The sequence below is a fragment of the Nicotiana tomentosiformis genome, chromosome 2 (genome assembly GCF_000390325.3).
Source record: "Nicotiana tomentosiformis chromosome 2, ASM39032v3, whole genome shotgun sequence".
In the NCBI taxonomy this organism is placed as follows: Eukaryota; Viridiplantae; Streptophyta; class Magnoliopsida; order Solanales; family Solanaceae; genus Nicotiana; species Nicotiana tomentosiformis.
In genome coordinates, this window is record NC_090813.1 from 124729307 (window position 1) to 124801395 (window position 72089).

A 72089-nucleotide genomic window follows, 5' to 3' on the forward strand; every position below is an offset into this window, starting at 1 on the left:
TTAACAACCTTAAGTGTAAAACCCTTTATGATTTCAGATGGTATAAAGATTCCTTTCTTACCCGAATCTATGAAAAACCTGATGGAAATTTCCCATGTTGGAAAGAAAAATTACTAGATGACCTACCTAAGTCTTTTAGGGATTTAGTTAAAGAAGAACTCTAAAATCAGCATTCTGGTGATGTCGCTCTCAAAATATATGGACATGATAAGATATTGAGACAATTAACCAAAGATAGAACACAAACCCGACGAGATCTAGGTAGTTTCTGTGAACAATTTGGTTTACCACCTTGTAGTAAAATGCCTCATAAGAGATGAATAACTAAGGATATGGAGATTACGAAATATAGGTCTTCTGCACCCAAGTTTAGGAAGACCAAACCATTTCCTTCTAAATCCAAAATATTTTCCAGTAAACATAAACTAACAAACTTCCAAACTCCCAATTCTAGCAAATGTTTCAAATGTAAAAAACCAGGTCATATAGCCAAATACTGCAAGTTGTCTAACAAAGTTAGAAATCTTGATTTAGATGAGTCTGTTCCTAACCAGATCAAACAACTTTTATTGGAAGATAGTGACACTTCTGATGTTGCTGATGATGAACTTGAACAACAATTTAACCAACTCGAAGATGATGACACAAAATCATCTTCATCCCAGTCTAGTCAAGAGGAACCTGCGTATCCATACCTATAATATATTAAAAATAGTAACTCCTAACTTGAAAGTTAAATTACTAAATTTTCCCTTTTAAAACCTAATTACCATATTTTAAAAGGAAAAACTTCCAAAACCTCCAAGGCAGCGCTTCATTAACGTGCACGATGATTGCCTTCTGCCTTAAGCATGATAAAGCAGTGTGTGCACTTATATTTATCCAATTTTTCACAACGAGAAAGAAAACGCTGAGAAGAGGGGGGGGGGGGAGAGAGAGAGACAACATCAAGAGCAACAACCTAAACCTAAAGTCTACAAAAGTTCTGTTTTAGGGATTGGCAAGTTGAAATAACATTATTAATTTATGATCCCAGTTTAAATCATTGATTTAAACTGTTTCTTACTTGGTATATTCCTTATATTTGCCTTCAAGTTTGTTCAGAGTTATGGGTTGTCTTACTTACAGCATTCGAGGACTCTGTAACGATCCGACTTGTTGTTTTAAGAATTTATATTCCGTTCGGTGGTTTAAGGTCTCAAGCAGCTTTAAAATATGTATTATGACTTGCGATGGTGGTCAAGTTTGGTTTTCGCATGATTCAGGATTTAATTGATAGAACAATTCTTGTTTTGGAAGTTTAAGTTGAAATAATTGACCGAAAAATTGTTTGGAAGTCCGTAGTGAAGTTTTGCTTGAAATGGCGAAAGTTGAATTTTTGAAAAGTTTGACCGAAGAGTTGACTTTTTGATATCACAGTCGTAATCCAGTTTTGAAACTTTTCATAGATCCGCTATGTCATTTATGACTTGTGTGCAAAATTTTAGGTCAGTCGAAATTGATTTGATAGGTTTCGGCATCGAATGTAGAAGTTGAAAATTCTTAAGTTCCTTAAGCTTGAATTGGGTATGATTCATGATTTTAGCGTTGTTTTATGTAATTTGAGGTTTCAAATAAGTTCGTATGATGTTTTAGGACTTGTTGGTGTATTGGGTTGAGGTACCGAGGGCCTCCGGTGAGTTTTAGAGTGGTTTCAGATCATTTTTAACTTATGGGTTTTTTGACAGCAATGCGCGAAATTTCTGATGCGTAAAACTGATTTTGAAACTTATATATCAAAATCTATAAGGAATCTGAAAATTATCAAAACATGAAAGTTGTAGCTCTTTGATTCTACTTTCTAGAATAATAAACTATTCATTATTCAGACATTTGTACAAAACATGATCGATTGACTGAAGCTGGTATTGCAGATTTTGGCTACAGCAGTGTGCATCGCCCGAAATTTTTGTTGCACATGGTTGATTTTGGGAGCTTATATATCGCAATCTAAAAGTAGTTGGGCGATTAGCAAAACATGAAAGTTGTAGCCCTTTCTATCTAGTTTGCAGAAATGTAAACCCTTTGGTAGTTGGGATCGTGTACAAGAAGTTATGGTTGATACACTACAGGTTATCAGGGAAGTGTTTTGGAAGAGTTTGATATTTTCAACATAAGCATATAATGATCCAAAGGTCCATTTTCAGTTCTAGAAATTAAAATTCAATTTCGAGACTTCCTGGATTTTGATAATGAATTGTAGGAGTGATCTGGAAAGTTTGGTCTAATTTCATCAAGTCGCGATTGGATTTTTAGCGCGAAACATGAGTTAATTGTTTAATGAGTAAAATTGGTATCACATTGAGCAAATGAGGTCCGAATTAAGTTCTGATTAAATGACTAGGTTCGTATTATTATTTGTGACTCATAGGAACAAGAATCGTCGAATTCCGAGTTCGTATGATGGAGTTAGAGCCTTTTTAGTAAAAAGAATAACTGTTGGTGCAAGCAAGTTCTGGTGTAGACTTTTAGTGACGAAAAATGGACTTTTAGAGACGGAAAATGGACTTTTAGTGATGGATGGGAAAAAATTTAAGGACCAAATATGGTCATTTCCTTCATTTCATTTTGGATTTTTGGAGCACGGTTCTTGAGCGATTTTGAGGATTTCTTCACGACTTCAACTTGGGTAAGTGTCCTATACCTAAAAGTGATTATATTTCATAAATCCGTGGTTATATTCATCATTTATTTCAGATTTAAATGGAAGAAATCAATATTTTTGCTAAACTTTTTAAGAACGAAAATTTTAGATTTAGAGGTCGAGTTTTTATCGGAATTTGATAAAATTGGTATGGGTGGACTCATAATTGAATGGGTTGTCGGATTTTGTGAGTTTTGTCGGATTCAGAGACATGGGCTCCACGGGCGATTTTTGAGTTAAATTTCAAATTTTGTTGAAAAAATAGTATTTTCATATGGAATTAATTCCTATAATTAGCATTGACTGAATTGAATTAATTTGGATAGATTTGATATGTCCAGAGGTCAATTCAAGCAAGAAGGCAATTTTGGAATATCGGCCTAACTTCAAAAAGGTAAGTATCTTGCCTAACCTTTTGTGGGGGAATTTCCCCTAGGCATTGAGTCTTATGTGAAAATTGTGTGATTGGAAAATCATGTACGCGAGGTGACGAGTACGTACTTGGTTTATATGTGCAAACTATATTGGTTAAAAATTTATAGACACCCTTATGTATTAAATTGGAAAATTGTGAAAATTTCCTTGATTTGTCATACCTCATTCTTTGTTTGTTGAGTTTGTATTTATATGATAATTTAGTGTGATTGCGACTTGAAAGTTTATGATAATTTTGTGTGTTTGTTGATTTGATATTTCCTGGAAATAATTATATTATGGATTTTTCCATATGCAAATAATTTATTAAATAAGTTTAAATTGAGGTACTAATATATTTTTCAAAAATTTGGACTAAAGAAGGTATTGTGTCATGCTGAGTTAATTTTCCTTCCTTGTTGTTGTTATGAGGTTTTATATACGTTGTGTGGAGCCTTGGTCTATTTTTGAGAAATTTATTGATTTTACTATATCATTGGAATTGGTTGTGGTTGTTGGGCAAATTGTGATACGAATTGATTGTGTTGTGTTGTCATGATAATAATTCGTATAAATTGTTGTGTGATTTGAGTTATTATTATGAGGATATAAGGGTGGCATTTCACTGTTGATATTATGTGGGTATAAGGGCGGCATTTCACCGTGGTTATGTATGTTGAGATATTGTCTGGGCGGAGTGATAAGGGTGGCTATTATACGGAGCGATAAGGTTGGATACATGAGCAATAAGGGTGACTATTGATATTGTCAGGGTGGAGGGATAAGGGGGCTATTATAGGAGTGATAAGGGTAACTATAGGAGAGATAAGTGTGGCTATTGCTAGGGATGATATGTGATGATGTGGAGTTATTGTATTGGTAATTTTATGTGATGATGTGGGGTTATTACTTTGGTAATTTTCATGTGATGTTGTGATTTTCCTTGTGTTTATTTTTATATCTTGTGCAACTTGTCTTGTTGTTTTGGTAAACTTGATAATAGTCAGATCTATGTTGAAATTGGGAGCATGTGGCTATTGCCAGGCCGATTATGTTTTATGGGATTCGGGTTGCATGCCGCAGCAGGTATGATTAATGTTATTTGGGATCGGGTTGCACGCTGCAACATATATGAAATATGGGCACGAAGTGCCAGGGAAAATATGATGATGATATTGGCACGCGAGTTGTCCATGAGATTGTGATAGAGATATTGGCACGAGGTGCCATGGAAATATGAAAGTGGGTTGAGACCCGTATTTTATGATTATGAAATGAGGTGTCACAAGGTGACTTTTATTTGATAGAATTATATTCGAAATATATTTATTTGAAAGAATTATATTCGAAAGATATTTATTTGGAAGAATTATATTTGAGAGATATTTATTCGAAAGAATTATATTGGAAAGATATTTATTTGAAGGAAGTATATTTGAAATATATTTATTGGAAAGGATTATATTCTAAAGATTTTTATTTGAAAAACTTATAGGTGAAAGATGTATATTTTGAAGGACTTGATTATTGATTGTACTTGTGTTCATTACCTGTTTGAGCAATATTTATGGAGTTTTTGCCGCCTTGCTGTGTGATGACCCAAAAGGTCATCTTTAAATTTAATAATTAATTCTGTATTCTAAGACCTCAAAAAGCACTATTCATCATTCCTTGACTTGCGTGCGCAGTCCGAAAAATTTTTCGGAAAGTTTTTATATGAAAAATTGATTAAAATGTGAAATAGAGCATTAAAACTCAACTGAGTTGACTTTGGTCAACATTTTGAGCAAACAGACTCGGATAAGTGTTTTGACAGTTCCAGTAGGTCCGTATCGTGATTTAGGACTTGGGCGTATGCCTGGAATTTAATTTGGAGGTCCCTAGCTTAAATTATCGCCAGTTGACGAAAACTAGAAGCCTAAAGGCTTAAAGATTTCAAAGTTTGACCACAAATTGACTTTTATTGATATCGGGGTCGGATTCGAATTCTGAAAATTTTCATAGGTCTATTATGTCATTTATGACTTGTTTCTCAAATTTGGTGAGAAACGGAATTGATTTGACGTGATTCGGATGATCGGTTGTGAAAATAGAAGTTTTAAAGTTTTCTTAAAAATTTCATTTGATTTGGTGACCGATTCGTAATACTAGGTATTAAATTGGTGTTTTGATCACGCGAGCGAGTTCATATGAGGTTTTTGGACTTGTGTGCATGTTTGGTTTGGAGCCCCGAGGGCTCGGGTGAGTTTCGGATGGCCTACAGACCATTTGAACTTTGAAAAAAAATATGTTTTTTAGCTTCAGCTGTCATCTGGTGCATTGTGCTTCGCGATCGTGAAGCCATTCCCGCGATCGCAGAAAGTTATCTCCCAGTGCACTGCGAATGTGAGGTCCAAGCCGCGTTCGCGTAGAAGGAATGAAGGCAGAAGCTGGGCACACCATTTGTGCTACGCGATCACCCAAGTTAGTACTCGATCGCGTAAGGCTGAGAAAATGTTATCCGTGATCGCATGACCATTTACGCGATCGCGTAGAGTTAATAATCTGGGCAGCCAAAATATGCTTCGCGATTGCAAAGAGTTATCCATGACCGCGAAGAGTAAAATGGACCTAGGCAGAAATTGTTCTACGCGATCGCGAACGAATTCCCGTGATCGCGATGAGTAAAAATCTAGGCAACAGATCTTAAGTTCTGGAAATGGGATTTCGTTCCATTTTCCACTATTTTCAATTTTGAGCTCGGGTAAGAAGCTTTTTGGGTGATTTTCACGAGAAAACATTGGGGTAAGTGTTCCTTATCCTATATCGATTATATTTCATAATTCCATACTCATTTGCATCATGAATCCGTGAATTTATGGAAGAAAAATCAGATTTTTATAAAATCTTCCAAAAATATAAAAGGAAGATTTGAGAGCCAATCTGATGTCGGTAATTTTTGTATGGTTGAACTCGTATCGGAACGTGTGTTCGGATTTCATGAGTTTTTCTGGGATTCGAGACGTGGGTCCCATTGTCGATTTTTAAAATGAATTTCGGATTTTAGTCCGAAAAATTAGTAAATTCATATGGAATTAATTCCTACGTTTTGTATTGAGTATATTGAATTGTTTATGACTAGATTTAAGGATTTCAGACACGAATTCATGAGGCAAAGGTTTATTGGATTCTTGAATTTGGTTGCAAAGCGAGGTAAGTGTCGTGGTTAACCTTGACTTGAGGGAATAGAACCCTTAAATTATTTGTTATGTGAATTTCATGTGAAACGATGTATAGGTAAGGTGACGGGTGCCTATACTTTGTTAAATTAATTGTTGCCTAATTATTTAAGCATCTTAAATTATTTTAAGACACGAATTAATCGTTATAATAATTGTTTCACTCATATTCCTTGTCAAATATTAATTCTTGAATTCCTGCAATATTTGTTACATGCTTATTTGATTTATGTGTCTTAATTTCTATTTGACATTTAGTATATTAAATATTAAACTACCTATTTTCTCCCTAATTTCCTCAATTGATTGCTACTTGTCATTGTTTGTTCATAATTAAATTATAATTATTGTATACCTTGATGCTTAATAGTTTTTCATTGAACGTGGTATTTATTGGAGTATTTCTATTACATTTAAGAGTTGTATAAATATATATGGGGGATCGGGTTACACTTCGCAACAGATTTATTTAAAGTTTATATTGGGGGAACAGGTTGCACACCGCAATAGAAATAAGTTGAGGGATTGTGTCTGCTGAATTGACTTCAATTATTGATAGTAATTACTGGTCTTACTACTATTCCCGTTATTATTATTATTATTATTATTATTATTATTATTATTATTATTATTATTATTATTATTATTATTATTATTATTATTGTTGTTGTTGTTGTGTACAGGTTAATGTAAGAGACCTGCCTTAGGCTTGGCACTTACCAGTACATGGGGTCGGTTGTACTGATACTACACTCTGCACTTCTTGTGCAGATTTCAGGGTTGGTCCCAACGGCGTACTATAGACTTGCTCGGATTTCAGCTGCCTAGAGGAGACTTGAGGTATAACTGTATAGCATCCGCAGTTCTGAAGTCCTCGTCTAATTTATTTTAGCTGTGTGTTTTCTTTCAGACATCTTTATTTTATTCAGACTCTTATTTGTATCATTCTAGTAGCTCGTGCACGCGTGACTCCAAATTCTGGGATGGTATTCAGATATCGCTCTATTATGGATTATTCACTTTGTTTTAAACTTTATTTTCGCATTTGTTTTCTTTGTTATTAATTAATTTAAAATTATGTAAAAATGGCTAATTTTATTCTAATGTTGGCTTGCTTAGCAAGTGAAATGTTAGGCGCCATCACGGTTCCGAAAGTGGTAATTTCGGGTCGTGACATGTTGTTTACATCACTAGTTGATTATTGTTTCTATCACTGCTATTTGTTTTTCTGTCATTTTATATACTATATTGCACAGGTTATTAGATTAGTGAGTGTCTTAACTGTACCTCGTCACTACTCCACTGAGGTTAGTCTTGATACTTACTGGGTACCGACTGTGGTGTACTCATACTACACTTTTGCACATTTTTGTGTAGAGCTAGGTATTTGAGATATCAGACTCGGACAGAGTTAGAGTGGCATCGCAAGGATTCAAGGTAGAGCTGCTTGGTCGCCGCAGTCCCTTGGAGTCTCTCTATTTTATTTATTTTAATCATTATTCAAATAATATTGAGTATTCGATCCCTGAGATAATTTCATGTATTCAGTTGGAGTTCGTGACTCAGTATTACCAGTCTTGGGAGGTTTTCATAATTATTTCCGCTTTTGGTTTTTGGCACCTATATTGAATTCAAAAGAAAAATGGCTTGAATTGTAATTATAACCGGCTTACCTAGTCTTAGAGACTAAGTGCCATCATGACGCCTGTTGTGGGATTTTGGGTCATGACAAGTTGGTATCAGAGCTCTAGGTTCATAGGTTCTATGAGTCACGCACGAGTTTAGTAGAGTCTTGCGGATCGGTACAAAGACGTCTGTACTTATCTTCGAGAGTCTATAGAGCTAGTAGGAAAATTTCCATTTCTTTCATTCCTTATCGTGTGGCATTTATTCAGCTTGAAGCATATATCTTATGTTCTTTTGCATCCCTCGTGTATGAAATTGCGCACTCGATATCAACTATGCGCTAACGGTTCGTGATACTACAGAGGGGTTATAAGGGAGCCAGGGTTGCTCAACCATTGTTACCACGTGCCGTCCAGATCGAGGATGCAGAAGTATTGAGAGATCATTCAGTTGTGCACATAGGGGTGCAGCAGGTTCTGACATCTGGTTGATAAGTATGATCTTAAGAAGGTTTAATTAGTTGCCTAATCATCACAATCATGGTAGAGTCACGGGGTGGATGTAGATCTGAAGATAATTGGTGGTATTAGAGACTATGTGGTTTGTATGGGATTTCTATTTAGCGAAGGGTACATACTAGCAGCCAAGCCACTGGAGGAAGCGAGTTTAACTGTCACGAGGATGACATGCACCAAATAAATGGCTTGAGGTGTCTTATGACTGATATCATACAAGCGATGAAGGTTAGTATTGTGGATCATCGGAATATGTCCTATGGCTTCGTGCCAAGTGAGGGTAGTCAACTATCAACGATTAGATTGCGGGGTCATATGCTATATCAATTTTGTCCTGAGATGTATTTATGTGGTATTAAAAGGTTCTCCAAAACTTGTATATGATTAAGAGTTAAGATTTGTATGAGACAATGCAGGGACTTGCGGTATTCCTGCATCCTTAATTATTCTACATTTCAGTATCAGCGGGGTCATGGAAACAATTTCAGAATACTCTGAGTGCTCCAGTAAGTTCTTTTAATGCACCACCGACACAAGGTTCCTATAATGGTTATTCTAGTTATCTGGCACAGACTCAGTATGAGCAGCCAAACCTAAAGAGGGGTTGTTATCAGTGTGGTGACATTAGGAACATCATGAGAGATTGTCCCAGACTTGGGAGAGGAAAATTTCATCAGAATACTCAGGCTTCAAGCTCTATTCCAGTTATTACCCCACATGCACAGTCAGTTAGGGGTAGAGGACAGACGGGTAGAGGGAGCCCTATGAGGGGGAGGCTCGACCCGTTGATATAATTGATATGGTATGGCTCAGGCTTCTACACTACATGGTGTCATTACATGTGCAATCCTGGTTTGTTATAAAGGAATATTTTCCTTAGTTTGATTCGGTTTTGAGTATCAAAGTGAGTCCTCCTATTATGCTCCACTTTTAGGTGAGCTTCATAATTCTGAAACCTATTTATGTGTTTATCCCTATTGGGAGATTTGATGGTGTTAGCCCGTGTCTATCATTTTGTTTTGTACACTACTGAGAGTTATGAGTCTAAAAGTGACTTTCTATTACTCACTATAATGGGTTTTGATGTGATTTCGGAATAATTGAGTTCAATTTTATGAATTACATGCCCTATTGGTATGGGGGTTTCATTATGTGTTGTGAAAATTATTTACATAATTGATTAAAAAGAAGAAAGAAAGGAAATGGAAAAATTTCAGTTGGCACAATGTGCAAACTACTACTTGTGATTAAAAGTTGAGGACGAGATTCTCACATTTTTATATGATGTAAAATATTTAAATTGGGCTACAAGCCGCGGTGGAAGTTATATAAGGACGAGGTCCGTTGTGGTGAAAAATTTATGAGTTTAAATTCTCCCTTTGTGAAATTAAATTTGAACTATAGTATTAATGGGGAGTCATGCCTGTTAGGCTTATTTGATAATTCTTTTATATGTTTCTGTGCATATTTAGCCATATTTGTGCTGTAAACATTGCATTTTAGCCTATAAGGTGAGTGTCCAGGTGGTGTTAAATGCGACTCGTTGATTTGGATAAATAATTATGAAGTCTTCATGCCTCGCGTGTTGCTGTCAGTGTTGCGAAGATTTGAAATGAGATTTTAGTTAATAAGAGATTAATTGAGGATGCTGGAATTAATTATAAACAGCTATTATGACCAGAGATGTGGTTATGGACATACGTTGATGTGTGCGTAGGTACGAGTTGCTATAGTTGGTTGAAACTAATACCGTGCGTTGATGTGATAATAAGGCCTTTTGAAATTAATTGGAGTGTAAGAAGTTGGTTTTAAAGTTTATAAATGAGGATAAAAGAAATAATCTCAACTAAGATGGTATTGTCGGACCCATGCTAAAATGTGGTGACGTAGAATCACCCGCGAGTATGTGTGTAATAATACACTCAGAAATTTAATGTCCTCAGAATAATTCTTGGCACGTTCGAGAATGAACATATGTTTTAAAGGGGGAGGATGTAACAATCCGACTTGTCATTTTAAGAATTTACGTTCCGTTTGGTGGCTTAAGGTCTCGAGCAGCTTTGAAATGTGTATTATGACTTGCGAGGGTGGTCAAGTTTGGTTTTCGGATGATTCAAGATTTAATTGAAAGAACAATTCTTGTTTTGGAAGCTTAAGTTGAAATAATTGACTATATGGTGAATTATGTGTAAACGACCCCGAAATGGAGTTTTGATGATTCCAATAGCTCCGTATGGTGATTTTGGACTTAGGAGCGTGTCCGGAAAATATTTTGGAACTCCATAGTGAAATTTTACTTGAAATGGCAAAAGTTGATTTTTTGGGAAGTTTGACCGAGGAGTTGGCTTTTTGATATCGGAGTCGGAATCCAGTTCTGAAAACTTTCATAGATCCGTTATATCATTTATGACTTTTGTGCAAATTTGGTGTCAATCGGAATTGATTTGATAGGTTTCGGCATCGAATGTAGAAGTTGAAAAGTCTTAAGTTCCTTAAGCTTGAATGGGGTATGATTTGTAGTTTTAGCGTTGTTTTATGTGATTTGAGGTTTCAACTAAGTTTGTATGATGTTTTAGGACTTGTTAGTGTATTGGATTGAGGTCGCGAGGGCCTCAAGTGAGTTTCAGAGTAGTTTCAGATCATTTTTAACTGCTGATATTTTTGACAGCAATGTGCGAACTTTCTGATGCGCGGAGCTGACTTTGGAAGCTTATATCTCGAAATTTATAAGGAATCTGGAAATTATCAAAACATGAAAGTTGTAGCACTTTGATTCTAGCTTCAAGAATGATATACCATTCTTATTCGGACATTTGTACAAAAAGTTATGATCGATTGACTGAAGCTGGTACTGCAGATTTCGGCTACAGCAGTGTGCATCGCGAGATATTTCTGCTGGCTGACTTTGGGAGCTTATATCTCGCAATCTATAAGGAGTTGGACGATAAGCAAAACATAAAAGTTGTAGCCTTTCGTATCTAGTTTGAATAAATGTAAACCGTTTGGTAGTTGGGGTTGAGTACAAGAAGTTATGGTTGATATACTACAGGCTATCGGGGAAGAGGTTTGGAAGAGTTTGATGTTTTCAACATAAGCATGTAATGATCCAAAGGTCCAGTTTTAGTTATAGAGATAGAAATTCAATTTTGAGACTTCCTAGATTTTGATAATGAATTATAGGAGTGATCTGAAAAGTTTGGTCTAATTTCTTCAAGTCGCGATTAGGATTTTAGCGTGAAACATAGGCTAATTGTTTAACAAGTGAAATTGGTATCTCATTTGCAACGAGCTCCAAATTGAGTTTGAACGACTAGGTTCGTATTATTATTTGTGACTCATAGGAATAGGAATCGTCGAATTCCGAGTTCGTATGATGGAGTTAGAGCCTTTTTAGTGAAAAACATAACTGCTGGTGCAAGCAAGTTCTGGTGTGGACTTTTAGTGACGAAAAATGGACTTTTAGTGACGGATGGGTAGAAACTTAAGGACCAAAAATGGTCATTTCCTTCATGTCATTTTGGATTTTTGGAGCACGATTCTTGGGAAATTTTGAGGATTTCTTCACGACTTCGACTTGGGTAAGTGTCCTATATCCAAAAGTGATTATATTTCATAAATCCATGGTTGTATTCATCATTTATTTCAGATTTAAATGGAAGAAATCAAGATTTTTGTAAAACTTTTTAAGAATAAAAATTTTAGATTTGGAGATCAAGTTGTCATCGGAATTTGATAAAATTGGTGTGGGTGGACTCGTAATTGAATGAGTTATCGAATTTTATGAGTTTCATCGGATTCAGAGACGTGGGCCTCACGAGCGATTTTTGAGTTAAATTTTTGATTTTGTTGGAAAATTAGTATTTTCATATGAAATTAATTCCTATAATTAGCATTGACTGAATTGAATTGATTTGGATAGATTTGAGATGTCCGGAGGTCAAAGCAAGAAGGAAATTTTGGAATATCGGCCTAACTTCAAAAAGGTAATTTTCTTGCATAACCTTGTGTATGGGAATTTTTCCTAGGCATTGAGTCTTATGTGGAAATTGTGTGATTGGAAAACTATGTACGCGAGGTGATGAGTACGTACTTGGTTTATATGCGCAAACTATATCGGTTAAAGATTTTTAGACACCCTTATGTATTAAATTGGAAAAATGTGAAAATTTAGTAAATACTTGATTTGTCATACCTCATTTTTTGTTTGTTGAGTTTGTATTTATATGATAATTTAGTGTGATTGCAACTTGGAATTTTATGAGAATTTCGTGTGTTTGTTGATTTGATATTTCCTGGAAATAATTATATTATGGATTTTTCCGTATGCAAATAATTTATTAAATAAATTTAAATTGAGGTACTAATATATTTTTCAAAAATTTGGACTAAAGAAGGTGTTGTGTCATGTTGAATTAATTTTCCTTCGTTGTTGTTTTTTTGAGGTTTTATATACATTGTATGGAGCCTTGGGCTACTTTTGAGAAATTTATTGATTTTACTATATCATTGGAATTGGTTGTGGTTGTTGGGCAAATTGTGATAGGAATTGATTGTGTTGTGTGGTCATGATAATATTCCGTGTAAATTGTTGTGTGATTTAAGTTATTATTATGAGGGTATAAGGGTGGTATTTCACTGTTGATATTATGTGGGTATAAGGGCGGCATTTCATCGTGGTTATGTGTGTTGGGATATTGTCTGGGCGGAGTGATAAGGGTGGTTATTATACGGAGCGATAAGGGCGGCTACATGAGCAATAAGGGTAGCTATTGATATTATCAGGGCGGAGGGATAAGGGTGGCTATTGATATTGTCAGGGCGGAGGGATAAGAGAAACTATTATAGGAGTGATAAGGGTGGCTATAGGAGAGATAAGAGTGGCTATTATCAGGGATGATATGTGATGATGTGGAGTTATTGTGTTGGTAATTTTTATGTGATGATGTGGGGTTATTGTGTTGGTATTTTTCATGTGATGTTGTGATTTTCCTTATGTTTATTTTTATATCTTGTACAACTTGTCTTGTTGTTTCAGTAAACTTGATAATAGTCTGATCTATATTGAAATTGGGAGCCTGTGGCTATTGCCAGGCGTATTATGTTGTCACGACCCAAAATCCATTAAGGTCGTGATGGAGCCGGACACCACTGTCAGGCAAGCTAACAATAAATACTAAATTGGGTTCTCATTTTCATATTTTGAAATCATATTTTTCCTTCAGTTAAATAGAAAAAAAAAATAGAACTCATAGAGTAAGTGATGAATATTTTAGCAACTAAATTTCTAAACAACCCATAACCACTTCCAAAACCCGGTGTCACAAGTGAATGAGCATTTGCTAGGAATATAAAATAAAATACAGCAACTGTCCGGAATACAAATTAGACAGAAAAAATATAAATAACTCTGAAGGAGACTCTACTGGCTGCGAATCATATTATAGAGTGCAGCTCACCTTAGTCTCCGCAAAAACCACACCTATGCGTTCACAAGGCCGCTAGACATATACGTACCTGCACAAAAATGTGCAGCAAGTGTAGCATGAGTACGTAAACAATGTGTACCCAGTAAGTATCAAGCCTAATCTCGAAGAGGTAGAGACGAGATGGTCAACTTTGACACTTACTAAGGGTCAATAATAATAATTAAAATATAAATATAAATACTTAAATCAACATGATTCATAGAGTTAATAATAATTTTATTTAACTAATAGAAATAATTAAATTCCTTCAAATGCAACAATTCCCAACCTATCAATTAATAACAATAATATTTTATTTAACCAACAGAAATAATTAAATTCCTTCAAATGCAACAATTCCCAATCAATTAATTAAATTCACAAGCTGCAATTAAAATATCAAGGTATCGTGTAATTATTAATATTAGGCACGATGTCTGCCGAAGTCGTTCGGCCCGATCCAGAGTGTTGTGTACACTGCCGACGGATGTGCGGCGCGATCCATAGATGCATCTATACTGCCGAGGCATTCGGCCCGGTCCACAAGAAAGGAGGACATTTTCTTATGTACCTCCGGAATGAGAGTGTATTTATTACAAGATTAATTCGAGAATATGAACAATTTCCTTTAACAATAAAATAATTTATACAGAAAAACAATTAAGTATATTAGATTTCCATCTTTTACTATATTTCCCTAACAATTAAAATTATATTTCAAATAATTTATTTAAATAAAGAATACAATTTACACACGTAATTCATGATTTGATTCCTAAACTACCCATACGTTAGCATAAATAGTAGCTACGTACGGAATGTCGTTACCTCGTGCGTACATAGCCCCCGCATTTAGCAACAAATATTAATTTAAATCACCTATGGGGTAAATTCCCCCTCACAAGATTAGACAAGAGACTTACCTTGTCTCAAAGTCCACTTTCCGATCAAAATATCGCGTAAAAACCTCAATTCGATGCCGAAAAATTCGAAATTATCCAAACGTTATATAAAATAATTAATACATGTTTAATAATTTGAAATTAGACTATTAAAATATTACCCTATCAAAAATGTTAAAATTCCTAAAATTTACCCCGGGCCCATGTGCCCGGATTCCGGTAATCTTCGGAGAAAAACGTTACCCATAATCTCAAGAACTCAAATATATAATTTCTATCCAATTCCATAACCATTTTCGTGGTTAAAATCCAAAAATACCAATTTTTAGTTTTTCACTTTAACCATTCACTCCAAAACCTACTCCAAACCAAATTTAAAAAACTTTAAACATTCAAATAGTTAATTTTCACTATTAAGCGCTAAAACGCTCCTGGGTTATCCAAAACCCGATTCGAACATACTCCCAAGTCCGAAATCATCATACAAACCTATTGGAATCGTCAAATCCCGATTCCGAGGTCGTTTTCTCAAAATGTTGACCGAAGTCAAACTTGGCCTTTTAAAGCCAAACTAAGGAACCAATTATTCCGATTTCAACCCGATCACTTCTAAATTCTGAACCAACCATCCCCGCAAGTCATAAATTAATAAAAGCACATATGTGGAGTTTTATTTAAGGGAACGAGGTTCTAACAGTAAAAAGGACCGGTTGGGTCGTTACATTCTCTCCCACTTAAATATACGTTCGTCCTCGAACATGCTAAGGACTGTTCCGGAGTTGTGCAAAATCACAATTTAACACTTTGTGTACCTACCCGTGCTACCACACCCAATTGAGCACATTAGCTCGAGCCAATCTGAAGATTCTCCCCTTTATTTAGGCAATTAAGCCTTAGAGCCCAATTTTAATATCCAGAATTCTCCACCATGCATGTTTCTAACCTACGAACACCGTATCAATCACTACACAATGTACCAATATAGGATTGTATACCTTTGTTGAATTTAGACCATGCACCGCACTATTCACATGACCATAATAATATTCTCCGATAATAATAGCCAAAATTCCACGAATCTAATGTCCACAACTCACCTCATGATACATATAAGTCATGTTCCAACTCTTGAAATGCTTCCACGATGGAAGAAATGTGTAGAAATTCATAACCAACTGTCGAGTCAACAAATTATTGAGTTTCTCTTTCTGACAAGAACCATTGCCTCATTATGAACCAAATAACGATATTTGCTCTTTAAAATGTTTCATACAAATCTGCCCGCACTGATCCCAGGTCCAATAATCTCCTCTCCCCCAGCATAAGCTACCCGGGCAATAAGCCACCTCAGATACTGCCAAAAATCTAATATGATGCCAGAATGTTCCCAACAATTACAAACTTGAATGTGATACATAAAGAAAACGAACTCCCACGCAACTAATTAAACAACCGAAAGGATGTTATGAACCTTCCCCATAAATGAGAAACAAAACACATAAGAATAGGTATAGGGAATTGTACTCAATATCATACTGTTTTGGTGTGCACCCCAATCCACACATGATACCATTGCGGCGTGCAACCCGATCCAAACAACATACCCGTGGCGGCGTGCCACACAATATACACCTAATAATCTAAAGAAAAACACCCATCTTTCTGTAACGCTCAAACTCACGCAATGGCCGAATATCAACCACAAGCACGGCAAGTACATAATATAAATCCTGGGGAGATGGGTAGCGTCATACACTATAAAACTCAAGCACAACTAAGGTGCAATAAATGACCTGTATTTAGAGAGCACCTTGCTCAGATAACACCGCAACCTATACCGGATCTCAATATAGATGTGAATAATCCAACCGCTTCATAGCCTACATAGCAAAATTGAGACTACACCGAAGGGCCGACAACAGAAATAGCATCCAAGGCCCGAAGACCCCTCCTAAAACAACGTTATGCTAAAATGAACACATCCAGCCTATTATAGAGCCCACATTCATGTTTAGATCCATCCACGGAACTCAAACCGATTATGATCGTACCGCACTAGGCTACTAACCTTTCAAAGACCCACAATAACCCTTTTCCATGACATTCTAGAACAACCGTCGAATTCGAAACAGACTTTCACAATTTTCAACCAACTGAATAGAGCGCATTTTAGGCCCTAACTCTCACATTAGTGATAGTATCAAAATTCTCCATACTTGGTTTGAATCCTTAATCAATCAAGTGACTACATGTCACCCTTGTACAATCTTTCCTCGGAATACGCTCCCCCGACCATCCGCACTAGGTAACAAACCCTGCACATCCATACTACCAGCTACACAAGGTTGTAAAGCGAATTGAAAGTTCGCAAAAATCAGTACACAAAGCTTCTTACACATGACACTGGTCTCAAGTGAAGCTAAAGACGATACAGCTTACTCTAAACATCTGAACCCTTCCCTGCTCGTCCGAGCTCGTGACATCCCTGTCAACACCGAACTGCAACCTTAATTCTCAACTTTTAAATCTCGTGACGCTCATTGCACCTATCATGCCGCTACGCGATATTACTCATATTCACTATAACCCTTAAACTACTAGTGGAATAAGTCACCCCATTGGCTATAAACCTTTCACTTAGCTCATTTTCGAAGAACCAATGCAATACGCAACCGAATTCCCAGACCGCAGAGATATACCAACCTCAAGTCGCGATCTAAACTGCCATGACTTTTCTGGAATCCATTTACACAACAAGACCGTTTGAATTAAATACCTCCCGAATCAATCAAGTTATGGTGGTTGTCAAACCCTCGAGTACAACCACAAACCATATGTATAACTTCATGCTAAAGAAACTGATCACTACCACAACCATGCTGATTCAACTGATACGCCCATTCTGATATTTGGATGACCTAAGTGACCCCATTTCACGGCACCACATTGTCTTAAAACCCACAAACCATCTCATACCCCCTTGTGTGCACATTCGCATCTTCAACTGATACGCCCATTCTGATATTTCCTTTATGAATCCGAAGTCATTTTCTCCCATTCCTCCAATGCTATACCGCATACCGAAGATAACATAGAACAGATCTAACTCTTTTCAAACTCTTCTACAAAAGCTCGATACTTAACCATACTACATGCTCAAAATCCTTAGGCACCGCACTTTAACTTTTTGAATCCACTAGGACCATTGTTGAGAGTCACCCATTCCGACCTGGTCCCGAATATAATCAACTCCAAGGATCTGCTAGCAATTGAGCACTCTCTCAAAGAAGCACCCGGCCGAATCACCTTCCTTGTAAATCACATCAACACGAAGCATAGACTCTGAGTCTTCCCACAGCCTGAACATGAATCGATAAGGCCAAATATGGTACACATTCCCCAAATCCTTTGCTCAAATTACCACATATGTTTTCTTTCCTTAGTTGAAATTACCCACCAATACACCGATATCCGAAAACCTTATAAGTAGACAACCATGCAATCTAATTGTAGACGGTGGGGCTCTCCCACTTAGGCTACAAGATAACATCACTTAATATCGAGCCCACGACTATTCCTCCTCCTCATTTACCATGATCACGCGTCGTTAACCGCCAAATTCTCAAAATCCTTTTGTTAAGCTTTCCCTGAACATTCTGAACTCTCAACCACAATCACCCATTTTCCTCTTATAGGGTAACAAGTAAAATTCTTCGTAGAAGCTCCATCAACACCATACAACTGCTAACATGCTCACATGAGATATCCTACCTGTGGAAATTCCATGCTGACATCCTCCAACAATGTTGCACCGAGTACTATACCACGAAACCAATAAACCATAGTGAGCCTGTGCTCGTTCACTAGTTGTACAAGTCCGTTCACTCCCCGTTGACATTAACTAAAGGTTCACGATACATCCCAACCCGAAGTCATGTTGCATTCCTCTTCATATCAGACAAACTCATTTCTGTCGCATCCAATCTTCCCCCAGTATAATAGCCAACATTCCAAATTATGTCTGTAGACCTAGTCACTATCCACCATGAATCCCAAATCACTCCAAAGTTTCCTCAAGACGTGTAGTTATCCTACCCCGTAACCCATATGCTACCTTGCCACTCTCCCACTTTGGTCAAACCCTCTCCTTTAAGAAACTACTCGACTTTCTGTTTCTCACAGTTGGCCTTCTAGGAACTTAACCACCACAAGACACCTTCCACATGTCCTTCCTCATCCTTCGCTGCCCAGTTGTTGCCTTAACTTCAAACTCCGTCTCTGTAGAACTTGAACCAATAGATCGCTACCAGCTTTAAACCTCTCCGAAGCTCATCCTTCTCGAGACATCAACACTGGTAACACCAATTTGATCACGAACCACTGCACACTGCGATTTCTGACAACTGCTTCCCTGATACCAATTCCTAACACCCCAACGTAAAGGCGAGTTGAAGAAAACCATAAGAACGACGAACCTTAACGCATTTAACAAGGCGATGACACCACATCACAATTGAAAACTCTACCACGCCCGAAAATATCAAATTTTAATACTCCATCAACCCCCAAACCTGAACATTCATAGTACGATTACCTTTCCTTTGCTGGGATTAAACGTCGAACCTCTACATCATGTACTGAGAAAAACCTTCCTTCAAGTCGTTCACTGTGTCGGCACCGCCATTACATAAATTCCGCGAGATAATAACCCATGAACATCGTGGCAACTTATGCATAGCCTCAAAACCATTCGAAATATAGCTACTATGATGAAATGACAGATCATCGTTCTGTAAGGCAACGACAAAAGCCTAATGAATTACGCAGGGAGAAACATCCTGCACCACATTTATAGTACCATTAAAATTCCTCAATTCCTGATCTATAACAAGCATTCCACGTTGCACAAGATTGAATAGGAAAGAAGCAAAGGCATAAGCCTCAAAGGAATTAAATTGCACGATGAGGAATCAAGAAGGGAAGTGCTCCTAACAGCCCTGTAGCCTCTCGAAGAAAAGTACAGACATCTCTGTACCGATTCGCAAGACTCTACTAGACTTTCTCATGACTCGTGAGACCTAAATAAACCTAGTGCTCTAATACCATATTGTCACGACCCAAAATCCATTAAGGTCGGGATGGAGCCGGATACCACTGTCAGGCAAGCTAATAATAAATACTAAATTGGGTTCTCATTTTAATATTTTGAAATCATATTTTTCCTTCAGTTAAAAAGAAAAAAAAAACAAAAACTCATAGAGTAAGTGATGAATATTTTAGCAACTAAATTTCTAAACAACTCATAACCACTCCCAAAACCCGCTGTCACAAATGCATGACCACTTGCTAGGAATATAAAATAAAATACAGCAACTGTTCGGAATACAAATTAGACAGAAAAAATATAAATAACTCTGAAGGAGACTCTACTGACTACAGATCATAATATAGAGTGCAGCTCACCTACGTCTTCGCATTAACCACACCTCTGAACTCACAAGGCCGCTAGACATATACGTACCTGCACAAAAATGTGCATCAAGTGTAGCATGAGTACGTAAAATAACGTGTACCCAGTAAGTATCAAGCCTAATCTCGAAGAGGTAGAGACGAGATGATCGACTTCGACACTCACTAAGGGTCAATAATAATAATTAAAATAAAAATCGAAATATTTAAATCAACATGATTGACAGAGTTAACAATAATTTTATTTAACCAACAGAACTAATTAAATTCCTTCAAATGCAACAAGTCCCAATCTATTAAATTATAACAATAATTATTTATTTAACCAACAGAAATTATTAAATTCCTTCAAATGCAAAAATTCCCAATCTAATAATTAAATTCACAAGATGCAATTAAAATATCAAGGTATCATGTAATTATTATTATTATTAGGCATGATGTCTGCCGAGGTCGTTCGGTACAATCCAGAGTATCGTGTACACTGCCGAGGGACATGCAGCGCGATCCAAAGATGCAACTATACTGTCGAGGCGTTCGGCCCGATCCATAAGAAAGAAGGACATTTTCTTATGTACCTCCAGAATGAGAGTATATTTATTACAAGATTAATTCGAGAGGATGAACAATTTCCTTTAACAATAAAATAATTTATACAAACAAAAAATTAAGTATATTAGATTTCCATCTTTTACTATATTTCTCTAACAATTCACAATATATTTCAAATAATTTAATTAAATAAAGAATACAATGTACACACGTAATTCATGATTTGAGTCCTAAACTACTCGGACTTTAGCATAAATAGTAGCTACGTACGGACTCTCGTCACCTCGTGCGTACGTAGCCCCCGCATTTAGCAACAATTATTAATTTAAATCATCTATGGGGTAAATTCCCCCTCACATGATTAGACAAGAGACTTACCTTGTCTCAAAGTCCACTTTTCGATCAAAATATCGCGTAAAAACCTCAATTCGATGCCGAAAATTCCGAAACTATCCAAAGGTTATATAAAATAATTAATACATGTTCAATTATTTGAAATTAGACTATTAAAATATTACCCTATCCGAAATGGTAAAATTCCTACAATTCACCTCGGGCCCCCGTGCCCGGAATTCGGAAATCTTCGGAGGAAAACGTTACCCATAATCTCAAGAAATCAAATATATAACTTCTATCCAATTTCATAACCATTTTCGTGTTTAAAATCCAGAAATACCAATTTCTAGGTTTTTCTTCAAAATCCCAAATTTTCTACAAATTTTCATGTTTAAATCCTTATACAAATCATGTATTTAACTTAAAATGAGTGGGAATCCCTTACATTGTGTTTCTTGATAAAAATTCCCCTTTGAAGCTCTCCAAATCGCCCTAACCCATGTGAGAAATGAGAGGAGAAGAGCCAAATCTCGCTCTTAAAACCATTCTGCCCAGTCGAATTCTCGCATATGCGGACAAGAGGTTGTTTCTGCGCCTCTCGCTTCTGCGAAATTCTTCCGCATCTGCGGCTCTTGCTGTTTATGCGGCTACTGACATCGCAGGTGCGCAACCCATTTCCGCTCCTGCGGTTCTCAGCAGCCTTGGCCCATTCCACTTTTGCGAGCCATTCTCCGCACCTACGGCCCTCTTCACGCAGGTGCGGTTACACAAAATGCCCAGCTGCTTCAGCTCTTCCTCAAATTCGTAATTCGATCCGTTAACCACCCGGAACTAACCCGAGGCCCCCGGGACCACAACCAAATATACCAACAAGTTTTAAATCATAAAATGGACTCGCTCGAACTCCCAAAAAGTGTAAAACAACATCAAAACTAAGAATCATATCCCAAACCAAATTGATTCAACTTATAAATTTCAAATTCTTCAAACTTACTCCAAACGCGCCGAAACATACTTATACTACTCGGAAAGATACCAAATTTTGCGTGCAAGTCTTAAATCTCCATACAGAACTATTCCCAAACTCGAAATTTCAAACTAACCTCGATTACTCCAAAACCTACTCCAGACCAAATTTAAAGAACTTTAAACTTTCAAATAGTTAATTTTTACTATTAAGCGCTAAAACGCTCCTGGATTATGCAAAACCCGATTCGAACATATGCCCAAGTCCGAAATCATCATACAAACCTATTGGAATCGTCAAATCCCGATTCTGAGGTTGTTTTCTCAAAATGTCAACCGAAGTCAAACTTGGCCTTTTAAAGCCAAACTAAGGAACTAATTGTTCCGATTTCAACCCGATCACTTTTAAATTTTGAACCAACCATCCCCGCAAGTCATAAATTAATGAAAGCACATACGTGGAGTTTTATTTAAGGGAACGAGGTTCTAACAGTAAAAAGGACCGGTTGGGTCGTTACATTCTCTCCCACTTAAATATATGTTCGTCCTCGAACGTGCTAAGGACTTTTCCGGAGTTGTCCAAAATCACTATTTAATACTTTGTGCACCTACTCGTGATACCACACCCAGTTGAGCACATTAGCTCGAGCCAATCTGAAGATTCTCCCCTTTATTTAGGCAATTAAGCCTTAGAGCCCAATTTTAACATCCGGAATTCACCACCATGCATGTTTCCAACCTACGAACACCGTATCAATCACTACACAATGCACCAATATAGGATTGCATACCTTTGTTGAATTTAGACCATGCACCGCACTATTCACATGACCATAATAACATCCTCCGATAACAATAACCAAAATTCCACGAATATGATGTCCACAACACACCTCATGATACATATAAGTCATGTTCCAACTCTTGAAATGCTTCCACGATGGAAGAAATGTGTAGAAATTCATAACCAACCGCCGAGTCAACAAATTTTTGAGTTTCTCTTTCTAACAAGAACCATTGCCTCATTATGAAACAAATAACGATATTTGCTCTTTAATATGTTTCATATAAATCTTCTCGCACTGATCCCAAGTCCAATAATCTCGTCTCCCCAGCATAAGCTACTCAGGCAATAAGCCACCTCAGATACTGCCAAAAATCTAATATGATGCCAGAATGTGCCCAACAATTACAAACTCGAATGTGATACATAAAGAAAACGAACTCCCACGCAACAAATTAAACAACCTAAAGGATGTTATGAACCTTCCCCATAAATGAGAAACAAAACACATAAAAATAGGTATAGGGAATTGTACTCAATATCATACTGTTTTGGTGTGCACCCCAATCCACACATGATACCATTGCGGCGTGCAACCCGATCCAAACAACATACCCGTGGCGGCGTGCCACACAATATACACCTAATAATCTAAAGAAAAACACCCATCTTTCTGTAACGCTCAAACTCACGCAATGGCCGAATATCAACCACAAGCACGGCAAGTACATAATATAAATCCTGGGGAGATGGGTAGCATCATACACTATAAAACTCAAGCACAACTAAGGTGCAATAAATGACCTGTATTTAGAGAGCACCTTTCTCGGATAACACCGCAACCTATACCGGATCTCAATATAGATGTGAATAATCCAACCGCTTCATAGCCTACATAGCAAAATTGAGACTACACCGAAGGGCCGACAACAGAAATAGCATCCAAGGCCCGAAGACCCCTCCTAAAACAACGTTATGCTAAAATGAAGACATCCAGCCTATTATAGAGCCCACATTCATGTTTAGATCCATCCACGGAACTCAAACCGATTTTGATCGTACCGCACTAGGCTATTAACCTTTCAAAGACCCACAATAACCCTTTTTCCATGACATGCTAGAACAACCGTCGAATTCGAAATAGACTTTCACAATTTTCAACCAACTGAATAGAGCGCATTTCAGGCCCTAACTCTCACATTAGTGATAGTATCAAAATTCTCCATACTTGGTTTGAATCCTTAAACAATCAAGTGACTACATGTCACCCTTGTACAATCTTTCCGCGGAATACGCTCCCCCGACCATCCGCACTAGGTAACAAACCCTGCACATCCATACTACCAGCTACACAGGGTTGTAAAGCGAATTGAAATTTCGCAAAAATCAGTACACAAAGCTTCTTACATATGACACTAGTCTCAGGTGAAGCTAAAGACGATACAAGCTTACTTTAAACATTTGAACCCTTCCCTGCTCGTCCGAGTTCGTGACATCCCTGTCAACACCAAACTTCAACCTTGATTTTCAATTTTCAAATCTCGTGACGCTCATTGCACTTATCATGCCGCTACGCGATATTACTCATATTCATTATAACCCTTGAACTACTAGTGGAATAAGTCACCCCATTGGCTATAAACCTTTCACTTATCTCATTTTTGAAGAACCAATGCAATACGCAACAGAATTCCTAGACCGCAGAGATATACCAACCTCAAGTCGCGATCTAAACTGCCATGACTTTTCTGGAATCCATTTACACAACAAGACCGTTTGAATTAAATACCTCCCGAATCAATCAAGTTATGGTGGTTTTCAAACCCACGAGTACAACCACAAACCATATGTATAACTTCGTGCTAAAGAAACTGATCACTACCACAACCATGCTGATTCAACCATTACTAACTGACCCTGCTTCTTCCAATTTATTCTCTACTTGTCTTAGAAATAGTAACAATAGCTTTGTTCTAATGTAACGAACCAAATCCGCACTCATCCTAAGTGACCCCATTTCACGGGACCACATTGTCTTAAAACCCACAAACCATCTCATACCCCCTTGTGTGCATATTCGCATCTTCAACTGATACGCCCATTCTGATATTTCCTTTATGAATCTGAAGTCATTTTCTCCCATTCCTCCAATGCTACACCGCATACCGAAGATAACATAGAACACCTCTAACTCTTTTCAAACTCTTCTACAAGAGCTCGATACTTAACCATACTACAGGCTCAAAATCCTTAGGCACCGCACTTTAACGTTTTGAATCCACTAGGACCATTATTGAGAGTCACCCATTCCGACCTGGTCCCGAATATAATCAACTCCAAGGATTTTCTAGCAATTGAGCAATCTCTCAAAGAAGCACCCGGCTGAATCACCTTCCTTGTACATCACATCAACACGAAGCATAGACTCAGAGTCTTCCCAAAGCCTTAACATGAATCGATAAGGCCAAATATGGCACACATTCCTCAAATCCTTTGCTCAAATTACCACATATGTTTTCTTTGTTTGTTGAAATGACCCATCAATACACCGATAACCGGAAACCTTACAAGTAGACAACCATGCAATCCAATTGTAGAAGGTGGGGCTCTCCCACTTAGGCTTTAAGATACCATCACTTAATATCGAGCCCACGATTATTTCTCTTCCTCATTTGCCATGATCACGCGTCGTTAACCGCCATATTCTCAAAATCCTTTTGTTAAGCTTTCCCCGAACATTTTGAACCCTCAACCACAATCACCCATATTCCTCTTATCGGGTAACAAGTAAAATTCTTCGTAGAAGCTCCATCAACACCACACAACTGCTAACATGCTCACATGAGATATCCCACCTGTGGAAATTCCATGCTGACATCCTCCAACAATGTTGCACCGAGTACTATTACCACGAAACCAATAAACCATCCTGAGCCCGTGCTCGTTCACTAGTTGTACAAGTCCGTTCACTCCCCGTTGACATCAACTAAAGGTGCACGATACATCCCAACCCGAAGTCATGTTGCATTCCTCTTCATATCAGAAACTCATTTCTGTCGCATCCAATCTACCCCCAGTATAATAGCCAACATTCCAAATTATGTATGTAGACCTAGTCACTATCCACCATGAATCCCAAATCACTCCAAAGTTTACTCAAGACATGTAGTTATCCTACCCCGTAACCCATATGCTACCTTGCCACTCTCCTACTTTGGTCAAACCCTCTCCTTTAAACAACTACTCGACTTTCTGTTTCTCACAGTTGGCCCTCTAGGAACTTAACCACCACAAGACACCTTCCACATGTCCTTCCTCATCCTTCGCTGCCCAGTTGTTGCCTTAACTTCAAACTCCGTCTCTGTAGCACTTGAACCAATAGATCGCTACCAGCTTTAAACCTCTCCGAAGATCATCCTTCTCGATACATCAACACTGGTAACACCAATTTGATCCCGAACCACTGCACACCGCGATTTCTGACAATTGCTTCCCTGATACCAATTCCTAACACCCCACCGTAAATGCGAGTTGAAGAAAACCATAACACCGGCGAACCTTAACACATTTAACAAGGCGATGACACCACATCACAATTGTGAACTCTACCACGCCCGAAAATATCAAGCTTTAATACTCCATCAACCCCCAAACCTGAACATTCATAGTACGATTACCTTTCCTTTGCTAGGATTAAACGCCGAACCTCTACATCATGTACTGAGAAAAACATTTCCTTCAAGTCGTTCACTGCGTCGACACATAAACGAGCACCCCGCCATTACATAAATTCCGCGAGATAATAACCCATGAACATCGTGGCAACCTGTGCATAGCCTCAAAACCATTCGAAATATAGCTACTATGATGAAATGACAGAACATCATTCTGCAAGGCAACGACAATAGCCCAATGAATTACGCAGGGAGAAACATCCTGCACCACATCTATAGTACCATTTTGAATTCCTCAATTCCCGATCTATAACAAGCGTTCCACGTCGCACAAGATTGAATAGGAAAGAAAAAAAGGCATAAGCCTCAAAGGAATTAAATCGCACGATGAGGAATCAAGAAGGGAAGTGCTCCTAACATCCCTGTAGCCTCTCGAAGATAAGTACAGACATCTCTGTACCGATTCGCAAGACTCTACTAGACTTGCTCATGAATCGTGAGACCTAAGTGAACCTAGTGCTCTAATACCATATTGTCACGACCCAAAATCCATTAAGGTCGGGATGGAGCCGGACACCACTGTCAGGCAAGCTAACAATAAATAGTAAATTGGGTTCTTATTTTAATATTTTGAAATCATATTTTTCCTTTAGTTAAAAAGAAAAAATAAATAAAACTCATAGAGTAAGTGATGAATATTTTAGCAACTAAATTTCTAAATAACCCATAACCACTCCCAAAACCCGATGTCACAAGTGCATGACCACTTGCTAGGAATATAAAATAAAATACAGCAACTGTCCGGAATACAAATTAGACAGAAAGAATATAAATAACTCTGAAGGAGACTCTACTGGCTGCGGATCATAATATAGAGTGCAGCTCACCTAAGTCTCCGCATTAACCACACCTCTGAGCTCACAAGGCCGCTAGACATATACGTACCTGCACAAAAATGTGCAGCAAGTGTAGCATGAGTACGTAAACAATGTGTACCCATTAAGTATCAAGCCTAATCTCGAAGAGGTAGAGACGAGATGGTCGACTTCGACACTCACTAAGGGTCAATAATAATAATTATAATTAAAATAGAAATATTTAAATCAACATGATTGACAAAGTTAACAATAATTTTATTTAATCAACAGAAATAATTAAATTCCTTCAAATGCAACAATTCCCAATCTATTAAATTATAACAATAATTATTTATTTAACCAATAGAAATTATTAAATTCCTTCAAATGCAATAATTCCCAATCTAATAATTAAATTCACAAGCTGCAATTAAAATATCAAGGTATCATGTAATTATTATTATTATTAGGCACGATGTCTGCCGAGGTCCTTTGGCACGATCCAGAGTGTCGTGTACACTGCCGAGAGACGTGCAGCGCGACCCAAAGATGCAACTATACTGTCGAGGCATTCGGCCCGCTCCACAAGAAAGAACATTTTCTTATGTACCTCCGGAATGAGAGTGTATTTATTACAAGATTAATTCGAGAGGATGTACAATTTCCTTTAACAATAAAATAATTTATACAAACAAAAAATTAAGTATATTAGATTTCCATCTTTTACTATATTTCCCTAACAATCCACATTATATTTCAAATAATTTAATTAAATAAAGAATATAATTTATACACGTAATTCATTATTTGAGTCCTAAACTACCCGGACTTTAGCATAAATAGTAGCTACGTACGGGCTCTCGTCACCTCGTGTGTACGTAGCCCCCGGATTTAGCAACAATTATTAATTTAAATCATCTATGGGGTAAATTTCCCCTCACATGATTAGACAAGAGACTTACCTTGTCTCAAAGTCCACTTTTCGATCAAAATATCGCGTAAAAACCTCAATTCGATGCCGAAAATTCTGAAACTATCCAAAAGTTATATAAAATAATTAATACATGTTAAATAATTCGAACTTAAACTATTAAAATATTACTCTATCCAAAATGATAAAATTCCTAAAATTCACCCCGGGTTCACATGCCCGGATTTCGAAAATCTTCAGAGGAAAACGTTACCCATAATCTCAAGAAATCAAATATATAACTTCTATCCGATTTCATAATCATTTTCTTGGTTAAAATCCACAAATACCAATTGCTAGGTTTTTCTTCAAAATCCCAAATTTTCTACAAATTTTCATGTTTAAATCCTTATACAAATCATGTATTTAACTTAAAATGAGTGGGAATCCCTTACCTTGTGTTGCTTGATAAAAATACCCCTTTGAAGCTCTCCAAATCACCCTAACCCAAGTGAGAAATGAGAGGAGAAGAGCCAAATCTCGCTCTTAAAACCATTCTGCCCAGTCGAATTCTCGCATCTGCGGATAAGGGGTAGTATATGCGCCTCTCGCTTCTCCGAAATGCTTCCGCATCTGCAGCTCTTGCCGCTTCTGCGGTTATTGAAATCGCAGGTGCGCAACCCATTTCCGCTCCTGCGGTTATCAGTAGCCTTGGCCCATTCTGCTTCTGCAAGCCATTCTTCGCACCTGCGGTGCTCGCACATGCGGCCCTCTTCACGCAGGTGCGGTTACATCAGATCCCCAGCTGCTTCAGCTCTTCCTCAAATTCTAAATTTGATCTATTAACCACCTGAAACTCACCCGAGGCCCCCCAGACCCCAACCAAACATACCAACAAGTTTAAAATCATAAAACGGACTCGCTCGAACTCCCGTAACATGTAAAACAACATCAAAACTAAGAATCATACCACAAACAAAATTGATTCAACTTAGAAATTTCAAATTCTTCAAACTTACTCTAACTCGCCGAAAAAGAATTATACTACTCGGAATGACACCAAACTTTGCGTGCAAGTCTTAAATCACCATACAGAACTATTCCCAAACTCGAAATTTCAAATGGACCTCGATTACTCCTAAACCTACTCCAAACTAAATTTATAGAACTTTACACCTTCAAATAGTTAATTTTCACTATTAAGCGCTAAAACACTCTCGGATTTTCCAAAACATGATTCGAATATACACCCAAGTCCGAAATTATCATACGAACATATTGGAACCGTCAAATCCCGATTCCGAGGTCATTTTCTCGCAATGTTGACCGAAGTCAAACTTGGCCTTTAAAAGCCAAACTAAGGAACTAATTGTTCCGATTTCAATCCGATCACTTCTAAATTCTGAACCACTCATTCCCGCAAGTCATAAATTAATAAAAGTATATACGGGGAGTTTTATTTAGGAGAATGGGTTTCTAACAGTCAAAACGGCCGATTGGGTCATTACATATGTTATATAGGATCGGGTTGCATACCGCAACAGGTGTGATTAATGTTATATGGGATCGGATTGCACGCCGCAACAGATATAAAATGTGGGCACGTGATGTCGGGGTAAATATGATGATGATATTGGCACGTGAGTTGTCTGTGCGATTGTGATAGAGATATTGGCATGGGGTGCCGTAGAAATATGAAAGTGGGTTGAGACCCGTATTTTATGATTATGAAATGAGGTGTCACAGGGTGACTTTTATTTGATAGAATTATATTCGAAAGATATTTATTTGGAAGAATTATATTTGAAAGATACTTATTCGAAAGAATTATATTGGAAAGATATTTATTTGAAGGAAGTATATTTATTGGAAAGGATTATATTCTAAAGATTTTTATTTGAAAAACTTATAGATGAAAGATGTATATTTTGAACGACTTGATTATTGGTTTTACTTGTGTTCATTACTTGTTTGAGCAATATTTATGGATTTTTTGCTGCCTTGCTGTTTACATCACTAGTTGATTATTGTTGCTATCACTGCTATTTGTTTTTCTATTATTTTGTATACTATATTGCACAGGTTATTAGACTAGTGTAATGACCCGACCGACTATTTTGAGTATTACAACCTCGTTCCCCCATTTACTGCTCTATTTGTGCTTTATAGTTGTATTATGACCTATCGGATTAGTTAGTTCGGGTCCGGAAGGATTTCGAAATGAATTGAGACACTTAGTCTCATAATGAAAAACTTAAGTTAGAAAAGTCGACCGGATGTTGACTTATGTGTAAACGACCTTGGATTAATATTTTGATGATTTAAATAGCTCCGTATGTTGATTTTGGACTTAGGGGGTGTCCGAAAAATATTTTGGAGGTCAGTAGTGGAATTAGGCTTGAAATGGCGAAAGTTAAATTTTTGGAAAGTTTGACCGGGGGGGGGGGGGGACTTTTTGATATCAGGGTCGGAATTCAATTCTAAAAATTGGAATAGGTCCGTAATGTGAAATATGACTTGTGTGCAAAATTTAAAGTCATTCCGGATTGATTTGATATGTTTCGGCACAAGATATAGAATTTGAAAGTTCAAAGTTCATAGGTTTTTGATTTGAGGTGCGATTCATCTTTTTGATGTTGTTTGATGTGATTTGAGGCCTCGAGTAGGTCTATGGTATGTTTTAGGACTTGTTGGTGTATTTGGTTGACGTCCCCGGGGCCTCGGGTAAGTTTCGTATGGTTAACGGATCAAATTCGGAATTAAGAAAAATGCTGGATTTGCTGCCTCTGATGTCATCCCACCTGCGAGGGCCTTGGCCACAGGTACGGTGGGGTTGGCGTAGATGCGGGACTGGGGTGGCCTGGGGTCTTCGCAGGTGCGGTGATTTTTGCGCAAAAGCGCGACCGCAGATGCGGTCCTAAGCATCGCAGAAGCGGATGCTCGTTGGGTAAGTGAGGTCCGCAGAAGAGAAATTTCCTTCTACAAAAGCGGATGCACAGGTACGAGCCCAGGCACCACAGGTGAGAAAATTCCTGCGCAGTGTTAAACACGAGGGTTTCCGAGATTTTTCTCATTTTGGTCATTTTGGAGCTCGATTTAGGCGATTTTGGAGAGCAACTTTTTCACACAACTTGGGGTAAGTGTTCTTGACTCCCTTGTGATTATATTCCATGAATCTATCTTCATTTTTAGCAATTGGTTGATGAATTTAAAGAGGAAATTGGGGGTGTTGGCCTAAAGTTCATAATACGAATTTTTGGAGTTTTGAACATCGATTTGGAGTCAGATTTGAGTGAAATTTGTATGGTTAAACTTGTAATTGGATGGGTTGTCGAATTTTGTGCGTTTCGTCGGATTTCGAGATGTGGGACCCACGGGTAATTTTTGGGGTGTAATTTTGGATTTTGTGGGAAAATATTAGTATTTTGTTATGGAATTAATTCCTATAAATTGTGTGAACTGAATCAAATTTATTTTGGCTAGATCCGAGCCGTTTAGAAGTTGATACGTGCAGAATGGAGTTTTTGGAGCATTGTTTAGCTTTTTCGACATTGGATTCGGCTTGTTCGAGGTAAGTAACTCTTCTAAACTTAGTGTTGAGGGTATGAAACCCCGTAATACGTGGTATGTGATTGGTATTGAGGTGACACATATGCTAGGTGACGGGCGTGTGGGCATGCACCATGTGAATTGGGACTCTGTTGCTTCCATGGCACTGTATAGTGGTCCTACTTTGTTGATATTCATGTTTGGACCATGTGATAAAGTAGTTAAGCTGTCAATCATGTTTAGGCATCATGCCGATACTGTTTGGACCCATAGTGGTCGTTTCTTAGTGTCACCTCACTAATTTCATTAATATTTCATACTCAGTCATATCCATGCATTCATACCATATCTCAGTCTCAGTTATTATTTATTGATACATCATATCATTGTTGTCGAGCTAGTTTCATGACATTATGAGCCCATGAGTGAACTGGAATGATTGATGACTGAGTGAAGTCTGGGGCATCTTTGTGAGGTTATTGATACTATAGCACGTGAGTTGTCCGTGCAGCACGTGAGTTGTCCATGCAGATCATATATTGATATTATAACACGTGAGTTGTCCGTGCAGCACGCGAGTTATTCGTGCAGCACGTGAGCTATCCGTGTGGATTATAGCGCTTGGGCTTTAGGAACCCCTCCGGAGTCTGTACACCCCCCAGTGAGCGTGGTTTATATTATTGAGGGATGGATCTTCCCTGGACATGGATCTTGTCCGAAGTATTATATACCCGGAGATGGATCTTCTCATCGGGCTGGATTGGCCCTATTCGGTACTGAGTGACTGATGATCAGTTGATGTGTATATTCCGGAATGGATCTTCCCTGGGCCGGATTGGTCATATACAGTATCGAGTGAATGGGCATGATCAGTGGAATGTGTGAGAAAGTGATATTGAGTACTCTGAGAGTGTGAGTACATGAGTTCATCTCTGAGATACATTGCATTGATATGCACACATGACATACAGGTAGAGATGTATTTTTCTCATGTTGTACGGTATCACATCATTCATGATTTCTCACACATGTTGACAGATGAGCATAGTGATGCATTTCTTTTACACGGGTTATCTGAAAATAAAATAAAATATCATATTTATTATTGAAAAGATCTTGGGAAAATTATTATTTTAAAACTTATTCATATTTGTTTTGGCAACTCCGGTAAATGATTTGGGTTTTCATTGATGTACTTGAAAGGGCAAAACTATTTTCAGAAATTATGTTTTCGTTGAGCATTTGATTGTTGAGTTACTTCTGGTATTACTTGTTTCATATTGTTATGAACTATTATTGGTTATGGAAGTTGGACTCTGACCTTGGTACAAGCTCGCCACTACTTTCAACCTAAGGTTAGGTTTGTTACTTATTGAGTACATGGGGTCAGTTGTACTCATACTATACTTCTTCACCTTGCGTGCAGATGTTGGCTGTTGATGTTGTTGTGTTCGTTGGGAGCTGGATCTGAAGATGTACCTGCGTTTCGGTTGTAGCTGCCTCTTGTTCATGGTAGCCTTAGATTTATAAGATTTTGTTTATGTACATTTCGAACATATGATGTATTTATTTCAAACCAGCTTTGTATACTCTATTCTTAAAAACGCATGATTTGTACTACCAGTTCTTGGGAAAATATATTGGTTTTAGATATTTTCTTTTAATTAATTGCCTTATTAATTTCATTGGAATTGGATAGTTGGTAATTGGCTTACCTAGCGGGTTGGGTTAGGTGCTATCACGACTAGTTGGATTTTGGGTCGTGACAAGGTGGTATCAGAGCTCTGGGTTCATAGGTTCTACAAGTCATGAGCAAGTGTCTTATAGAGTCTTGTGGATCGGTATGATGACATCCATACCTATCTTTGAGAGGCTATAGGGTATTTAGGATATATACTTCCTATCTTTCTTTTCTTATTGTGCAGAATTAATTTAGCTTGAGACATAACTCTTGAATTCCTTCCACGAATTCGTATGCGCACATGAGCGCTCGATATCAGTTGTGCATCGCTGGCTTGTGATTCCATGAACGATGTTTGAGATGTGTATTCCATGTTCTGGTGATGGGCCAGTCTGGATGACTTGAGGCCAGGTTTAGACCACGGCTTAGGTCGGTAGCTTCAATTGTAACCTGTACATTGGACTCATATGTCCGGTAATGTCCCTACGAGTGGAATTTGTGGCTCAATGAGCGGTGGAATGTCTTTGTGACGAGTATGATATAACTGCGAGATGTTTTAAGACAATTTGAATGTGTCGAGAAGTGTTTCTTTGAAAAGTAAAGGAAGGCCATTGGGTGCTTTATTTTCATTTTGATGTGACGTACAGTCTCGAGTGTGAATGTTTTGAAGGATCTTTCACTTTGTTAAATTTTGGAATAAATTAAATTCTCATGACTGGTTAATGAGTTTGGACTCAGAAAGATTAAGTGATTTCATAGTAATATTAACTGCAAAAGGGTATAACAAGGTACCAATTTGAGGCTAAGCATGTGGGTTATCCCCTGCGGAGTAATCTACGTAGGTATGTTCCTTATAATATGAGTGGAGAGTTTTGTTTCTGCCAGTGGGGCATATGTGTTGAGATTTGAATTTGAATCTGGTTGAGAAAGTTGACTTGAGTGTTAAGAGAATGAATGCGAGCTTAGCGGGTGATTTGGGGTATTTTTATGGTTGGCATTGCATGAGCTTGAGGAGAATTTTCGTTGTACTGACTACGGTATTATGACAGTAATAGAGTATAGATATTGTGAGTTATCGAGTGTTTAAATTTATGGCTTTGAGCCAAGTGGGGGAGTCTGCTATTGACAATTCAATTCATGGTTATGTGTCAAATTTTTGTTTCGGCCTGAAGCATAATTGGGAATCAGTGATGACTTGCAAAGGTGGAGTTCAAGAATGACTCGAGTAAGGAAAATCTTGGATACGAGTTATATTGCGCTTTAGAATATATGAAAATCATGAGATGAGTGAGTTGTTATTTGTGAATGATGTAGTGCGCACGGAGTATGAATTTGATCGGTGGTCTTATAGCAGGATTACCTCTTTGAGTGATGTTGTGATAATAGGGAACGTGTCTTTCAGCCCATTTGGGTGGTGTAATTTGGATTTGAACAAAGTGGATGACTCTCGAGAAAGTTCTAATAGGTTCGAGGTTTATATATAGCAATTGAGAATTTCTTCGGACTTGTGTATGGATAAAATATGAGATTCATGTTTGATGACTTGCGAAAATTCTGTATGACTATGGATTCTACATTTTAGTATAAGGAAGGTAAGAGGATCAATTTCAAATTCACATAAAGTATTTTCAGCGTGAGTGTTACAGTTATGGTATTTATGGAGGTGCTTAAGAAGAATACAGATCCTTATGGGTCGTAGGGCGTTGTGTTTCTATGCTAAGGTTTGTGGGGTGAGTTGTGGTTAAAGATCGTGGTGTTTTAGCAAGGAGAAGTATCAATCTGAAGACAAATTCGGAAGGGACTTGGAGAAATAGGACAACTGGATAGTAGACTGGACTAGTATGTTAATGGTAGGAGCGGTCCTTTGGGTAATTACGATGTGGTAAGACTACAGATATTTTGGTGGCAATATTGTTGGGTTTGGTGACCTGCATGGCCAGGTCGAGTTAGAGGAATTCAGTTCTAATACCTTGGTTATGTGCAAATGAATTTCAAAGTGTTCTTGATGGTTTTTACCATGGTTTGAAACAGATATTTTCTACCGGTGTGGGGAGGGTGTTGTGCATTGTGATTTCCTCCTGAAAAGAAGCAAGAAAAAGGTTTCTAACTAATAGGGTATGTAAATTATTGGTGACTCAAAGTTGATAATGAGATTCATGTGCTTGTCATATGATGGCATGATAGATGCGGGATTAAAATCTACATATACGAGTTGGCAGTTCAGTCTTGAAGGGAAGGTCCCAAATTTTGGATAACATGGTCAACTTCAGATATTTATACGAATGTTATAACTGCTCGATAATCCCTGAGAAGGGTGCGCATTTCAAAAAGCACATTGTGTTTTGATGTCATTGGTATTGCGGTACTCACCTGGTTGATAGATTGATGATATTCAAATTATTGCTATGTGGCACGGAAGAATTATGGAAATATTCCGAGTGGGACGATTGTGCATTAAGGATGTGATAGACGTTCGGGTGGTGGAGATGGAATCCGAAATAGTGATTCTTGTGTTCTATGGATTTGGAGACTGGGAGTTTACATAAGCAAATTATTTCATGGTTGCGGACTGTGAAGTCGTGGCCGAAGCTAGCCACATGATAGTATGTACTATGATTTCAGTTATTATGGATTTTTGGAGGGTTATTTATCTATTTTTGGGTAACCAGAGCTGATTTGGGGGTCCATCGGTAGGCCCAATTAGGATGTGTATTCTATACCGAGTGGGATTGGTTGGCTCCATACTGCTATTATTGAGGGATGTGCCATTCGGTTGATGTTGAGTTTATTCATATTCTGAAATGATTTGTGAGTTACTCTTTTATGCTATGAGGAGTTGTGATTCAGTGGTTATGCACACATGGTGCGGTTCTATTGGGGGCCTCATGGCGGAATTCGAGCGAGATGAGTATTTGGGTATTGCATGATCGATTGCGTATTAGTTATGTTCTTTCAGGTTATGTGTGGCATTGTGTCATTTGCCTCTCTGTGGTTATTGATTCTGAGTAGGGTGACTCGAAGTATATATTATGGGCCGGCGTTTGGATGGGGTCACGCATTGCAACAGAGTTATATAAAGGTATGTACCTTGTGTTAGAATCGTATGATGGTTCTATAGTGTGTGATGGATTTCCAGCATTTCTTTGTGGCAGTACTTGTTAATCTTGTGGGGAAATTCTCTTATTTGAGTCATTTCTCATGACTTAGTACATTTGAATTGTTGCGTATTGGTGCACGGATGGCACAGTTTGTGACTCTGAGTTATATTGATGTGGCATGTCTGTTGGAGAGTTGTATTTAATAATGTAAGGTCATTGGACCTAGAATGGGTACTATTAGGTTTGATTATGGTATACTCAGAAGGATAATATTGGAAGTCGGCTCAAAAAGCAATTATGGTTCTGGTTGGGGCAAGAGAGCTCCGTGACTTGTTGATCTGGTAAGTTGTCATGAAATTTCACGTGTTCTTTTATTATCAATAGTGTATGAAGGTTTTGGGATGAGGTTTGGTTCGATATAGGTTTAATATTAGTATTTGGTTGGTTTTGGAGTAGTCACTGTGATCAGAAATGGTGCTACGGGCATGCGAGTTGTGTAATATGTTGGGTGATTATATCTGTGGTTATAGTTATAGCTCGATGCAGCTTGTTCGGACTTATACAGTGTGTAAGTGTGAGATTCGGGTCTTGTAAGAAATTCTGAATGCTATGGGCTAGCATTAAATTAATAATTTTCAGTTGTATTGTGTTGTCGGGCCTAGATGGAATAGGGTGACGTGGGATCACCTCCGGGTACGTGCGTGGTAATATGGAATAGTGATTTAATAGCTTGGAAACAACTCTTGGCACGTTCGAGGACGACGCATGTTTAAGTGGGGGGAGAATGTAACAACCCGGCCGGTCGTTTTGAGTATTACAACCCCGTTCCCTCATTTACTGCTATTTATGATTTATAGCTGTATTATGACCTATCAGATTAGTTAGTTCGGGTCCGGAAGGATTTCGGAATGAATTGAGACACTTAGTCTCATAATGGAAAACTTAAGTTGGAAAAGTCGACCGGATGTTGACTTATGTGTAAACGACCTCGAATTTGAATTCTGATGATTCCAATAGCTTTGTATGGTGATTTTGGACTTAGGAGTGTGTCCGAAAACTTTTTTGGAGGTCCGTAGTGGAATTAGGCTTGAAATGGCGAAAGTTAAATTTTTGGAAAGTTTGACCGGGGGGTTGACTTTTTGATATCGGGGTCGAAATCTGATTCTGGAAATTGGAATAGGTTCGTAATGTGAAATGACTTGTGTACAAAATTTGAAGTCATTCCGGATTGATCTGATGTGTTTCGGCACAAGATATAGAAATTGAAAGTTCATAGGTTTTTGATTTGAGGTGTGATTTGTCGTTTTGATACTGTTTGATGTGATTTGAGGCCTCGGGTAGGTCTGTGGTATGTTTTAGGACTTGTTGGTGTATTTTGTTGAGGTCTTGGAGGCCTCAGGTAAGTTTTGGATGGTTAACGGATCAAATTCGGACTTAAGGAAAATGCTGGAACTGATGCCTCTGATGTAATCGCACTTGCGAGGGCCTTGGCCGCAGGTACGATGCCGCAAGTGTAGCGGAGTTGGCGCAGATGTGGGACTGGGGTTGTCCTGGGGTCTTTGCAGGTGCGATCCCAGGTACTGCATGTGCGAAAATGCCTGGGCAGTGTTGAAAACGAGGGTTTTCGAGATTTTTCTCATTTTGGTCATTTTGGAGCTCGGTTTGGGTGATTTTGGAAAAGAATATTTCCACACAACTTGGGGTAAGTGTTCTTGACTTCCTTGTGATTATATTTCATGAATCTATCTTCATTTTTAGCAATTGGTTGATGAATTTAAAGAGGAAATTGGGGGTGTTGGCCTAAAGTTCATAATACGAATTTTTGGAGTTTTGAATATCGATTTGGAGTCGAATTTGAGTGAAATTTATATGGTTGAACTTGTAATTGGATGAGTTGTCGGATTTTGTGAGTTTCGTCGGATTCCGAGATGTGAGCCCTACGGGCGATGTTTTGGGTGTAATTTCAGATTTTGTGGGAAAATATTAATATTTTGTTATGGAATTAATTCCTATAAATTGTGTGGACTGAATCAAATTTATTGTGGCTAGATGCGAGCCGATCAGAAGTTAATACGCACAGAATAGAATTTTTTGAGCATTGTTTAGCTTACTCGACATTGGATTCGACTTGTTCGAGGTAAGTAACTCTTCTAAATTTAGTGTTGAGGGTATGAAATCCTGTAATACGTGTTATGTGATTGGTATTGATTTGGCTTGTTTGAGGTGACGCACATTCTAGGTGACGGGCATGTGGGCATGCACCATGTGAATTGGGCCTATGTTGCTTCCATGGCAATGTATAGTGGTCCTACTTTGTTGATATCCGTATTTTCACCTTGTGATAAAGTAGTTAAGCTGTCAATCATGTTAGATATCATATTTAGGCATTATGCCGATACTTTTTGGACCCATAGTGGTCGTTTCTTACTGTCACCTCACTGATTTCATTGATATTTCCTACTCAGTCATATCCATGTATTCATACCATATCTTAGTCTCAGTTATTATTTGTTGACACATCATATCATTATTGTCGGGCTAGTTTCATGACATTGTGAGCCAGTGAGTGAGACTGGAGAGATTGATGACCGATTGAGGCCGGGGCCTGTTTGTGAGGTTATTGATACTATAGCATGTGAGTTGTCTGTGCGGATCAGATATTGATATTATAGCACGTGAGTTGTCCGTGCAGATTATAGTGCTTGGGCTGTAAGAGTCCCTCCGGAGTTTGTACACCCCCAGTGAGCATGGTTAATATTATTGAGGGATGGATCTTCCTTGGACATAGATCTTGTCCGAAGTATTATATACCTGGAGATGGATCTTCTCCACGGGCTGGATTGGCCCTACTTGGTACTGAGTGACTGATGATCAGTTGATGTGTACAATCCGAGATGGATCTTCCCTGGGCCGTATTTGCCATATACAATACCGAGTGATTGGGAATGATGAGTGAAATGTGTGAGAAAGTGAGATTGAGTACTATGAGAGTGTGAGTACATGAGTTCATCTCTGAGATACATTGCATTGACATGCAACATGACATACATGCATAGAGATGTATTTTCCTCATGCTGTACGGTATCACACCATTCATGATTTCTCACACATATTGATAGATGGGCATAGTGATGCATTTGTTTTACACGGATTATCTGGAAAGAAAATGAAACATCTTATTTATTATTGAAAGAATTTTGGGAAAATTATTATTTTCAAACTTATTCATATTTGTTTTTGGCAACTCTGGTAAACGATTTGTGTTTTCATTGATGTACTTGAAAGGGCAAAACTATTTTCAGAAATCATATTTTCGTTGAGCATTTGATTGTTGAGTTACTTCTGGTATTACTTGTTTCATATTGTTATGAACTATTGTTGGTTATGGAAGTTGGACTCTGACCTTGGTACAAGCTCGTCACTACTTTCAACCTAAGGTTAGGTTTGTTACTTATTGAGTACGTGGGTTTGGTTGTACTAATACTACACTTTTGCACCTTACGTGCAGATGTTGGCTGTTGATGTTGCTGTGTTCGTTGGGAGCTGGATCTGAAGATGTACCTGCGTTCCGGTTGTAGCTGCCTCTTGTTCATGGTAGCCTTAGATTTATAAGAATATGTTTATGTACATTTCAAACAGATGATGTATTTATTTTATACCAGCTTTGTATACTGTATTCTTAGAAGCTCATGATTTGTACTACCAGTTCTTGGGAAAATGTATTAGTTTTAGATATTTTCTTTTAATTAATTGCCTTATTAATTTTGTTGGAATTGGATAGTTGGTAATTGGCTTACCTAGTGGGCTGTGTTAGGTGCCATCACGACTAGTTGGATTTTGGGTCGTGACAACTAGTGAGTGTCTTGACTGTACCTCGTCACTACTCCACCGAGGTTAGTCTTGATACTTACTGGGTACCGACTGTGGTGTACTCATACTATACTTCTGCACATTTTTGTGTAGAGCCAGGTATTTAAGATATCGGATTCGGACAAAGTTAGAGTGGGATCGCAAGGATTCAAGGTAGAGTTGCTTGGTCGCCGCAGTCCCTTGGAGTCTTTCTATTTTATTGTATTGTTAATCATTATTCAAACAGTATTGAGTATTCGATCCCGGAGATAATTTCATGTATTCAGTTAGAGTTCGTGATTCAGTATTACCGGTCTTGGGAGGTTTTCATAATTGTTTCTGCTTTTTGTTTTTGGCACATGTATTGAATTAAAAAAAAATGGCTTGAATTGTAATTATAATCGGCTTACATAGTCTTAGAGACTAAGTGTCATCACAACGCCTGTGATGGGATTTTGGATCGTAACAGACTCCTAAAAATACTTCATATTTGCTTCTCAAAAGTTGACTATTTATTATCTCTTAGGTTTGTTCCTCCCCCCCCCCCCCCCCCCAATTATGTATATATGAATGTAGTCTTGGATTATACGACAATTTATTCTAAATATGTTTTCCTCTGTATTTTAACAATAATGACAAAAGACGCACATACATGCAAGAAATTGGTGTTCTTTATGACAAAATGAGATATATATTTTGGTATATTTTGATTAGCATCATGTTACGCTCCCCCACTCTTTCACACCTTCATTTTTGTATTGATAGAGTTCTATTTTACTTTTGTTGTGAGCAATAGTTTTTCCAAAATATTTTATAGAATTACTTCTGTTCTTTATTCATTTTTGGTTTATCTTCATTTAGTCTAGCTTTCTTTCTTATATTTTTAGTCTAATTGACAAATGCCAAAGATTCTCTCGATAGAGTTCTAATTTACTTTTTTGACTCAAATAATCATGTTCCTTGGCAGTAGTTTTTCAACTGTTTTTATTTTTACTTTATTCATATGTTAGTTTTATATGCCTTTAGTCTTTCTTTCTTATAGTTTTAGTCTAATCTACATATTCCATAGGAATTGTGTTGATAGAGTTTCATTTGCTCTGTGAGTCAACTAATCATTTTCTTCAACAATAGTTTTTCCAACATTCTTTATATTAAAGTTATAATACATGTTTATGTAGTTTTAAATATATTCAACCCAAAAATTATGTATTTAAAATCTTTTTATGTCAAATGCTATGTTTATTTGCTAGAATGAAAAAAATCGCGAATGGATTTCTGTCACACTTTCATATGAGATATGACTTGACTAAAATAAAAGTTCAAGAGAGAAATAACTTCTTATAAAAGCAAAAAATTGCACGTGTAAGTTCAGTAGGAACTTTAACTATTGTCCTCTTTCTTTTCCTTCTCATTGATGTTTGATTATTTCTTTTTTAGCTATCTTTCTAATGTATTCCCAGCTTCTTCATGTGAAACAACATTACAAGACAACTCTAAGTCTCTAATAGAGTGTCGAGAAGCTTTGCTGTAAATCTTTCATAATCATATTAATAAATATATCATTTCCTTCTACGCTTTCCTCTTCATCTATGTCCCATTTATTTTTTTGTTTCAAAACTTATAGAATTTCTTTAATTTGTTGAATTTATGTTGCCTTTAATTGTCTAAATCACATTTTGTTAGATTATAAGAGAAAGGGAAATCCATTTATTTTGGTAAGGCTAATGCGAAGAAATGACCATGGTGTGATGACCCAAGAGGTCAACTTATGTTTTAGAACTCGAATCTGTGCTCTTAAGCCTTAAAATCTCATTTTTACCCTCTTCAATTTGCGTGCGTAGTCCGGGCAGGTTTCCGAAAAGATTTTATGTGGAAAACTAATGAAAATAAGAATTTTTGCCTTAAAAGTTAAATTTAGTTGACTTCGGTCAATATTTTTCATAAACGGGCCCGAATCCATATTTTGACGGTCCTGATAGGTCCGTATCGAATTATGGGACCTGGGCGTATGCCCGAAATCGAATTTTGAGATCCCTAGCTCAAATTATGAATTTTTGATGAAAATTAAAAGTGTGAAAATTAATTATTTTTAAGGATTGATTGATGTTGGGCATTGTTAGTACCGGATCCGTATTTTAGTTTCGAAGCCCGGTGCAGGTTCATTATGATATTTAAGACCTGTCTGAGAAATTTGGTGAGAAACGGAGTTGATTTGACGTGATTCGAACCTTCGGTTGAGAAAATAGTAATTTTTAAGTGTTCTTGAGGATTTCATTTGATTTGGTGCTAGATTCGTAGTTCTAGTTGTTATTTTGACGAATTTGATCGCGCGAGCAAGTTCGTATGATATTTTCAGACCTGTGTGCATGTTTTGTTTGGAGCCCCGAGGGCTCGGGTGAGTTTCGAATAGGCCACGGGATGTCTTGGACTTTGGAAATCTAGTTTTTCTGCAGAGTCTGTGTTCTGGCATGTCCTTCTTCGCGTTCGCGAAGGTACTCTCGCGAACGCGAAGAGTAAACTAGGCAGCTAAAATTTTCTTCTTCGCGAACGCGACGGCCTGGTCGTGATCGCGAAGTGATGGGGGACTTACCCTTCGCGAACGCGACTGGCTCAACACGAACGCGAAGCATGTGGGGACCTGGGGGGGGGGGGGGAGGGGTGGTCGTTGCTTCATCGCGAACGTGAGCCATGTCTCGCGAACGCAAAAGCCAGGGGGGAGTAATCATCGTGAACAGATGGATCTCGCGAACGTGAAGGCTTGGCAGCCAGTCCCTTCGCGAACGTGACAGTGCTCTCGCGAACGCGATGAACACTATCGCCCAGCACTTAACAGAATCCAAAAATGAGATTTTAGCCAAAAACTCATTTTTCTCAGAAACCAAATGGTGAGAGGCGATTTTTCAAGAGTCATTTCTTCCCCAAATTGCTGGTAAGTGATTCTAAACCATTTGCTTTCAATTACCCATTACATTTCTTGAATTTTCAACCAAAACTCTAGAGTTTTCATGGTGGAATTAGGGGTTAGGGTAGAAATTATGAATTTTGAGAATTTAAAAATTTAGACCTCAATTTGGGGTCGGATTCCAAAACCAATTATAGATTCGGGCTCGGGGATGAATGGGCAAAAGGATTTTAGTCTGAACCTCAGGTTTTAACCAAGGGGGCCTGGGGTCGATTTTTCGACTTTTCGGAAAAAAAATTCGAAAATTTAATTTATGAAATATAATTAATTACTTTAGCAATATTTGATATTATTGAGTCATTTTTGAATAGATACGAGTGGTTTGGAGGTAAATTCCAGATGAAAAGTTGTGATTGAGAATTAAGTGGCCTTCGGAGCAAGGTAAGTGTTGTGTCTAGCTTTGGCTTGAGGGAATAGATATTGTGTGAGTATTTTCTACGTGTTTTGTTGTTGAATACAACGTATATTTGAGGTGACGAGCATCTATACGTTGTGGTCGAGTCATAGCATGCGAGTGAAATTCCATTTCTTGCAAATTTGTAGTCTTAAATCTAGTTATCAATGCTTATTATTGTTGTTGAAATGTTGGGAGACTTGTATCCGGTTCCACCAAGATCGATAAAATTTTGAATATTGATTCGAGGTCGAGATGTTGAAAGTAATCATTGATGAAATATTGATTTCTTGTGAAACTTCTCTCTATCCGTTGTTATTGATTCTGTGAATTGTGAGGAAGAGTGTAAAGCACGAAGGGTGATGTCGTGCATAATTTAATTATATTGTGAGGAAGAGTGTAAAGCACGAAGGGTGATGCCGTGCATAATTTAATTATATTGTGAGGAAGAGTGTAATGCACGAAGGGTGATGCCGTGCATAATTTAATTATATTGTGAGAAAGAGTGTAAAGCACGAAGGGTGATGCCGTGCATAATTTAATTATATTGTGAGGAAGAATGTAAAGCACAAAAGGTGTTGCCGTGCGATTTTCCTTGCTGTTTTAATTGCTCAATTAGTTTAAGGATTTTCTGTTTAATTCTGTCTTTTCATTATTCTCACTCTTTATGTTGTATTCCCCCACTGTATGTTCCCTTCCCATTATTTCTGCGTTATTACTTTATTTACTATCGTTGCCACTAACATGATTATACTGTTCAGGTTATATGTGGGTGTCTTGTCCTAGCCTCGTCACTACTTTGCCGAGGTTAGGCTCGCCACTTAACAGTACATGGGGTCGGTTATACTGATGTTGCACTCTGCACTTTCTGTGCAGATTTTGATACCGGCTCAGGCTGATCGGGATTTGCTACTGGTCCACTGTCCAGAGACTCAAGGTAGATTTGTCGTCGTTCACATACCTTGAAGTCCCCATCTATCTTTTATGTCCTACTGATTTCTTTCATTCAAACAGTTGTATTTCATTCAGACTATTACTTGTCGTAAATTCTAGAATGCTCGTGAATGGTGACTCCAGATCTGGGTGGTAGTAGTTAATACAGTTTTATGATATTCCGCACTTATTATATTTTATCTTAGTTAATTATTTTTAATTACTGAATGGAAATAAGGAATTGGTTAATGATTCTCTAACGTTGGCTTGCCTAGCAAGTGAAATATTAGGCGACATCACAGTCCCGTCGGTGGGAAATTTTAGGCCGTGATAGTTAGTATCAGAGCACTAGGTTGCTTAGGTCTCACGATTCACAAGCAAGCTTAGTAGAGTCTGGAGGATCGGTACGGAGACATCTGTGCTTGTCTTCTAGAGGCTATGAAGTTTAGGAACAAGTTTTACTTCTTTTCTTCTCTGTCGTGCGATTTTTGCTTTCTCAATGTTGATTGAACTCTTCTACTCTTATTCTCTCGCAGATGACGAGAACACGTACCGCTTCCTCAGCTGAGCAGCAGCCAGAGCCTCCAGTGGCAGCTCCTACGCGGGGCAGAGGTCGAGGCCGAGGCCGTGCCAGAGGCCGAGGCAGGGTAGGGCTCAGCCTAGAGCCTGAGCAGCAGCCCCAGCAGTGGAGCCTCAGATAGAGCTTGAGGAGGAGTTTCCAGTCCAAACTGTTCCTGCCGGACCGGCTCAGGTTCCGGAGGGGTTCATTGCCACCCCAGTACTTCATGACGCTTTGGTCCGTTTGGTGGGCCTTATGGAGAGTGTGGCCCAGACTGGTGCATTTCCCATGGCACCAACAGTCTCTCAGGCTGGAGGAGGAGCCCAGACTCCTACCACTCCCGCTCCAGAGCAGATAGCTCCCCAGTATCAGGCTCCAGCAGCTCAGCCAGTCGGATTAGTTCAGCCGGTTATTGCGGCACAGGTCGGAGATGGGCCAGCTATGTCTTCTGAGGCCTTATGGAGATTAGACAGGTTTATCAAGCTCTTTCCTGTTCACTTCAGTGGTGCTCCTTCAGAGGATCCCCAGGAGTATCTTGACAGCTGTCACGAGGTTTTACGGAACATGTGTATAGTGGAGACCAATGGGGTCGATTTTGCTGTATTTCAAATGACTGGTTCCGCCAAGAAATGGTGGAGATATTACTTGTTGACCAGACCACCTGGGTCGCCTGCTCTTTCTTGGGACCAGTTCTCTCAGCTCTTCATAGAGAAGTTTCTGCCTATCACATTGAAAGAGGAGCGTCGCCGTCAGTTCGAGCGTCTCCAGCAAGGCAGTATGACTGTTACTCATTATGAGACTCGTTTTGTGGATTTGGCCCGTCATGCTATTCTCCTGCTACCCACCGAGAGAGAGAGGGTGAGGAGGTTTATTGATGGACTTGCTCAGCCTATCAGATTGCAGATGGCTAAGGAGACTGGGAGTGAGATTTCTTTTCAGGTGACTGCTAATGTCGCCAGACAAATCGAACTAGTTCTTACTCAGGGAGGTCAGGGGTCTGACAAGAGACCTCGTCATTCCGGTGAGTTCAGTTGTGCCTCATCTAGAGGCAGGAGTACTTTTAGTAGAGGCCATCCTACCACGCCGTTTCATTCAGCGCTCCAGGCATCCCACGGTGCCTCAGGTAGTTGTGGCCCTCAGATGCATTATTCCGACCAGCTAGCCTATGGTGCACCACCAGCTCCTATTAGTGCACCTCCACTCCAGAGTCATCAGGGTGGTTATTCAAGTCGACAGGGTCAGTTTCAGGGTCAGCAGTCACAACATCCAAAGTTATGTTATACTTGTGGTGATCCGAGGCACAATGCTAGATTTTGCCCTTGGGCAACGGGCAGCTCACAACATCAGAGTTCTCATGCCATGGTTCCGGCACCATTTGTTGTACCACCTGCTCAGCCAGCCAGAGGTAGGGGTTAGGCAGCCAGAGGTAGAGGCCAGACTGTTAGAGGTGGAGGTCAGTCTGTTAGAGGTGGAGACCAGCCAGCTAGAGGTCATCCCAGGGACGTATTTTAGGGTTGTGGGGCCCAGTACCGGTGTTACGCTTTCCCAGCCAGGCCTGAGGCTGAGTCATCTGACGCTGTTATCACAGGTACTGTTTCGGTTTGCAGTAGAGATGCTTCAGTTCTATTTGATCTGGGATCTACTTACTCCTATGTGTCATCCTATTTTGCTTCCTATTTCGTTGTGCCCTGTGATTCTTTGAATGCTCATGTATATGTGTCCACACCATGGGAGATGCTATTGTTGTAGATCATGTTTATAGTTCGTGTGTGGTCACCATTGGGAGTCTTGAGACTCGTGTAGTTCTTCTACTTCTTGACATGGTTGATTTTGATGTCATACTGGGTATGGATTGGCTGTCACCTTATCATGCTATATTAGATTGTCACGCCAAGACAGTGACCTTAGCCTTGCAAGGGTTGCCTCGATTAGAGTGGATAGGAAATCTTGGCCATTCTGCCAACATGGTTATCTCTTATGTGAAGGCTCGGCATATGGTCGAGAAGGGGTGTCTAGCTTATTTGGCTTATGTCCGCGATTCTAGTGCAGAGGTTCCTTCCATAGATTTGGTGCCGGTTGTTTGTGAGTTTCCAGAGGTGTTTCCTGCAGACCTGCCGAGGATGCCACCCGACAAGGATATTGATTTCTGCATTAATTTGGCTCCGGGCACTCAGCCTATTTCCATTCCGCCATATCGCATGTCCCCACCAGAGTTGAAAGAATTGAAGGAGCAGTTGCAAGATTTGCTTGATAAGGGCTTCATTAGACCTTGTGTCTCGCCCTGGGGTGCACCTGTGTTGTTTGTGAAGAAAAAAGATGGATCGATGAGGATGTGTATAGATTATCGGTAGTTGAACAAAGTCACCATCAAGAACAAATATCCATTGCTGAGGATTAATGATTTATTTGATCAGCTTCAGGGTGCCAAGGTGTTTTCAAAGATTGATTTGAGATCTGGCTACCATCAGTTGAGGATTAGGGCATCCGATGTTCCTAAGACAGCTTTTTGGACTCGGTATGGGCATTATGAGTTTCTAGTGATGTCATTTGGGCTGATAAATGCCCCAGCAACATTCATGGATTTGATGAATCGAGTGTTAAAACCCTACTTAGATTCCTTTGTGGTTATGTTTATTGATGTTATCTTGATCTACTCCCACAGCCGAGAAGAGCATGAGCAACACCTTTGGATCATTCTTCAGACTCTGAAGGACAGCCAGTTATATGCTAAGTTCTCAAAATGCGAGTTTTGGTTGAGTTCAGTTGCTTTCTTCGGTCATGTTGTATCAGCAGAGGGTATTCAGGTGGATCTTACGAAGATTGAGGCAGTCCAGAACTAACCTAGACCCACATCAGCTACAGAGATCCGTAGTTTACTGGGTTTGGCGGGCTATTACCGTCGATTTGTGGAGGGGTTTTCGTCCATAGCAGCCCCGTTCACCAGATTGCCCTAGAAGGGTGCCCCGTTCAGGTGGTCAGACGAGTATGAAGCGAGCTTTCAGAAGCTCAAGACTTCTTTTACTACAGCACCAATATTGGTGTTACCCACAGGTTCAGGATCTTATACAGTATACTGTGATGCATCTCGTATTGGTCTGGGAGCGGTATTGATGCAGGGTGGCAAGGTTATTGCATATGCTTTATGGTAGCTGAAGGTTCACGAGAAGAATTACCCTGTTCATGATCTAGAACTGGCAGCCATTGTTCACGCGCTGAAGATTTGGAGGCACTATCTTTACGGTGTGCCATGTGAGGTATTCACTAATCATCGAAGCTTGCAGTATTTGTTCAAGTAGAAGGAACTCAATTTGAGGCAGAGAAGGTGGTTGGAGTTATTGAAAGACTATGATATCACAATATTATATCATCCAGGGAAGGCCAATATGGTGGCCGATGCTTTGAGTAGAAAATCAGCTAGTATGGGTAGCCTTGCATATATTCCAGTGGTTGAGAGACCGCTTGCATTGGATGTTCAGGCCTTGGCCAATCAGTTTGTGAGGTTGGATGTTTCTGAGCCCAGCCGTGTTCTAGCTTGTACAGTTGCTCGATCTTCTTTGTTTGAGTGCATCATAGATCGGCAGGATGACGATCCTCATTTACTTGTCCTTAGAGACACAGTGCGGCATGGTGGTGCCAAGCAGGTTACTGTTGGAGATGACAGAGTTTTGAGGATGCAGGGTCGTATCTATGTGCCTAATATGGATGGACTTCGTGAGTTGATCCTTGAGGAGTCCCACAGTTCCCGGTATTTTATTCATCCGGGCGCCGCCAAGATGTATCAGGACTTAAGGCAGCATTATTGGTGGAGGCGAATGAAGAAGGACATAGTTGCATATGTAGCTCGGTGCCTAAATTGCCAGCAGGTAAAGTGTGAGCATCAGAAACCTGGTGGTTTACTTCAGAGGTTAGATATTCCTGAGTAGAAGTGAGAGCGTATCACTATGGATTTTGTTGTTGGACTCCCACAGACTCAGAGGAAGTTCGATGCAGTTTGGATTATTGTGGACAGGCTGACTAAGTCAACGCATTTCATTCCTATGGTAGTTACCTATTCCTCGGAGTGGTTAGTAGAGATTTATATTCGGGAGATCATCCGTCTTCACGGTATACCCGTGTCTATCATTTCCGATCGAGGTACACAGTTTACCTCGCACTTTTGGAGGGAAGTTCAGCATGAGTTGGGTACGCGGGTTGAGTTGAGCACAACATTTCATCCTCAGACGGACGGGCAGTCTGAGCGTACTATTCATATCTTGGAGGATATGTTCCGCGCTTGTGTTATAGACTTCGGAGGATTGTGAGATTAGTTCTTGCCCCTTGCAAAGTTTGCCTACAACAATAGCTACCAGTCGAGCATTCAAATGGCTCCCTATGAGGCATTATATGGTAGGCGGTGTCGGTTACCAGTTGAGTGGTTCGATCAGGGAGAGGCTCGGTTGTTAGGCACAGACTTAGTATAGGATGCCTTGGATAAGGTCAAGATTATTCAGGATCGACTTCGCATAGCTCAGTCCAGGCAGAAGAGTTATACCGACCGTAGAGTTCGTGTTGTTGCATTCATGGTCGGAGAGTGAGTGTTACTTCGGGTATCACCCATGAAGGGTGTAATGAGGTTTGGAAAGAAGGGCAAGTTGAGCCCTAGGTATATCGGACCTTTTGAGATTCTGGAGAGAGTGGGAGATGTGGCTTACAGGCTTGCGTTGCCGCCTAGTTTATCAGTTGTTCATCCGGTATTCCATGTGTCCATGCTTTAAAAGTATCACGGCGATCCGTCCCATGTGTTAGATTTCAGCTATGTCCAGTTGGACAAGGATATGACTTACGAGGAGGAGCCGGTGGCAATTCAAGCCCGGCAAGTTCGCCAGTTGAGATCAAAGAGCTACCCTTCAATTCGAGTGCAATGGAGAGGTCAGCCTATTGAGGCAGCTACTTGGGAGTCAGAGTCCGATATGCGGAGTAGATATCCCCACCTTTTCACCAGCCCAGGTATTTTTCTATATCCGTTCGAGGACGAACGGTTGTTTTAGAGGTGGAGAATGTGATGACCCAAAAGGTCATCTTATGTTTTAGAATTCGAATCTGCGCTCTTAAGCCTTAAAAATCTCATTTTACCCTCATCGATTTGCGTGCGCAGTTCGGGCAGGTTTCCGTAAAGCTTTTATGTTGAAAACTAATGAAAATAAGAATTTTAGCCTTAAAAGTTAATTTTAGTTAACTTCGATCAGCATTTTTAGTAAACGGGCCCAGATCCGTATTTTGACGGTTCCGGTGGATCCGTATCGAATTATGGGACCTGGGCGTATGCTTGAAATCGAATTTTGAGGTCCCTAGCTCAAATTAATAATTTTTGATAAAAATTAAAAGTGTGAAAATTAATTATTTTTAAGAATTGATTGATGTTGGGCATTGTTAGTACCGAGTCCGTATTTTAGTTCCGGAGCCCGGTACAGGTTCATTATGATATTTAAGACCTATCTGAGAAATTTGGTGAGAAACGGAGTTGATTTGACGTGATTCGAACCTTCGATTGAGAAAATATTAATTTTTAAGTATTCTTGAGGATTTCATTTGATTTGGTGCTTAGATTCATAGTTCTAGGTGTTATTTTGGCGATTTGATCACGCGAGCAAGTTTGTATGATGTTTTTAGACCTGTGTGCATGTTTGGTTTGGAGCCCCGAGGGCTTGGGTGAGTTTCGGATAGGCCACGAGATGTTTTGGACTTTGAAAATCTGGTTTTTCTGCAGAGTCTGTGTTCTGGCATGTCCTTCTTCGCATTCGCGAAGGTACTCTCACGAACGCGAAGAGTAAATTGGGCAGCTGAAGTTTTCTTCTTTGCGAACGCGAAGTGATGGGGGACTTACCCTTTGCGAACGCGACTGGCTCAACGCGAACGCGAAGCATGTGGGGACCTAGGAGGGGAGATGGTCGTTGCGTCATCGCGAACGCGAGCCATGTCTCGCGAACATGAAGGCCAGGGGGGAGTAATCATCGCGAACGCGAGTTGGGTCTCGCGAACGCGAAGGCTTGGTAGCTAGTACCCTTCGCGAACATGACAGTGCTCTCGCGAATGCGATGAACACTGTCGCCCAGCACTTAACAGAATCCAAAAACGGGATTTTAGCCAAAAAAACTCATTTTTCTCAAAAACCAAACGGTGAGAGGTGATTTTTCAAGAGTTATTTCTTCCCCAAATTGTTGGTATGTGATTCTAACCCATTTTATTTCAATTACCCATTAAATATCTTGAAGTTTCAACCAAAAATCTAGAGTTTTTATGGTAGAATTAGGGGTTAGGGTAGAAACTAGGAATTTCGGAAATTTAGGGATTTAGACCTTAATTTTGGGCCGGATTCCAAAACCAATTATATATTCGGGCTCAGGGATGAATGGGTAAAAGGATTTTGGTCCGATCCTCGGGTTTAAACCAAGCGGGCCCGGGGTCGATTTTTTGACTTTTAGGAAGAAAATTTGGGAAATTTAATTTATGAAATATAATTAATTCTTTTAGCAATATTTGATATTATTGAGTCATTTTTTAATAGATACGAGTGGTTTGGAGGTGAATTCCAAAGAAAAAGCTGTGATTGAGAATTAAGTGGCCTTCAGAGCAAGGTAAGTGTTGTGTCTAACTTTGGCTTGAGGGAATAGGTATTGTGTGAGTATTTGCTACGTGTTATGTTGTTGAATATGATGTATAGTTGAGGTGACGAGCATCTATACGTTGTGGTCGAGTCATAGCATGCGAGTGAAATTCCATTTCTTGCAAATTTGTAGTTTTAAATCTTGTTATCCATGTTTACTGTTGTTGTTAAAATGTTGGGAGACTTGTATCCGGTTCCACCAAGGTCGATAAAATTGTGAATATTGATTCGAGGTCGAGATGTTAAATTGTGAAAGTAATCATTGATGAAATATTAATTTCTTGTAAAACTTCTCTCTATCCGTTGTTATTGATTCTATGAATTGTGAGTAAAAGTGTAAAGCACGAAGGGTGATGCCGTGCATAATTTAATTATATTGTGAGGAAGAGTGTAAAGCACGAAGGGTGATACCGTGCATAATTTAATTATATTGTGAGGAAGAGTGTAATGCACGAAGGGTGATGCCGTGCATAATTTAAATATTGTGAGGAAGAGTGTAAAGCACGAAGGGTGATGTCGTGCATAATTTAATTATATTGTAAGGAAGAGTGTAAAGCACGAAGGGTGATGCCGTGATGTTTTCCTTGCTGTTTTAATTGCTCAATTCGTTTAAGGATTTTCTGTTTAATTCTGTCTTTTCATTATACTCACTCTTTATGTTGTATTCCCCCACTGTATGTTCCCTTCCCATTATTTATGCGTTATTGCTTTATTTACTGTCGTTGCCACTAGCATGATTATACTGTTCAGGTTATATGTGGGTGTCTTGTCCTAGCCTCGTCACTACTTCGCCGAGGTTAGGCTCGACACTTACCAGTACATGGGGTCGGTTGTACTGATGCTGCACTTTGCACTTTCTGTGCAAATTTTGATACCGGCTCAAGTTGATCGAGATTTGCTACTGGTCCGCTGTCCGGAGACTCAAGGTAGATTTGTCGGCGTTCACAGACTTGCGTGCACTGTCCGTACAATTTTTCAGAATTTCTTATGTAACAAATAGATTAAAAGGTGAAATAAAGACTTTAAAACTCAACTGAGTTGACTTTGGTTAACATTTCAAGCAAACGGACTCGGATCAGTATTTTGAAGGAAAAGCTATGGTTGAGTAATTGATTGGAATTTGCAAAGCGAGGTAAGTGTCGCGGTTAACCTTGACTTAAGGGAATGGAACCCTCAAATTATTTGTTATGTGAATTGCATGTGAACGACGTATAGGCGAGGTGACGAGTGTCTATACGTCGTCAAATTAATTGTTTGCATTCTTACTTGAAAAATCATAAATTATTTTAAATCATGAATTAATTATTATAATAATTATTTCTCTCCTATTCTTTGTCAAATATTAATTCTTGAATTCCTGCATTAATTGTTACATGTTATTTGAATTATGTGCCTTAATTGTTATTTGACATTTAGTATATTAAATATTAAACTGCATATTTTCTCTCTGATTTCTATCATACTTTGCTATTTGCCTTTGTTTGTTTCAATATTAAACTGAATATTAAATATTCTTTGCTATAATAATATCATGGCGACTCGTCTCATGTGTTAGACTTCAGTTCGGTTCAGTTGGCCAAGGATCTATGTTATGTTGAGGAACCAGTGGCTATTTTAGATAGGCAGGTTCGAAAGCTGAGGTCAAAGAACATTGCTTCCGTGAAGGTTCAGTGGAGGGGTCATCCGGTCGAAGAGGTGACTTGGGAGACCGAGCATGATATGCGCAGCCGTTATCCACACTTATTCACCAGCTCAGGTACTTTTTCTAACTCCTTTTGAGGACGAATGTTTGTTTTAGAGGTGGAGAATGTGATGACCCAAAATGTCATCTTTAAATTTAATAATTAATTCTATGTTCTAAGACCTCAAAAAGCACTATTTATCATTCCTTGACTTGCGTGCGCAGTCCGTAAAATTTTCTGGAAAGTTTTTATGCGAAAAAATGATTTAAAATGTGAATAAGAGTTTTAAAACTCAACTGAGTTGACCTTGGTCAACATTTTTAGCAAACGGACTCGGATCAGTATTTTGACAGTTTTGGTAGGTCCGTATCGTAATTTGGGACTTGGGCGTATGCCCGAAATCAAATTCCGAGGTCCCTAGCCCGAGATATGGAATTTTGAAGAAAAATTAAAACTTTAAATTTAAATAGTGACCGGATGTCGAATTATGTGCAAACGACCCCGAAAAAGAATTTTGATGATTCCAACAGCTCCGTATGGTGATTTTGGACTTAGGAGCGGGATCGGAATTTTATTTGAAAGTCCGTAGTGAAATTAGGCTTGAAATGGCTAAAATGAGAATTTAAGTTTGGAAGTTTGACCGGGGAGTTGACTTTTTGATGTTGGGGTCGGAATCCAGTTCTGAAAATTTTAATAGCTCTGTTATGTCATTTATGACTTATGTACAAAATTTGAGGTCAATCGGACTTGATTTTATATGTTCCGGCGTCGTTTGTAGAAATTGAAAGTTTCAAAGTTTATTAGGCTTGAATCTATGTGTGATTCGTGTTTTTAATGTTGTTGGATGTGATTTGAAGACTTGACTAAGTTCGTATGATATATTAGGACTTGTTGGTATATTTGGTTGAGGTCCCGAGAGGCTCGGGCGTGTTCCGGATGGTTAACTGATCATTTTTGGCCTTTGTGAGATAGTTGATATCTGCTGATGCAATTTTTTTGGTTTCCTCTTTTGCGTTCGCGAGAGGAGCCTCGCGTTCGCGAAGAGTGTTGTGAGCTGGTGAGATTTTTGTTCTACGCGATCGCGGAGGAGAGGACGTGAACGCGAAGGGTAGGGCAGTGTGTGCATCGCGAACGCGTGAGTGGCGTCGCGTTCGCGAAGGAGAGTGAGGCAGTTGGGAACCCCAGTCTTTTGTTCTATGCGTTTGCGAGGTAAGGTACGCGTTCGCGAAGGTCTAAGTTTGCAAAGCTTCGTGTTCGTGAAGCGTAGGTTGCGTTCACGAAGAGGAAAGTCAGGCAGCAAATTTTTGTGCTTCGCGAACGCGAGTCAAGGGTCGCATTCGTGAAGAAGAAACCACAGGACAAAATGTTTAAGTTCAGAAAATGGGACTTCGTCCAATTTTCCATTTTTAACGATTTGGAGCTCGGATTGAGGCAATTTTTGGGAGATTTTCAGAGAAAACATCAGGGTAAGTGTTCTTAACTCAATCTTGGTTAGATTACCCGAATCCATCACTGTTTTTAACATTTAATTGGTGATTTAAGTTGGAAAAATTTTAAAAACCCTCATGGATAGATTTGAGGATTTGAGAATCAAATTGTTATTGGAATTTAGTCATTTTGGTATGGTTAGACTCGTGATTGAATGGGCATTCATATTTCGTAGCTTTCGCCGGATTCCAAGAGCCATTTTTGAGTTAATTTTGGATTTTTATTTGAAATATGTAGTATTTTCTTATAGAATTAATTCAATAATTTTTGTTGACTGTATCGAATTAATTATGACTAGATACGAGTCGACCGGAATCGGAAAATCGAGGAAAAAGAATACTACTTGGTTAAATTGGAGCAAGTCGAAGTAAGTGACTTGTCTAACCTTGTGTGGTAAACTTTTTCCTAGGATTGGTATTAATTGTAATGTGATGAAAGTCGTATACACGAGGTGACGAGTGTGTACACGGACTAAATGTAAAGGATTATGTGTTTAAATTATGATGATCACTGTTGCATATTAATTAAATTATTAAATTTTATTATATTCTCAATCATTAATTTAATTTGTATACTTTAAATTTGCTTGACCTTTTCCTGCTAATTATTTTACCTGTTTGGTTGAAACTTGGTTTCTTTTATTCTGTGCATTATTTGAAATTAATTTTCTTTAAATTAAATATTATTAATATGAAGTATCTGACATTTTAAATTTGGTATTGAAGCAACGTATTAAAGATTTTGAAATATTATTTTGCTAAATTATTTATTCCTGAATATTTTTGTAATATTGTGATGGAGCCGTGGGCTCTTTATTGTAGAAAAATATTATTGATGATTTATGTTGGCATGAACCGTGAACTCTTTATTGTGGAAATATATCGTTGATTTATTTTGACAAATTAAAATATTTGGGTACTTGAGATGCAAATTGTGATATTGATACGCATGCGGTGGTATAAGGTCTAGGTATTGAAATACATGCGGTGAGACAAGGATGTCTTGATACGCGTGGCTAGTAGGGGGAACTACTAGAAGTCATGCGGTGTGATAAGGATGGCTAAAACGCGGGATGCTATTTCGGGAAAAAATATTTTCTTTAAAATAAATTGTGAAGGCTCCCGCGGTGAGATAAGGAAATGAGATATTGTAAATTTATTTATGATTTGGGACTACGAGGCGGTACCTCGGTAGTGCTCTTGTTGATATTGATTTATGGCCATAGTTTTCTTCGATTAATTGTTGTGATTTTCATAAAGTTGAAAGGAATTCTATTTTGATTCCATGAGATATTATTTGCAATTATTTGGTGTCATTAAATGTGACATACTATTTGATTCATTTCCATAGTCATTTTATCTTATTAAATTGTTTAAATATTTTTTCCATGTCATTATCTATACTCCAGCAGGGCCTGGCCTGACCTCGTCACTACTCTATCGATGTTAGGCTAGGCACTTACTGGGTACCATTGTGGTGTACTCATACTATACTTCTGCACGTCTTTTTGTGCAGATCCAGGTACATCTTACCAGTCTAGACGTTAGTGAATTAAATGCGCACGGAGACTTCGAGGTTTATCTACCAGCGTCTGCAGACTCCGGAGTCCCCTTCTATCATTTTTATGTTGCTTCCTTAGTTTTCTTTAGACCTTGATACATAGAGACATTGAGAATAAGTTTTTAGAAGCTTGTGAGTTATTTCTACCGGGTTTTGAGAGTTGTAATTATTTGAATTGTATTTTATTTATTTCAGATATTTATGATTATTCCGCATTGATAGGCTTACCTAGTCTTAGAGACTAGGTGCCATCACGACCTCCTACAGAGGGAATTTGGGGTCGTGACAAGTTGGTATCAGAGCACTAGGTTCATGGGTGTTATGAGTCACAAGCAGGTTTAATTGAGTCTTGCGGATCGTTACGGAGACGTCTGTACTTATCTTCGAGAGGCTATGGAACTGTTAGGAAATATTCACTTCTTTGATTTCCTTATCGTGCGCCTTTGTTGATTTCAAAGTTCTAAATAATTGTCTTTTTATTCTCTCAGAGATGGTGAGAACACGCACATTTGGATCTGATGATCTGACATCCGCGCCCCCTGTTGGAGCCGCAAGAGGTCGGGGACGAGACAGAGGCCAAGTCAGAGGCCGAGGAAGACCACGTGGTGCAGCCAGAGCACCTGCACGAACTGCTGAACTAGAGCCACCAGTAGCTCCAGTTGGAGAGAAGGCACCTGAGACGCTTGTTACTACTCCTGCACTTTAGTAGACTCTTGCCCAGTTTTTGAGCATGTTTGGCACTTTAGTTCAGGCAGGATAAATTCCACTTGCTCCTGCCATATCTCAGGCTGGGGGAGGAGCGTAGACTCCTGCCACCCGTACTCCAGAGCCACGGGCCCAAGTTTACCATGCCCTAGAGGTTATACCAGTGCAGCCAGTTGTCCCAGTTCGGCCTGAGATTATGACAGCAGTTTCAGAGGGGGAGCAGCTCAGGCTCGAGAGGTATAAGAAGTACCAGCCTCCCACTTTCAATGGTTTAGCTTCAGAGGATGCTCAGGGTTTTATAGAGGAATGTCACTGTATCCTTCATACTATGGGTATTATGGATTCCGGTGGGGTTTCTTTCACGGCATTCCAGTTTATAGGAGCAGCCTACTAGTGGTGGCGGGCATATGAGTTGGATAGTCCGGTTGAGGCGGCCTCACTTACTTGGACTCAATTTTCAGATATGTTCTTAAGGTAGTATGTTCCTCATAGTCTTAGAGATGCATGGCGCGCAGAGTTTGAGCAGCTGCTCCAGGGTTTTATGACCGTGTCAGAGTATGCGGTCCGATTCAGTGATTTGGCTAGGCATGCACCAACCTTAGTTGCTACTGTTCGAGAGCGGGTTCGCAGATTTATTGAAGGTCTCCACCCTAGTATCAGATACAGTATGTCCCAAGAGTTAGAGATGGACATCACATACCAACAAGTGGTGTTAATTGCTAGGAGATTGGAAGGTATACGGACTCGGGAGAGGGAAGAGAGGGAAGCTAAGAGACCCCGAGATTCTGGCACATATAATAATTCTCGTGCCCCAGTTGAAGCCCGTCATGATAGAGGTTATGTGAGTCGTCATATTCATTCAGCACTTCCAGCTTCCAGTGGTATTCCGGCTACTCCCAGACCTCAGGTTCCATATTATGCACCGCCAGTATCTTCTGTACCTCCTGTAAGGGGTGCTTTCAGCGGGCAGTCTAGTCGATCAGGCCCGAGCCATTCCCAGTAGCCACGCCCTCCGAGGGCTTGTTTTTAGTGTGGTGATACTCGTCATATCATGAGGGATTGCCCCATACTTAGGAGGGGTGCACCTCCAAGGATTTCTCAGGCCCCACCTATTCCACAGGGTCCTCAGGCTTCTCAGGCCATGATTACTGCACCAGTTACCATTCCACCTGCACATCCAGCTAGAGGTGGAGGTCCGGCAGGTAGAGGTCGCCCTAGAGGGGGAGGCCAGGCCAGATATTATGCCCTTCCTACTAGGACAGATGTTGTTGCATCCGATTCTGTTATCACATGTATTATTCCCATTTGTCATAAAGATTCGTCAGTCTTATTTGATCCAGGCTCCACTTATTCTTATGTGTCATCTTATTTTGCCCCGTATTTGGGCGTATCACGTGATTCCTTGAGTTCTTCTATTTATGTATCTACACCCGTGGGTGAATCTATTATTGTGGACCGTGTGTATCGGTCATGTTTAATTATTATTAGTGGTTTTGAGACCAGGGCCGCTTTATTATTGCTCAGTATGGTGGATTTCGATATTATTTTGGGCATGGACTGGTTGTCGCCCTATCATGCTATTCTTGATTGTTACGCCAAGACGGTGACGTTGGCTATGCCAGGTCTACCGCGGCTAGAGTGGAGAGGTACCTCAGATCATGTTCCTACCAGGGTTGTTTCATTTCTTAAAGCTCAACGAATTATTGAGAAGGGATGTGATGCGTATTTGGCCTATGTAAGAGATATTAGTATTGATACTCCTACCGTGGAGTCAGTTCCTATAGTAAGGTATTTTCCCGATGTATTTCCAGCGAATCTTCTAGGTATGCCACCGGACAAGGATATTGATTTTGGCATTGATTTGTTACCGGGCACTCAGCCCATTTCTATTCCACTATACCGTATGGCCCCAGCAAAGTTGAAAGAATTAAAAGAACAGTTACAGGAGTTTCTTGATAAGGGTTTCATTCGGCCTAGTGTATCGCCTTGGGATGCTCCTGTCTTATTTGTAAAGAAGAAGGATGGTTCTATGTGGATGTGTATTGATTACCTCCAGCTGAACAAGGTTACCGTGAAGAACAGGTATCCATTGCCATGTATTGATGACCTATTTGATCAGATTCAAGGTGCCAGAGTGTTTTCTAAGATCAACTTGCGTTCAAGCTATCATCAGTTGAAGATTCGAGAGCCAGATATCCCGAAGACTACTTTCAGGACTCGGTACGGTCATTACGAGTTCCTTGTGATGTCTTTTAGGCTGACCAATGCCCCAACGGCATTTATGCACTTAATGAATAGTGTATTCCGGCCCTATCTTGATTCTTTCGTCATTGTGTTTATTGACGGCATTCTGGTGTATTCCTGGAGTCGGGAAGATCATGAACAATGCCTAAGGACTGTGCTTTAGATTTTGAGAGAAAAGAAGTTATATGCAAAATTTTCAAAGTGTGAATTTTGGCTTGATTCAGTGGGATTTTTGGGTCATATAGTTTCGTGCGAGGGAATCAAGGTAGATCCGAAGAAGATTGAAGCAGTGTAGACTTGGTCCAGACCGTCCTCAGTTATGGAAATCCGAAGCTTCCTTGGTTTGATAGGGTATTATCGCCGATTTGTAAAGGGTTTCTCTTCTATTGCTGTATTTATGACCAAATTGACCCAGAAGGGTGCTCCGTTCAGGTGGACCGAAGAATGTGAGGAGAGCTTTCAAAAGCTCAAGACAGCTTTGACTACAGCCCCAGTATTGGTATTACCTACAGGTACAGGGTCTTGTACTGTATATTGTGACGCGTCGCGTATTGGTCTCGGCGCAGTGTTGATGCAAGATGGTAGGGTGATTGCCTACGCATCCAGACAGTTAAAGGTTCATGATAAGAATTATCATGTACATGACATGGAGTTAGCAGCTATTGTTCATGCCTTAAAATTTTGGCGGCATTATTTGTACGGTGTCCATTGTGAGGTCTATACCGATCACCGGAGTCTACAACATCTGTTTAAATAGAAGGATCTTAATTTGCGGCAGCGGAGATGGTTGGAGTTGCTTAAGGATTATGATATCACCATTCTCTATCATCCTCGGAAGGCCAATGTAGTGGCCGATGCCTTGAGTCGTAAGGCAGAGAGTTTGGGCAGCTTAGCATATTTACCGGTAGCAGAGAGGCCTTTAGCCTTGGATGTTCAGGCCTTAGCCAACCAGTTTGTCAGGTTGGATGTTTCCGAGCTAAGCCGAGTTTTGGCTTGTGTGGTTTATCAGTCTTCTCTTTATGATCGTATCAGGGAGCGTCAGTATGATGACCCTCATTTGCTTGTCCTTAAGGATACAAATCAACACGGTGATGCCAAGGAAGTCACTATTGGAGATGACGGTGTACTACAGATGCAGGGCAGGCTATGTGTACCCAATGTAGATGGCTTGCGCGAGTTGATTCTCCAGGAGGCTCACAGTTCGTGGTACTCCATTCATCCGGGTGCTGCAAAGATGTATCAGGACTTGAGACAGCACTATTGGTGGAGGCGGATGAAGAAAGACATAGTGGAGTATGTATCTCGGTGTCTAAATTGTCAACAGGTGAAATATGAGCATCAGCGAACTGGTGGATTACTTCAGAAGTTAGAGAATCCAGAATGGAAATGGGAGCGGATCAATATGGATTTCGTTGTTGGGCTCCCACGGACTCAGTGGAAGTTTGATGCAGTTTGGGTGATTGTGGATAGGCTGACCAAATTAGCTCATTTCATTCCTATGATTACTACTTACTCTTCAGAGCAGCTGGCTCAGGTATATATTCGCGAGATTGTCAGACTTCACAGTGTACCGGTATCTATCACCTCTGACCGGGGTACATAGTTTACCTCACGGTTTTGGAGGGTAGTACAACGTGAGTTAGGTACTCAGGTAGAGTTGAGTATAGCATTTCACCTTCAGACGGACGGGCAGTCCAAACGCACTATTCAGATACTAGAGGATATGCTTCGTGCGTGTGTGATAGCTTTTGGGGGTACTTGGGATCAGTTCTTACCACTTGCAGATTTTGCTTACAACAACAGTTACCAATCAAGTATTCAGATGGCTCCGTATGAGGCCTTGTATGGTAGGCGGTGCCGGTCTCCAGTGGGTTGGTTCGAACCGGGCGAGGCTAGACTATTGGGTACAGACTTGGTTCAGGATGCCTTGAAAAAGGTTAAGTTGATTCAGGATCGACTTTGTACAGCCCAATCTAGACAGAAGAGTTATGCAGATCGGAAGGTTCGTGATATTGCATTCATGGTTGGTGAGCGGGTATTGCTCCGGGTTTCGCCTATGAAGGGTGTGATGAGGTTCGGGAAGAAGGGCAAGTTGAGCCCTAGGTATATTGGGCCTTTTGAGATTCTTGAGAGAGTTGGAGAGGTGGCTTACAGACTTTCACTACCACCTAGTCTTTCTGCGGTTCATCCGGTATTCCATGTTTCCATGCTTCGAAAATATCACGGCGATCCATCTCATGTGTTAGAATTCAGTTCGGTTTAGTTGGATAAGGATCTATCTTATGTTGAGGAACCAATGGCAATTTTGGACAGGCAGGTTCGAAAGCTGAGGTCAAAGAACATTGTTTCCATGAAGGTTCAGTGGAGGGGTCATCCGGTCAAAGAGGCGACTTGGGAGACCGAGCATGATATACGAAGCCGTTATCCACACTTATTCACCAGCTCAGGTACTTTTCCTAACTCCGTTCGAGGACGAACGTTTGTTTTAGAGGTGGAGAATGTGATGACTCAAAATGTCATCTTTAAATTTAATAATTAATTTTGTGTTCTAAGACCTCGAAAAGCACTATTTATCATTCCTCAACTTGCGTGCGCAGTCTGTAAAATTTTTCGAAAAGTTTTTATGCGAAAAAATGAATTAAAATATAAATTAGAGCTTTAAAACTCAACTGAGTTGACCTTGGTCAACATTTTTAGGAAACGGACTCGGATCAGTATTTTGACAGTTTTAATAGGTTCGTATCATGATTTGGGATTTGGGCGTATGCCCGGAATCAAATTCCGAGGTCCCTAGCCCAATATATGGAATTTTGAAGAAAAATTAAAATTTTAAATTCAAATAGTGACCAGATGTCGAATTATGTGCAAATGACCCCGGAATAGAATTTTGATAATTCCAACAGCTCCGTATGGTGATTTTGGACTTTGGAGCGTGATCGGAATTTTATTTGGAAGTCTGTAGTGAAATTAGGCTTAAAATGGCTAAAATAGGAATTTAAGTTTGGAAGTTTGACCGGGGAGTTGACTTTTTGATATTGGGGTCGGAATCCAGTTCTGAAAATTTTAACAGCTCTGTTATGTCATTTATGACTTGTGTACAAAATTTGAGGTCAATCGGACTTGATTTGATATGTTATGGCGTCGTTTGTAGAAAATGAAAGTATCAAAGTTTATTAGGCTTGAATCTATGTGTGATTCGTGTTTTTAGTGTTGTTGGATATAATTTGAAGACTCGACTAAGTTCGTATGATGTATTAGGACTTGTTGGTATATTTGATTGAGGTCCCGAGGGGCTCGGGCGTATTCCGGATGGTTAACGGAACATGTTTGGCCTTGGTGAGATAACTGATATCTGCTGCTGCAATTTTTTTGGTCTCCTCTTTCGCGTTCGCGAAAAGTGTTGTGAGCTGGTGAGATTTTTGTTCTACACGTTCGCGGAGGAGAGGACGCGAACGCAAAGGGTAGGGCAGTGTGTGCATCGCGAACGCGTGAGTGGCATCGCGTTCGCGAAGGAGAGTGAGGCAGCTGGGAACCCCAGTCTTTTCTTCTACGCGTTTGCGAGGTAAGGGACGCGTTCGCAAAGGTCTGAGTTTGCAAAGTTTCGCGTTCGCGAAGAGGAAAGTCGGGCAGCACATTTTTGTGCTTCGCGAACGCGAGTCAAGGGTCGCGTTCGCGAAGAAGAGACCATTGGACAGAATGTTTAAGTTCAGAAAATGGGACTTCGTCCAATTTTCCATTTTTAACGATTTGGAGCTCGGATTGAGGCGATTTTTGGGAGATTTTCAAAGAAAACATCGGGGTAAGTATTCTTAACTCAATCTTGGTTAGATTACCCGAATCCATCACTGTTTTTAACATTTAATTGGTGATTTAAATTGGAAAAATTTTAAAAATCCTCATGGATAAATTTGAGGATTTGAGGGTCAAGTTGTTATTGGAATTTGGTCATTTTGGTATGGCTAGACTCGTGATTTAATGGGCGTTCATATTTCATAACTTTCGTCGGATTCCGAGACGTGGGCCCCACGGGCCATTTTTGAGTTAATTTCAGATTTTTATTGAAAAATATAGTATTTTCTTATAGAATTAATTCTATTATTTTTGTTGACTGTATCGAATTAATTATGACTAGATAGAGTCGACCGGAATCGAAAAAATAAGGAAAAAGCATACTACTTGGTTAAATTGGAGCAAGTCGAGGTAAGTGACTTGTCTAACCTTGAGGGGGAGGGAGAGGGAGGGGGAGGGGAAATTTCCCCTAGGATTAGTATTAATTGTAATGTGATAAAAATCGTGTACACGAGGTGACGAGTATATACACAGACTAAATGTGAAGGATTATGTGTTTAAATTATGAAGATCAATGTTGCATATTAATTAATTTATTAAATCTTGTTATATTCTCCATCATTGATTTGATTTGTATACTTTAAATTTGCTTGACCTTTTCCGGCTAATTGTTTTACCTGTTTGGTTGAAACTTGGTTTCTTTTATTATGTGTATTATTTGAAATTGAGTTTCTTTAAATTAAATATTCTTAATATAAAGTATCTGACATTTAAAATTTGGTATTGAAGCAACGTATTAAAGATTTTAAAATATTATTTTGCTAAATTATTTATTCCTGAATATTTTTGTAAGATTTTTGTACTCATTGCGATGGAGCCGTGGTCTCTTTATTGTGGAAAAATATTATTGATGATTTATGTTGGCATGAGCCGTGAGCTCTTTATTGTAAAAAAATATCGTGGATTTATTTTGGCAAATTGAAATATTTGGGCACTTGAGGTGCAAATTGTGATATATTGTGATATTGATACGCATGCGGTGGTATAACTTCTGGGTATTGAAATGCATGCAGTGAGATAAGGGTGGCTTGATACGCGTGGCTAGTAGGGGAAACTACTAGAAGTCATGCAGTGTGATAAGGATGGCTAAAATGCGGGATGCTATTTCGGAAAAAAATATTTTTTTTAAAATAAATTGTGAAGACTCCTCCACTCCGATATAGTCATCTGCTGAAGTAGGTCACCTGACCATTGGTGCTCATATTTTACTTGCTGGCAATTTAGACACCTAGCTACATATTCGACTATGTCCTTTTTCATCCTCCGCCACCAATAATGCTGCCTCAAGTCATGAAACATCTTCGTCACCCGGATGGATAGAATACCGAGAACTATGTGCCTCCTTTAGAATCCTTTTCCTCAGTCCATCCACATTAGGAACACATAGACGATCCTGGAGTCGCAGAAAACCATCTGCGCCAATAGTAACTTCCTTGGCACCACACCGTAGTACCGTTTCTCTAAGAACCATTAAGTGTGGATCATCTTACTGGCGAGCCTTGATCTGCTCAAATAGTGAAGGCTGGGCCACAACACATGCAAGAACTCGGCTAGGCTCTGAAATATCCAGCCTCACAAGTCTGTTAGCCAAGGACTGAATATCCAAAGCTAATGGCCTCTCCTATGCTGAAATGAAAGCCAAATTACCCATACTCTTCGCCTTTCTACTCAAGGCGTCTGCAACCACATTTGTCTTGCCCGGATGATACAGGATAGTAATATCATAATCATTTAGCAACTCAAGCCATCTGCGCTGCCTTAAATTTAGGTCCCTCTGCTTGAACAAATGCTGCAAACTGCGATGATCAGTGTAAACTTCACAAGACACCGCATAAAGATAATGCCTCCAAATCTTAAGAGTGTGAACAATTGCAGCTAACTTCAAATCATGTACCGGGTAATGTTTCTCGTGGGTTTTCAGCTGACGTGAGGCATATGCAATAACTCGCCCCTCCTGCATTAATACACAACCCAAACCAACGCGTAAAGCATCACAATACACTGTATGCATCCCCGAACCGGAAGGCAACACTAACACTGGTGTTGTGGTCAATACTGTCTTGAGATTCTGAAAGCTCACCTCACAATCATCAGACCATCGGAACGAAGCACCCTTCTGGGTTAATTTGGTCAAAGGTGTTGCAATAGATGAAAAGCCCTCCACAAACCGACGATAATAACCTGCTAATCCTAGGAAACTCCTGATCTCAGTCGCCGAAGTGGGACGATGCCAATTCTGAACTGCCTCGATCTTTTTGGGATCAACTTTAATGCCCTCGCCTGATACAATATGCCTCAAAAATGCTACAGAATCTAGCCAAAACTCACATTTGGAGAACTTAGCATAAAGCTTTTGTTCTCGCAGTGTCTGAAGCACCACTCTCATATGATGCTCGTACTCTTCCTTACTGCGCGAGTAACTCAAAATATCATCAATAAAGACAATGACAAACGAATTGATATATGGCCTGAATACCCTGTTCATCAAATCCATAAACGCTGCCGTGGCGTTAGTCAAACCAAAAGACATCACCAGAAATTCATAATGACCATATCTAGTCCGAAAAGCAGTCTTTGGAATATAGGAATCCCGAATCTTCAACTGATGGTACCTCGACCTCAAGTCGATCTTAGAAAACACCCTAGAACCCTACAACTGGTCAAATAGATCATCAATACGCGGCAACGGGTACTTGTTCTTCACAAATAACACCGGTGCACCCTAAGCCGATACACTTCGTCTGACGAACCCTTTTGCTAATAACTCCGCAAGTTGTTCTTTCAATTACTTTAATTCTTTCGGAGCCATGCGATACGGTGGGATAGATATAGGCTGGGTATCTGGAGCTAAGTCGATACAAAAATCAATATCACGATCTGGTGGCATGCCTGGAATGTCTGAAGGAAATACATCGGAGAACTCCTGAACCACAGGTACTGAATCAATAGTCGGAGTCTCTGCAGTAGTATCTCGAACATAGGTTAGATAAGCCAAACAACCCTTCTCGACCATATGTCAAGCTTTTAGAAAGGAAATAACATGATTAGATACGCTGGCAGACGAACCCTTCCACTCCAACCTAGGAAATTTCGAATAGTCTTAGCATGGCAATTTAGGACGACATGATATGAGGATAGCCAGTCCATGCCCATGATAATCTCGAAGTCAGTCATATCAAGCAGCAGAAGGTCTGCCCTAGTCTCATAACCACAGAATGTAACAACACAAGACCGATAGATCTGATTCACAATAACATAATCGATCACTGGAGTGGACACATAAACAGGAGTACTCAGGGACTCTCGAGAAACACTAAAGAAATGAGCAAATAGAGAGGACACATATGAATACGTAGATCCTGGATCAAATAATACAGAGGCATCTTTGCCGCAAATAGAAATAATACCTGTAATCACTGCATCTGAGGCCTCTGTATCTAGTTTGGTCAGAAAAGCATAGAACCGAGCTGGAGCGCCAACTGGCTGGCCTCCACCTCTAGAATGGGCCCTACACACCTGCCCTCCACCTCTGGGTGGTTGGACGGCTAGTGGAGCAATTGGTGCGGTAATCATAGGCTACTGACCCTGCTGCACTGGTCTACCCTGAAGCCTGGGGCAGAATCTCCGCATGTAACTGGAATCCCCGCACTCGTAACAACTTCTCGGTGTGATGGGGTGCTGACTAGAAGTCTGACCCTGATGACCTGATTACCCACTGGAAGAACCCTGAATAGCTGGTGGGCAATAAGAACTTTCTGGCATAGCACTGAAATAAGGTTGCACTGGGGCACTCCGAGGAGGCGGTGGTGCTGGATATGGGGGCATGTTAGACTGCCCTCTCACGAACTGACCTCTACCCTTAGACGGAGCACCTCTGAACTCTCCAGAATATCTAAACTGCTTATCCCTCAAAACCTGCACTCGGCTACGCTGATGCACACCCTAAATCCTTCGGGCTATCTCCATAACCAGCTCATAAGAAGTCCCCATCTCAACCTATTGGGCCATAGTGGACTGAATGTCAGTATGTAAACCTGCAACAAACCTTCGCACTCTCTCCGCCTCAGTAGGAAGTATCATAAGTGCATGGTGAAATAACTCATAGAACCTCGCCTCATAATCGGTTACTGACATTTGACCCTGCTGGAGCTGCTCAAACTGAAACCATAATTATTCCCTCTGGGAGGGTGGAATATACCTGTCCAGGAAAATACGGGTGACCCTGTCCCAAGTCATAGGAGGAGAATCTGCCGGTCTGCCAAGAAGATACGACTTCCACCATCTACGGGCTCTGCCCTACAGCTAAAAAGTAGCAAAGTCTACCCCGTGAGACTCTAATATCCTCATGTTGGGCAGTTTGTCCCTACACAGATCAATGAAGTCCTGGGGATCCTCATGTCGCTCACCCCCAAAGACAGGAGGATGTAGTCTAGTCCATCTGTCCAATAGCTTCTACGGCTCGGCAGCCACAGCTGGTCTGGGCTCAGGTGTAGCTAATGCTACTGGCTGGACTCCACCCACGGGTAGTTCACCTTGGGTCTGATATACAGAAGATGCCTGCCCATGAGCCTGTGCGGTAGGGGTCTGTGCTCCCCCGCCCGCCTGAGATGTGGCTGGGTGTGCCAGAAATAAATCAGCCTGAGTCATAGTGTCCATGAACCGTAGCATACGGCCCATGACCTCCTGGAATCCCGGTGCATACGTGAAATCCACCGAAGCTGGCTCTGCTACGGGCACCACGCCATGTTCCTCAATAATAGGATCCTCTGTTGGACCCACTAGTGGCACAACTGGAATAACCCTGGAACGTCCTCGTCCCCTACCACGGGCTGGAGCCCTCCCTCGGCCTCTGCCTCGGTCTCTAACAATAGGGGGAGTAGCTCTTCCATGGTCTCGAACCTCATTAGAGCGCGTTCTCACCATTTGTGAGAGAATAAGAGAAAGATATTTAGTACTACATTATTTGCACGATGGGAGATGAAGAAAGGTAGTTTTCCTAACACCCTATAGCCTCTCAAAGATAAGTATAGACGTCTCCGTACCGATCCGCAAGACTCTATTAGGGCTACTCATAACTCGTGAGACCTACGTGAACCTAGTACTCTGATACCATGTTGTCACGACCCAAATTCACCTATAGGTCATGATGGCTCCCAACATCCCAGCTAGGCAAGTCAACTAATAATTTAAACATATATTCAATTCTTTAAAAAAATTATCCGAGTAATAAAACTCGGAGTACTTGCAAAAATTAAGACAATATGAGAAATAAGATAAATTAAAATCCAAGAAAAATAATTAAATTCAAAAATTCTACTAGTGTGTGCCAAGATCTGATGTCACGAGTATATGAGCATCTAGTAGATTATACAAAATTTTAAATATTATCTGAAATAAAATAGACAGAATACAAATACAAGAAGAGGCACTAGTTGCTGTAGAACAGGCAGCTCACCACTAAGCCTCTGGATAACATGGGTGCGCTTCGATAGGTCCTCCAATAGTACCTGTCTCAAGTCCTGCACAAAAAGTGCAGCAAGCGTAGCATGAGTACGTAAACAACGTGTACCCAGTAAATATCAAGCCTAATCTCGAAGAAGTAGTGACGAGTGGTCGACTTTGACACTCACTATGGGTCAATAATATTAACATAGAAATATTTAATTAAACATGATTTTTAGATGAACAACAATAAGTTTCTAAACAAGCAGAAATAATTAATTCCTTACATTCCAATAATTTTTAATTTATCAATTAGCTTCACAAGCTGCAATTAAAATATCAAACTATCGTGTAATTTTTTATTATTTTAGTACGATTTCTGCCGAGGTCGTATGACCCGATTCAGAGTATCGTGTACAGTGCCGAGGGACGTGCGGCGATCCATAGATACATCTATACTGCCGAGGCGTTCGGCCGGCTCCACAAGTAAGGAGGATATTTTCTTATGAACCTCCAGAATGAGAAGTTATTATAATATTAACACGTAGGATGTTCAATCTCTATTAACAATTCAATAATTTACACAAAATTTCGAGTATATGAAGTTTCGATCTTTTACTATTTCCTCAAACAATTTGTAATATAATTCTAGTAATTTAATTAAACAAAAGGAGCAATTATCACAAGTAATTCATGATTTGAGTCCTAGACTACCTAGACATTAACATAATTAGTAGCTACGCACGGACTCTCGTCACCTCGTGTGTACGTAGCCCCCACAATTAGCAATAATTATTAATATGAATCACCTATGGGGTAAATTTCTTATAAGGTTAGGCAAGAGACTTGCCTTGTCTCAAAGCCCACTTTCCGATCACAATGTCGCGTTAAAAAATTCAATTTGGTGCCGAAAAATCCGAAACTATCCAAATATTATATAAAATAATTAATACATGCTCAATAATTCAAAATTAGACTGTTAAATAAATTATCCGACCAACATAGTAAAATTTCTAAAATTCACCCCGGGCTCATGTGCCCGGATTCCGGAAATATTCGGAGGAAAATGTTACCCATAATCTCAAGAACTCAAATATACAATTTTCATCCAATTCCATAACCATTTTCGTGGTTAAAATCTCATTTTTATACAAATCTAGGTTTTTCCTCAAACCCTTGATTTTCATGATTTACAGGTTATAATCTACCCATAATATATGTATTTAACTCAAAGTCTATAGAATTAACTTACCTTCAAGTTGCTAGTTGAAATCCCCTCTCAAAAAGCTCCAAAATCGCCCAAGAATGGAGGAAATACGGCCTAAAAATGACTGAGCCTCGTCCCTTTTTAAGGTTCTGCCCAGACAGTATTTCCGCATTTGCGGTGCCTGGGCCGCATTTGCGGAGTCACTTCTGCGAACCACGGTCCGCTTCTGCGGAAGAACCCATGGCTGGCCAGGCTTGCTTCTGCGAACAAAGATCCGATTCTGTGGTCCCGCTTCTGCACCATGTCTGCTCTCTTACGGCTCAAGCCACTTCTGTGACTCATCTCTCGCACCTGCGAGTCGCACCTGCGGATGGCCAAGTGCAGGTGCGACTCTGACAGCATCTGGGAGCTTCAACTTTGGCTCCCAATTTCCAACTTGGTCCGAGCCTCGTCCGATTAACACCCGAGGCCCCTGGGGGCCGCCCGAACATACCAACAAGTTTGAAATCATTAAAAGGACTTGCTCGAACCCTTGGAACATGTAAAACAACATCAAAACTAAGAATCATACCTCAAACCAAATTGATTCAACTTAGAAATTTCAAATTTTTCAAACTTACTCCGAACGAGCCGAAATATACTTATACTACTCGGAATGACACCAAATTTTGCGTGCAAGTCTTAAATCACCATACGGTACTATTCTCAGTCTCAAAATTCCAAACGGACCTCAATTACTCAAAACCTACTCCAAACCAAATTTCAAGAACATTAAACCTTCAAATAGTTTATTTTTACTATTAAGCGCCGAAACGCTCCCGGATTATCCAAAACCCGATTCGAACATACTCACAAGTCCAAAATCATCATACGAATCTATTTGAACTGTCAAATCTTGATTCCAGGATCGTTTTCGCAAAATGTTGAAGCAAGTCAAACTTGGGCCTTTAAAGCCAAACTAAGGAACCAAGTGTTCTGATTTCAACCCGAACACTTCCAAATCCCGAACCAACCATCCCCGCAAGTCATAAATTAATAAAAGCACATACAAGGAGCTTTATTTAGGGGAATAAGGTTCTTAAAGTCAAAATAACCGATTGGGTCATTACAGTACTCAGTCACGGTTTACTTATTTATTTTATCTAAGTGTTTATTGTTCCTTGTTGATACATTATATCATTTCCGTTGGGGCTGATTTTCATGATTACTTAGAGCCCGAGAGACTAGAGAGATTTATGACTGAGTGAGGCTGAGGGTCTGATTGTTAGATATTATACTATAGCACGTGAGTTGTCTGTGCGGATTATAGCGCTTGGGCTGATGGAGCCCCTCCGGAGTCTGTACACACTCCCAGTGAGCGCAGGTACCTACTGAGTGCGAGTGTCGAGTACTGAGCGAATGGGAGGACTGAGTGACTGTTTCCTTGAGAGGATGCATTGATTTCATTATTGTTGTACTCTAGTTGACATATATCACTGTTTTGGGAATTTCTGAGAGATATTATCTATGTTTCAGTTGAACTTGACATGAATTACTGTTTTGGCATTAAATGTTGAACTTGAAAGCATGCCTACCTTCTTGTGTTAGAAATTACTGTGATTGGACTTAGCTGTGAAGCTCGTCACTACTTTCAATCCTTTATTTAATATTGTTACTTGCTAAGTTGGTTGTACTCATACTACACCTTGCACCTCGTGTGCAGATCTAGGTGCTTCCGGATACGGTGGCTGTTAGATCTCAGAGTTTTATTAGTTGGAGACTATCATGGTAGCTTCTTGGCATCCGCTGACCTTGACTCTCTTCCTTTCAGTTATTGTACTGTTCTATATTTTCAAACAGTGTTTTATCAGTCATACTTTATTATCATTTAGAT